This window comes from Henckelia pumila, chromosome 1 (genome assembly GCF_033568475.1).
Source record: "Henckelia pumila isolate YLH828 chromosome 1, ASM3356847v2, whole genome shotgun sequence".
Lineage (NCBI taxonomy): Eukaryota > Viridiplantae > Streptophyta > Magnoliopsida > Lamiales > Gesneriaceae > Henckelia > Henckelia pumila.
The window spans coordinates 128,341,161-128,413,249 of NC_133120.1; the positions used below are offsets into that span (position 1 = coordinate 128,341,161).

General features: G+C 36.3%; 3 protein-coding genes across 3 annotated transcripts; 1 reads left to right on the forward strand and 2 right to left on the reverse strand.

The window, feature by feature from the left end:
- Positions 1–19,427: 19,427 nt before the first annotated feature.
- Positions 19,428–22,275, forward strand: LOC140875175 (zinc finger protein WIP2-like). Its single transcript, XM_073278769.1, has 2 exons — positions 19,428–20,147; positions 21,653–22,275. The coding sequence occupies exons 1-2, from the start codon at positions 19,596–19,598 to the stop codon at positions 22,088–22,090; spliced, it is 990 nt and encodes a 329-aa protein (XP_073134870.1). The 5' UTR covers positions 19,428–19,595; the 3' UTR covers positions 22,091–22,275.
- A 5,744-nt stretch (positions 22,276–28,019) lies between these two features.
- Positions 28,020–37,822, reverse strand: LOC140892592 (zinc transporter ZTP29-like). The gene is made up of 12 exons (XM_073301537.1): positions 37,384–37,822; positions 36,930–36,988; positions 36,663–36,755; positions 36,477–36,566; positions 36,289–36,370; positions 35,890–35,945; positions 35,559–35,615; positions 35,377–35,417; positions 34,959–35,026; positions 34,817–34,873; positions 34,161–34,278; positions 28,020–28,399 (listed from the first exon to the last, which is right to left on the reverse strand). The coding sequence occupies exons 1-12, from the start codon at positions 37,454–37,456 to the stop codon at positions 28,354–28,356; spliced, it is 840 nt and encodes a 279-aa protein (XP_073157638.1). The 5' UTR covers positions 37,457–37,822; the 3' UTR covers positions 28,020–28,353.
- Positions 37,823–49,678: 11,856 nt separating this feature from the next.
- Positions 49,679–54,173, reverse strand: LOC140873977 (uncharacterized). Its single transcript, XM_073277257.1, has 10 exons — positions 53,945–54,173; positions 53,155–53,770; positions 52,770–53,028; positions 52,641–52,669; positions 52,113–52,164; positions 51,806–51,931; positions 51,585–51,686; positions 50,910–51,404; positions 50,337–50,410; positions 49,679–50,060 (listed from the first exon to the last, which is right to left on the reverse strand). The coding sequence occupies exons 1-10, from the start codon at positions 54,171–54,173 to the stop codon at positions 49,679–49,681; spliced, it is 2,364 nt and encodes a 787-aa protein (XP_073133358.1).
- Positions 54,174–72,089: the final 17,916 nt, after the last annotated feature.

Here is a 72,089-nt window from a genome sequence, read left to right on the forward strand (position 1 = left end):
CTATTGGCGCGGGCGCGCTGTTTCTTGCGAGGTCGCGGCCCGGGCGCTCTGATTTTTGGCGCGGGCGCGCTGTCTTTTGCGAGACTTCGGCGCGGGCGCGCTGTTGTTAAAAAAAAATTGATTCGTTTTTACGCGGTTCTTCGTTTTTGATTTTGTTTAATTATTCGAGAATAGGAGATTAGAAACGGGGTCTCACACACAGAATCCTCAGAATTGCGAGCATTCCCAACTTACATCACTCATAGAGAAGAACAACGCTGGTACAATTCTTGGTGGCTCTTCACGATTATTTTGAATGTTTGAGTGGGATAATTTTGCATCTTAGTTGTAGTAGCTCGGTTCCATTTTAAAAGATTAAATTGTCTAATCATGTTAGAGTTAATGAAACGTTATTAATAGATTTTTATATGATCAAACGAACCTAGAAATCGGACCCAGAACACCCAAAAGTGCTTAGTGGGCTTAATTTGACTCGGAGGATTCGGATGGTCCGAACTTAAGCCCTGATAAATTGGATGGTCTGATGGGTTCGGAAGATACAAAGCCAATCGGATGATCTGGTGGAGATCGGACACTCCGATCAGAAGATCGGACGGTCCGAACTCGATTGGACAGATGTCCAAATCCAGTCAGATGGATGACATCATGGCTGATGTCACTAGGCCCGATTGGGCGATCCAAGGGGGATTGGACCGTCCGTACTTGCATGCATGCAACGTGGATATCGCGCAGGATCGGACCGTCCAAACAAAGAATTGGACATCCAAACTTGGCTTATAAATAGAGGCCGAGATGGATCATTTTCAAGGCATTCCAAACCTCTCATCTCCCGTAATGGCTCTATTTTAAGGGCTTCGGGACTCTTTTATAAAGAGTTGGAGTAGGTAGTAGTATTTTTATAAATAACGGACAGTGTCCGTAGTAGTGTCCAAGCAGCGGAGCTTTGGCAAGGTGTCCAGAGGTCGTAGCGAGGCTGTTCCCAAGCTCTGGGACATTCGACATCAGCGGGATGACGGCGGGCGAAGGTATAGCTTTAGATCCTTATAGAAATAGAGAATATGTTATAGTTTAATTAAGGCTTTTAGAGCATGATAGATGATTTTTGGCATGTTAGATAATGCATGGTTATTATGAATTGTAGTGTTGCATGGTAGGCTTGGAATCTAGATGAGAGTCTCTAGAAACTGCTTTAGAAAGGTACGTAAGTACTGACTGAGATTGCCAGCGGGTATGCATGTTTATGTGCCATGATTATTATGGATGCATGATCCATGTTTTAATTCTTTGAGATATTATGTTGCATGTGTATTTCATATTGAGCTTGGATATCTTTCGAGATAAACCCATGTTATAGGGTGCTCAGCCCTTGTTAGGACGTTATGGGACACTGAGAGTCACTCGACCGACGGTTCGTTCCATCTCTAGTGTTTTCAGGGAACATTCTAGGTTCACGTCCGGTTAGGAATGAGTGGTTGGGTCCAGTGGTTTGATCCCCGAGGCTATAGCTCATGTACTAGGCGCTAGTCTAAGTGGATTTCTGATTTGTTACCCAGATATGATACCTTTTCATTACATTTCATGCATCATATACGTATGTTTACCCGTACTAGTGTACTAAGCGTTTTATGCTCACGTCCAGTTGTTTTCTGTTGTCTGAACACCTCATTCGATGGGGCAGTTGCAGGTAGTTCTCCTAGAGATCTGGAGATTGGGTGGTGACCAAGGCAGGATTGTGTGGTCAGCCACTAGGTTTTATCATACTGGTATTAGTTATTTGAGTTTCCGTGGTTTATCTCTGATTATGATTATTATTGTTTAATTTCATGTCTATGTTTCTGATAAGTAGGTGATTACGGTGTGGTTCACTACATTTATGGTATCAGAGCATACAATAAGGTTCTTTGGGACATAGTGTTGACATTTGGTTATCCATGTAGATTACAAGTTGGATTCAATGACAAAATTAGTATCAGGAATTGGAATAGCAGGATACCTAGGCTTTTCCAAGATCGTCATTGCCGAGATTGGCATCAGAGTTTCGCTTTATGAGGATTCCAGCAAGATGGAGCTGGAAGAGATGATGGAGTTTTGAAATCCAGGTACTTCTCGGGATCTATTTGAATGTGGGAAGACATGATCGTCTAGATTCCCTATAATCCATAGATACCCCTAAATATTTGTTGAAGAGCATGGTGTGTAACTACCCATCCGGCTTTAACCAAAGGAAGACTCTCCACGAGTAATTGGAGAGATTGACAGAAGATCCTGCCACGAGAATGCCTCATGAAGCTTTGGGCATCTCTAGTAGGATATAATATTTTAGATCTTGCGAGGAGGAAGTCTGTTGACATGCTTGTATCAAAGATTTTGTGTGTGGCAGACGGAAAACCTCATGTTCAAGATCAGAAGAAGGAATGAAATATTTCTGCATAAAGTCAGACTGTAATATTTCCGTTGTATTGGGTTTTAAATACTTTATTAAGATTTTGTTGTAAACAATATTTCAGTTGTAAGCATTTGAATCAGATGTATTAAAGATTTCAGATATTTGATGTACCAGTTATCGTTGTATTGTACATCTTTTAAGTGTAGTCTTTTGGATAAGTTGTTTATTATATGGGATTGTAATAAAGATTGTATAGAACCTGGGCTAGTATTTCAAGTATTGTAATTGTAATATTTGGGATTATCTTGATTATATTGAATAAAAGATCAGAAATTTGTTTTTAAAATGTGTATAATTAGGATTAAATTATGCATGTTTTCAGTTGAATAGTTCTAGATGTATTTCCAAGAATATTCTATCGAGACATAGTGTTTGCCAAGGATGATGTGTTTTCATCAGGGGCACAGGGATAAGGTATACCAAGTGATGTGTACTGTGTGGATATATGACTAGATGCAGAGAAAGTGTGACCTCATGCTTGTATTTCTTTGGGAGCCTTTCGTGCTTCATAGAGTGTTTGGGAGCTTTTCTTGCTTCAGATGGTTATTCAGGGGAAGGTGATCAAGCAAATACTACCACAGAAAATCAACTCAAATATATCTATCAATTAAGCTCGAATAAATCGCAAGTGCACGAGTCAAGTAATAATATAGTGTACATGAGTACGAGTATCGTCCCACAGAGATTGATTTATGACAAAATTACCTCAAGTATGATTCTTTAATTAATTATAACGAGAGGTGGAGAATAAATTCATAAAATAAAATAAAAGGATAAAATAAAAGCAAAACAATAAATTAAGTTAAGAAAATAAATAAATGATTGTTAGAATCTCGGTTCACCTACCTCTTTTCTTCTCTAATGATTGAATTTTAATTCTAAAGTCATGCTTTTGACGGAATTTCCTAATCGATCAATATACTCTCTCGAGCTATATTAATCTAATTAACGAATTGTAATAACCAAGTCTTCTTGTGTTATTTAACAACTGCAATTACATTAACGGTTTATGAAATCTTCTAGCTTTCGACCTGGTGGACTATGACTATTAACATGTATCCAACCCCATATCTCTATGCAAGTTGTAGATCCATAGATTATAATACCATATCATGTTATAAAATCTCCTCTCGGTATCAATTATAACACATAAAATCAATAAGAAGTTGATCAAACTCCAAAATTACAATAAACACAATAATATAATCAAGAATGCTTAAAAACCAAATTCAATCTTCAAGAATAAATCAAAACATAGTTTTGGGGGTAGGATCCCCTAAATCTTAACAAATAAAATAAATGAAAAAGAGAAAACTAGTGTTTGCGGTTCTTGAGTTCTTCAAGTTTTCTCCCTCTTTTCGTTCTTCTTCTTGGATGGTCGCCTCCTCTCTTGCGTTTCTGATGTGTGTAACCCTTAAAACATCATATTTTTATCTATTTATAGTGCCCAAGATTCATTTCCATGTCAAACAGCCGAAAAAAAAATAAAAATTTCCAAATCGCGAGAGCGCCCGAGCGGTAGAAAATAGTAGTTCGGGCGTTGGAGTGCACTGCCTCGAGGTGAATTTTTAATAAAGGTGCGCCCGAGCTGCAAAATTTGGCGGCTCGGGCGCGGCTCTGTTTTGTCCTGCGGGCAACATTTTTGCAAAATTCAAAACTTGAATTCTAACCGTTGGATCGAGCCGAAATTTGTACAGCAGTTTCAAAACATCTTGAACTTTAATTTGAAAGGTGGAGATCAGGTTTGTTTTCCTCTAAAATTAAAAATTAATTTTTGACCAAGGCTGCTCCGTAATTCATTCTTCAAAAATCCATTTTCCTACAAAATTAATCCGGAGAGTGAAATGCACATGCATGAAATTAATTACAAATAAAACATATAAAAACACACATGAAACCATATGAATGCATGTCAAATAGACATAAAATAATGCACACAAAATGCATTTATCTACACCCCCATACTTAAATATTGCTCGCCCTCGAGAAAGACATATGATAAACAAACACAAAACAAAAGTAGAAACGATTCATGGCAGATGAAATCCTCCGAGAAGTTCTATGCTAACTTAAAAACCTGAATGCTCTGAACCTTTCATAATACTCCTTTGATTTAGCGTGAACATGTGTGTGTGCGATGTCATTCCATTTACATGCAATTTAGACAGACTCAGTTTCAAGACTGCTTAGCGACCTATGACATATCACTGCAATTTTCACTCTCAAGTGTTCATTTCTTCCAATGATCTCTTAACAAAATACACATTCCTTGAGATTATTTTTACGCACCGTCGGATTTTGCACCCGACTTTCTTAAGCCCCAATAATTAGCCGCATACTTAGCTATAACTTTGATAGGATTAGAATTTTAATCCTCTCGTCTATAGACCGGATGGAGTTTCAACCCCATCGAATCCGCATACTTAGCCTTGGACGTGGTAATTAGGATTTCAATTCCTCGTCCATGACCCATTTGGAGTTGAGTTTTTCAAAGAAATGTTTTTTCAATTTTTTTTTTTAAAAAGTTTTGGTGCGCCCAAGATCATAAGTGAAAATTTAGAGACTCATCAAAATTCACAGAACACAGGTAAGCTCCACAAAACACCTATTGTCATGCAATTATCAAAAAGACAGAAACTTCATCAAATATTTTGCTACAATTCACTGGTCTAACATGAGTGCTTAAAAATATTCACGGTTCAACCTACAGTTTTTCATGCAAAATCAAGAGCAAAAACAAAAAACTTTTCCACAAAAATCATAACTTCATATCATCATTGGCTCATTCATCATCCTACTCAACACACATGCAAACAAGAACAAAACTGACACGAACTATACACCAAAAACTAAATGATTGCGAATGCAACACAAACATACATAACAAAACACCAAAATAAACTAGTCTACCCCCCCCCCCCCAATACTTATCTAAAGCATTGCCCTCAATGCTCTAGTACAATGAACAGAATGAAAAACGAACAAATACAAAACAAAAATAAACACAATGAAAACAAAAATAACACTCCCCTGGTCTATCATCATGTTATATATCCATCTACCGCTGCTGCACCACATCTCTTAGGCCATCAATATTCTCATATATTCACCTTGCAAATCAAAAATTTTAAGGGATTAAATATGATCAACTCAATATAAAGCAACAACTAGATAAAAAATAACACTAAATAAGAAAAATAAAATGAAGTAAAAATCTTGGGTTGCCTTCTAAGTAGCGCCTGATTTTTAGTCTTCAGCTCGACCCTTAGAATCACTCATCAAAGAGCGGTTGACGCCCAAAGTAAGTATCATATGAGACCACCAATGTGTCTTTGTTTTATGTGCCCTCAAGCTTGGCCAGATGTATGTAGTTTAAGCTCGTCACCTTAACAACACTCCATAGCAGCTGATATACATGGGAGGAGAACATCTCTATAGGTTCTCGGAGAACAAATTCTTGTGCATGTGGTGTTGGAAGTGTATCTGCATATATTTTATCCCTCAAAACTCCTTTTGGTTGAGGTTCAATGGGAAGAAAAGACTCAAACACCTCAAGTTCTTTAGCATAAATTGATTCACACTCCAAGTCATGGTTCTCTGAGTCATCATCATCGAACCAAATTTGGGGGATCACTGTTTGAGTATCTTTCTTCACTTCATGTTCTTGGTGTTCATGGAGAATTGATATTTTGAGATTCTCTATGTTCTCCTCAAGGTGACATCTTGAATTGATTAGATCTTCTATTGCTCGCTTGTTCATGGCCACGTACTTGATCACCATATCCTCTAATGAATGTATGATCAATTGAGAACATATTATCTCCTCCTCTTGAAGTTCGAATGATTGGTCTCAAAAATCTGGGTAATGAGTATCTCGTGGTTATTGGTGGCTCCAAATCTGTGGTGTAAGATTCCAATATCGGTGGTAGTCAACTTCTGCCATATCCTCTAGTATGTGTATCGCATTGTCATCATCTTGGCAAAATAATGGACAACCAGTTTGCAAAGCTCCATTAATTACCCATCTCCTTGTCACTGCATCCAAACCATTAAGGAAAAATTTAAGAAGAGAATAATTTGAAAAATCATGATACCGGAAGGTGTTTGCTAATTTATTAAATCTCTCCCATGCTGCGTAGAATGGCTCTCTATGTTGCTGGGTAAAACTCGTGAATACTTGTACATGGAACATCTCAAAGTATTACACCAGATGAATTCCTGCAAAAATAAAATAGAAAACGGTAGATCACGCAGGAATAAAATAAAATAAATAAATTTAAAAAAATAACTAAAGATAACAAGAAGTAAAAATTGTTTATTCAATCCCCGACAACGGCACCAAAACCTTGATCGAACAAATACTACCACAGAAAATCAACTCAAATATATCTATCAATTAAGCTAGAATAAATCGCAATTGCACGAGTCCAGTAATAATATAGTGTACATGAATACGAGTATCGTCCCACAGAGATTGATTTATGACAAAATTACATCAAGTATGATTCTTTAATTAATTATAACGAGAGGTGGAGAATAAATTCATAAACTAAAATAGAAGGATGAAATAAAAGCAAAACAATAAATTAAGTTAAGAAAATAAATAAATGATTGTTAGGATCTCGGTTCACCTACCCCTTTTTTCTCTAATTATTGAATTAATTCTAAAGTCATGATTTTGGCGGAATTTCCTAATCTATCAATATACTCTCTCGAGCTATATTAATCTAATTAACGAATTGTAATAACCAAACTTCTTGTGTTATTTAACAACTGCAATTGCATTAACGAGTTGTGGAATCTTCTAGCTTTCGACCTGGTGGACTATGACTATCGACATGTATCCAACCCCATATCTCTATGCAAGTTGTAGATCCATGGATTATAATACCATATCATGTCATAAAATCTCATCTCGTTATCAATTATAACTCATAAAATCAATAAGAAGTTGATCAAACTCCAAAATTGCAATAAACACAATAATATAATCAAGAATGCTTAAAAACCAAATCCCATCTTCAAGAATAAATCAAAACATAGTTTTAGGGGTAGGATCCCCTAAATTCCAACAAATAAAATAACAGAAAAAGAGAAAACTAGTGTTTGCGGTTCTTGAGTTCTTCACGTTTTCTCCCTCTTTTTGTTCTTCTCCTTGGATGGTCGCTTCCTCTCTTGCGTTTCTGACGTGTGTAACCCTTAAAACGTCAAATTTTTATCTTATAGTGCCCAAGAGTCCTTTCCACGTCAAACACCTGGAAAAAATAAAAATTTCCAAATCGTGAGAGCGCCCGAGCGGTAGAAAAGAGCAGTTCGAGCGTTGGAGTGTACTGCCTCGAGGTGAATTTTTAATAAAGATGCGCCCGAGCTGCAAAATTTGGCGGCTCAGGCGCGGCTCTGTTTTGTCCTGCGCTCAACATTTTTGCAAAATTCATAACTTGAGTTATACCCATTGGATTGAGTCAAAATTTGGACAAAAGCTTCAAAAATCATGAAATTTAATTTGAACGGTGGAGATTAGGTTTGAGTCCTTCTAAAATTAAAAATTAATTTTTGACCAAGGCTGCTCCGTAATTCATTCTTCAAAAATCCATTTTCCTACAAAATTAACCCGGAGAGTGAAATGCACATGCATGAGTTTAATTACAAATAAAACATATAAAAACACACATGAAACCAAATGAATGCATGCCAAATAGACATAAAATAATGCACACAAAATGCACTTATCAGGAGGCTATCTCAGTCTGGTGTTTTGCAACAGTTACAGTAGGGGTATAGATATTCGATATTTGAATTCTCTGGTAAAGATTTAATTGATACTGAGATTTTATATCCAAGAAAATTGGATTATCATCTGACACTGTCAGAGATAAGAATTGCGAAACTCATGGAAATTTTGTTATTTCAAGTAATTTGGGTTCAGATAATTCTCGTTGTACAGAATCACAGAGATCATGGTTGTTGATCAACAGTATGAGATTCTGATAAATTGAGAATTTGTGAATAATAGACTTAAGTGATTGATTATTTTGGGCTAAGCATGAGCTACAGTGAATCAATAATGATTGATGCGGTCGTTTAGACTAAATTAGTGTTGAATTGAGTTGTTGTTGACTAGAAAATATTTGGGACATTTCTATAAGCTTGTATGCTTAAAAACATGGTCTGTGAGATACATTCATAATTTCTCAGTGCTTGGGGAATTTCCAGAAATGTGCTAGTTCAGCTTTTGGGTTTCCTTCTGCTTAAGAAGAATTGATGAGAAGTTTTACTCCTAATTTATCTATGATAGATACAGATGTTGTAACCCAGTAATAGGGGAGGAGATTGTTCTTTTGTAAGTGCCATGATTATTATGGATGCATGATCTATGTTTTACTGATTTGAGATATTATGTTGCATGTGCATTTCATATTGAGCTTGGATATCTTTCGAGATAAGCCTATGTTATAGGGTGCTCAGCCCTTGTTAGGACATTATGGGACACTGAGAGTCACTCGACCGACGGATCGTTTCGTCTCTAGTGTTTTCATGGAACATTCTAGGTTCATGTTCGGTTAGGAATGAGTGGTTGGGTCCAGTGGTTTGATTCCCCGAGGCTACAGCTCATGTCCTAGGCGCTAGTCTGAGTGGATTTCTGATTTGTAACCCAGATATGATATATGTTCATTACATTGCATGCATCATATATGCATGTTTACCCGTACTAGCGTAATGGGCATTTTCTGTTGTTTTCTGTTGTCTGGACACCCAATTTGACGGGGCAGTTGCAGGTAGTTCTCCTAGAGATCTGGAGATTGGGTGGTGACCAAGGCAGGATTTCGGGGTCAGCCACTAAGTTTTAATGCTGGTATTAGTTATTTGAGTATTCATGGTTTATCTCTGATTATGATTATTTATTGTTTAATTGCATGTCTAAGTTTCTGATTAGTAGGTGATCACGGTGTGGTTCACTACAGTAGTTCTCTCAATTCAGTTGATTCAGTGGTACATTAATTGCTAGCTGAGAAGATTCGCCTTAAGTCTGAGGCTGATAAGGGTACTATTGCCCCGTTTTCTCCATCTACTTTTGCAACACCACAGCGGCCTCCACCTCATAACCAAAATAGGTCGAATTTGTTTTCTAGTGAAGAGTGTGCTTATTTGAAAGAAAATGGACACTAAAGTCTCGGTTTCCATTATTTTCGAACACACAAAAACCAAAACTACAGCAAAAATGACCACCGCAACAACATCATCAACAACAAAGACCTCAGCAGCCATCGTTGTTATCTCAGAATGATTCAAGGAAACCTAGTAATCAACCACAACAGTTGTCATATTGACGAATTCGGTCTAATAATGCAATGGATGACCCTTATTTAGATCTATATATGTTTGAGTAGTTTCAGCAGTTTCTTGCTTCACAACCCTCTACAATGTGAGCTTCCTCTCATAGGTTTGTCATCGTCTGGTACTTCAGGTATATCTTCATCCATGTGGGTCTTGGATTCTGGTGACTCCAATCATATGTCACCTAATTTGTTATATTTTGTTTAATTTTCTCCCAATTCATATATATCTATTGTGATTGTTGATAGTAGTCATACGCTATTAGTAGATGTTGGTTCAATTGTTACAGCTGGTTTATCTCTTACTGATGTTTATTATATTGTTATTCTTAATTTAAATCTTGTTTCTGTTATTCAATTGTGTGAGTCTAAATACTTTGTAGTGACCCTGCATGGTATCACCTACTAACTGGCAACTAATAGCATGCATTAAACTTAATACGGCAAAATAACTTAACAGAGTAAAACGTGCGGAAACTTAAATTTACATATCAGCTTAGTAACATAATCCAGGCTTAAATCTGTAGTGATACAACCAAATCGAAATACTTAAAAATAAACATTATAAAACAAATTCTGCTGTATAAATTCCCCTGAAAAGATCCGGCTCCCTAGTCCTGCCTCGAACTACCGGCTCCGTCCATCCTGCGACCTGTCCCATAGAATAGGGTGTCCAAGATAACAACTAGGACGTGAGCGCTAACGCCCAGTACATAGACATGAGTAAACATATGTATATAATGCATGCAACATGATGACTGGTAAAGGGTCATCTGAAAAGTCATGCTCAGTACCGGCGCCACATGAGTGCTGCCACCGCACGGATCAATCTCTGGGTGCAACCACGCTCGTCTAGTACACCAGAGTAGACAGACATAAATGCCCCCGCCGTTGCGGTACTCTCAGTGACAGACTATCGAGTATAGAGCTGAGCGGCTCTATAGTCAGGTATAACAAGGTATAGGCTCAACGTGTATATGCACATGACATATGAATATAGAAAGCGGTAAATCATATATCATGCCATATAATAATGCCAAATAAATGCAACATATAAACATGTATAATCGCTGGCAATCTCAGTCAATGTGTACGTACCTCTAGGCTAGTTCAAGTATAGTAGGATCCTAGGTTCCAAGCCTATATTCAAAAGTTCACCGTATCACTACATAAATTCTATAAGCCTTAACTAAGCTAATAAGTACTCCCAAAACTTAAATAGATTCCCGAACCATACCTTCGTCCGTAGATAGCCCTTTGGAGTCGCTAGTCCCGGATGACTATAACCACACCTTGGTTATTCCAGAACCTCTATTAAAATCGATAGGGCCCTCAAGTGTATAACTCACACTATATAACCGAAGAAAAAACCTCAGGAATTCGTAATTCAAATGAAATCAGACAAGCCCTATTTATAGGCAAAATTCCCGACCAGGATCGGAACCACCGATCTCGGGATCGGAGCTTCCGATCTAGCTCACGCCTTGCATGCATGACACGCCGGGATCAGAACGTCCGATCCGACGATCGGAGCTTCCGATCTCACCTCCGATCAACACTTGTCAAAACTCGTGGCTGAGTCATCGGGCAAAGCTGACAACCGGAGATCGGAACGTCCGTTCCAGGATCGGAGCTTCCGATCTCGGTGCTTCCGCTGAGCTTCCGAAGTGGCTGGGATCGGAGCTTCCGATCTGGGTTCGGAGCTTCCGATCCGGCCCAAAGTCAAAAGCCCAAATTCTCTTCCGAAGTCCAATAACACTCCGAAATTGATTAATTACCAACCCTTAATCATGTTTATCATATTATTATCTTAAAATAAAATCTGGGTTACTACATACTTAGACTCCTTTTCTCCATCCAATTGTTATGTTCATGACCTGCAAACACTGAGGCTGATTGAGACAGACCGTAGGCAAGGAAGACTCTATGTTTTGTACCAACTAAAAGTACCAGTTGTTGCAGCTTCGAGTGTGGATTTATCATATTTTTGTTTGAGTCGTTCATCTTCTTATTTTTATTTGTGTCATTCTCATTTAGGTCATGTTTCAACGTCTCGTTTGCAGTTTTTAGCTTCTACATGAGTATTAGGAAATTTAAAAATTTTATTATATTTTTTATTGTAGTGGTTGTAAACCGCCCAAATTTTCCAGCCTTACGGTTTTATAAAACTCTTTTTTTTCTTCTTCTCCATTTGATCTTATTCATTCTGATGTGTGGGACCCTCTTCTATCCTACAAAAAGGGGGTCCAGGTGTTATGTTTCATTATTGATAATTGCACTTGTTACTCTTAGGTTTATCTTATGAAATGCATGTCTAATTATCTTACCATTTTCAATAAATTAAGAGCTCTTGTGAAAACTCAACATTCTGGTATCATAAAGGGATTTCGTTGTGATTTATGGGGTGACACTTCGAATGATTTTTCACGTTTACTTTCTTCTGATGGTATACTATTTTTCAAACCTTGTGTACATATAATCCTGAACAGAACGGTGTGGCTGAAAGGAAACATAGGAACCTTGTTGAAACATTTTGTTCGTTTTTATTGTCTTCCAATGTCACTAATGCCTTTTGGGGGGAATCAATCCTTACCGCTGCTCACTTCATTAATATAATTCCAATCTCACACAACTGAGGCTTGTCGCCTTTTTGAAAAATTTTATGGGATGCTCCTATTTACGTGTTTTTGGTTGTACTTGCTTCTTCCTTTTTCCACATATCAAGCATAATAAATTAGACACCCTCGGTCTGCTTTGTGTTTTTTTGGATTATGGTTTTGGCCAAAAAGGATATCGTTGTTTTGATCCCGTTTGTCAAAAATTGTATGTCTCTCGTCATGTTGTGTTTCTTGAGCATATTTCATTCTACTCTATTCCTGTTGTTTCGCATAATATCATGAAAAAGTGAGATCTCTTTTGCATTGATCCCTTCAATAACGACACTGAGGAAGCTTCGCCCACATCCCCTAATGGTAGCTCAACCGAATCTAGTACTTTGTTTCCCGAGACACTTGCTACATATGCCCCTCCTTCTGCCAGTACGCAATCATCTTCTGAGATTACGGATGATCCTTCTCTCCACCTTCGTCAGTTCACTCGTATTCGTAAGTCTACTAAGCTACCATATTTTTCTTACTCTTGTTATTCTCGTTCTTTTGATGCATCTATTCGTTGTATTTCTGAGCCTGTATCTTATAGAGAAGCTGTTCATAACAACTTTGGCAGAATTCTATGGCCGAGGAACTAAATCCTCTACAAGAGACTCATACATAAGATTTGGTACCGTTTCCATCAGGAAAAAAATATTGGTTCTCGTTGGGTCTATAAAATCAAAATAAATATGATTGATCTATTCAACGATTCAAAGCTCTTCTTGTTGCTAAAGGTTATTCTCAGGAATATGGCATGGACTATGAGGAAACATTTTCCCATGTTTCAAAAATGACGATTTTTCCTACTCTAATTGTTGTTGCTTCTGTTTTTTGATGGATAATATATCATATGAATTTCAAGAATGATTTTCTAAATGGTGATCTTCATGAATAAGTTTATATGACACCTCATCCTAGTGTTCCACACCAACCCGGTGAAGTTTGTAGGCTTCGTAAAGCACTTTATGGTCTCAAACAAGAACCTCGTTCTGGGTTTGAGAAGTTCTCTACAATGATTTTACTTCTCTTGGTTTCATCCCAATAATCATGATTCAGTTTTTCAAATGTACAAGTGCAGATCATATTTTATTATTGTTATATGTTGATGACATGATAATTACTGGTGATGATTATGATGAAATTTTTTCCTTGAAGTCTTAATTGGCTCGTTGTTTTGCTATGAAATATTTGGGTATACTTCGCTAATTTCTGGGCATTGAGGTCGCTTATAATCTCCAAAAGGTTATCTTGATCTTATCCCAGTCAAATTATATATTTGGTCTATTTGAGTGTGCACGTCGCACTGATAATAGAGTCTTTTATACTCCTATTGAGACTAATGCTCGGTATTCACCATCTGATGGCCCACCTTTATCGGATCCTAGTTTGTTCCAAACTATTGTTGTGATCTTGGTTTATCTCACCGTAACTAGTCCAGATATTGCGTATGTGGTTCATGTCGTTAGTCAGTTTTTTATTGCACAAACTACAGTTCATTGGGATGTTGTTCTTCGTATTCACAGGTTTCTTCGAGGTACTTAATTACAAAGTCTTTTATTTCCTTCTTCTTATTCTTTGGAGTTGCGTGCATACTCTGATGGTGATTGGACTGGCGATCCTACGGATCTCAAATCTACCACTGGCTTCTGAGTTTTTATAATGATTCTCTCATTTCTCGAAAGAGTAAGAAACGAGATGTTATTTCTAGATCTTTCACAGAAGCCGAGTACCGTGTCATGGCCTCAACTACTTGTGAGATAGTTTGGTTGTGCTGGTTGCTTGCGGATATGGGTATCTCTCTTGATCAACCTACTCAGTTATATTATGATAATCAGAGTGCTATTCAAATTGCGCGCAATTCAGTTTTTCATGAACTGACGAAACACATTGAAATTGATTGTCACATTACTCGTCATCATTTTCATCTTGGCACCATCACGTTGTCGTTCATTCCTTATTCTCTACAAATTGCTAATATGTTTACCAAGGAACACTCCACTTCACGTTTTCGTTTCTACAAACTCTCAATGCTTCTATATGTAGCATCGTGAGTTTGAGTGGGGATGTTAGATTATATTTATTATTGTTATTATTAAGATTTTATATTTATGAGGTATATATTTAATGATAGATTATTCTTTTCTTTGTACTTGGTATTTAATCTAACTATATATATATATATATTTATAAAATATTTAACCTAACTATATAAACATCTTATTATGTAAATTTTATATATACATTTTAATAATAAAACAGACTTAGTTTTCTCTCTTTTAACTTTCGACACTGTTGTGTAAGACAAAGTTAAACATTTTGGAGTGTAAAATTTTACATATTGTTTAAGTTTGACAAATATCTTGTTAGAGGTTAGTTCTACGTGAAAAATGCCAAAACGAAGGGCCACAATTGTAAAAGAAATTAACTGACGATTAGAACTCGATTTTGACAACATAGTAATCCAAAATTGTAGTGATAAATAATAAATGAAAAAAGCCATTTTCTCAAAATTAATATATATATATCTCTTACTATTTAATAAAGCAAGAGGAGGTGTAGTAACCATATTTGGTATTTTTTATGTGATTTGCCAAATATAGTCTTCATATCAATCAACAATAAAAAAAAATTTCTATGGATTATTGTGTTTCCATTTATTGGGCATTAATGTTTTTAACTATGTCTTGCATTGGTGGTATCGAAATCTTGCATCTTCCTCTTGGATATCCCTTGTGCTGTCTTAATTTAGATGCTTCGATTACTTTTGCATAATATAGAACTTTTAAAGAGTACCCTTCCAACTATAATAAAAAAATTTCTCTTAAATTCTTCTCAACTGCTCCTGAATTTTTGTACATGCATTTCATTAGAACAACCAACATGCATAAACATGGAATGGATTAGTGGGAGCAACAGTTTTATTATACATTCATTTCATTTCAAATTTCACACATCGATTCTTCAACCCACTAACATCTATTATGTTACACACGCGTTGCATGTGTGTGGCCGCTAGTATATATTATATGAAAACCGACATATATTTTTCTTTCTCTTGTAATCAAACCCCAATGTCCCGAGCTCCCACCGCAAACAAGAATACATTGCCTAACTAATTATATGTAAATTATAAAATTAAAATTGGTCTCTTTCTTAAAAAGAAATTTAATTTTTTTGTATATATATTTCAAAAGGTTGTTAGTATTTAAAAATGAAAGGAAAAAAAAAAACGAAAGCAGGTGTCTAGATAATATTTTCATAAAACATTTTTTAAAAATATATTTTTTTAAAAGTTCTTTCCTAGTTTTTATATATAGAATGTGTTTTTTTTATGTTTTTAAGATAACCAAACATCTCATCAGCTCTAAAAATATTTTTATAGAACATTTTTCTAATAAGTATTTGTCCAAACTAAAATTTAATTATTTTTTTTATTACAAATGAGGAGGAGAGGACTGTCTCAACTGAACCTTAATTTTCATTAAGAATGAAATTATTTTTCCGAAATTTTATTTTCTATATAATATTCAAAATTGTCGGTCTCTCATAATAAATAGCTGTACGTGTCTGTTCATTCTATTTTTACTTGAATGATGACTGCATAAGCCCTACGTACATACGCATGCTCGTAGAATGTTGGTAAAATGAATGAATAAGAAAACGCCAGTGAATTTATATTTTCGACTCGTCGGGGATCGATATTAATTTGAGGGTCTCACTTGCTTTAATTTTTTTGACTCACTCCACGTATAATACGTACTTATATCATATCCGACGGTGGAAAAGCATTCAAAATGTAACAAGGGATCGAAATGATCCGCGTGCGGAAAGTTTTTAGTGATTCAATTTTGTGACACAAATTGAATTTTACATAGTATATATCTGTGATATCGGTCGGATGACATGCATCCACGTGGCAAAACTTGATAACTGGAGATAAGTTTTGTCTTTGCTACTCCATTCGGGCAGTACCCGAATGAAAATCTAATGGTTCCTTTTTTTTGTATTTGAGATGTTCACTTGTTAAATACAGTATATGGGCAATGCCCATGTACTAGCATAGTAAGACCCCTGGGGATGGTCATGGGCCTTATAAGGCCCCATCTAGACCTAGATGAATGGTAAGCGTAACGAGCTCGGTAGGCTAGGGATGCAACGATCGACCTCTCTCAGGGTCACGACCTTGGGAAAAAGGAGAAGCGTAAACGGCTTGTCATGTTTGTTGGCATGATCACGTACGTACCATGCACGACTTCGTAAGGTGTTGTCACAATATGGTTGACCTTCTGAGGTGTCCGATAGAACTAAATTTGAGGTGGAGTCGTCGAGCAATGAGTACAAATTAAACTCATGTGTGTGTATGTTTTTTGTTTTTTTGGTATTATTCAATTGTAGAGAAAAATTTAAAGAAGCTTTACATCCAAAATTTTTAATTTTAATTTTGGAAATAATCTTTATTATATTTTCAAATATATATAAATTTGTGGTAAAAAAAAATTGATATAAAATGTGACGTAGAACCAGTAAGTTTGATGTGCATGTAAAAGAAAGACACAGGACATGTGAAAGAGTGGAGGGGGGCCCCTTCACACTCCCTCTCGTACTGTGCACAACCCGACCACAGCTCGCCTATTAATGCACTTGCCGGCATCATTCATTTCTATATCCAATTCCTGTTTTTATTTAATGTTTTTTTTCTCACGATTTTTATTTATATTTGTTTCCCTATTTACAGAAATCTAATTCATTATAATTGCACACATTGTAAATTTATTATTTGTTTTTATTTGACGCTAAATTTATAGATTTCTCGAAATCATACTCATTGAAAGGACTTGTAACTTCCCGATCTCTCGTTCAATCCGAATGATGTTAATTAGTTACACTCGATTTCACATTCCACAAACTGCACTTCATGTATAAATTTTTATATGTTTTTGTAGATTTTGATTATAATTTAATTATCGTTTGATACTGATGGAAGATGTTTGTGATTAGGGGTTCTCATCGGCCGGTTCGGTTCGGTTCGATTCTCGGTTTTTAATTCAATTTTTTTCGGTTTTCGGTTTTAAAAATATATAATTCGATATCCAAATCGTTTTTCTTCGGTTCCATTTTCTACTAATTCTGTTCAGTTATTTAGGTCGGTTATTTCGGTTTTGATATATATATCAGTGTTCTAAAAATCCCCGTCTAGGCCCGCCTAGGCGGCGGTAGCAGGCGGTTTACCCATTAATAAAAAAAAACTTATTTTAAAATGTTTTTAAAGTATAAAGCAAACTTAAATTAAAAGAAGAGAAAGAGCCACAAACCCACAATTACGACCATCGACTACCTTTGTCACACCAGTCACATCTTGAAGATGTTTAAATATCATGTATGAAGACTTGATATTTATTAATATCTATGACTATTTACTATATTAGTATATTATTATATTATTAAAATTCTAAAATAATTTCATAAAAAAAATAAAAAAATATAAGACATAAAAATTATTTTTTATAGTAGAACTCATAAATATCTCAAGATATTAATTATTTAGATTTAAAAAAAAAACCACCTAGCTAGGCGGTAGGTCACCGTCAGCCTACCGTCTAGAGCTTTTTTAGAACATTGATATATAATTGTTTTAATTAATATTATAAATATATTTTAAAATATAATATGTTATCTTTTAAATATTTCTTTTGTAAACTTTTAAATTCAAATTATATATGAATTAAATAAACAACAATAAACTAAAAATTATTAAAAATAATTATTTATTTACTAAATATCATCTCATAAAATATATAATATAAATAAATATTTAAATAAAATTATTAATTTAATAAAATTTAGATTTTTACGGTCGATTCGGTTTTGATATATAATCCGAAATCGAACTAAATAAATTTTGTTTTTAACATTTATATCCGAATTTTAAATTTTGGTTTTGGTTCGATTCGGTGTTTGATTTTTTCAGTTTGGATTTACGATTTTTTCGATTTTATCCGAAGTTTGAACACCCTGATTAAAAACAAAAATAACTATTTTGTCAAATCAAATATAATTATTTTATGAATATGATATGTGGCTTAGATATGTGTGTGTATATATATATTATTTATAAATATTAAATATATACTAATTAATCACCTCGTTCAACTGTTACATGGATTATAAAACACTGTCCATATGAGACACAACAGCCAAACCCTAAATTCCTGGGCATGTCTTAATTGCAAGTCCTTTGCCACGTGGGGTGAATTAATAAGTTGTTGAATATTACTTTCTATTAATTAATTAGATTTTGTATCATTTGGAGAATTATTGTCCTTAATTTAATCAAACCATCTCCAACTCCATGTACCACTACCTTAATTATTATAATTTATAACCTAGCTACCCAACTCAAAATACTAATTATAATCTCATCATGAATCCCCCAGTGATCAATCACTTCAAGAAATCAAGCAGCCCATTCCTCATATGTCATATTTTAAATTTTTTTCCCTAAAATATTCTATTTTTTACTACTTTTTTCCGTCCCATATATATAAGATTAAAAAAATTATTTAAAAAATAAATTTTATTATGAAATTTTCCGTATTACCTTTATTTAGTTGATAAATAATATTTAATATAGACATTGAACTAGATATTTAATTGAAACGTTTGAAAAATGGATTGTTATATTTATGATTAATAATTTATATATATATATATATATATATATATATATTAAATTTTATAACCAATTAATATTAATTAAACAAAGTCAAACACTCGGTAAAGTGTGTACTGTAGTTTTTAGCACAATTGAATTGAATTACTTATAAAAAGAATATAATCCAACCACAGAATCCGTAATTCAATGTTTTGATAAGAGGTGATTTAATCAGTCCCAAATAGGCAAATAGGACATAATTTAATTTGCCCACTTTTTTTCCACCGTTGAAAAGGGGTTTCTTGTTCTTCAAAGTCCCAAGAAATCAATAGCATCTTTCTTTCTTCTCTCTCTCACACAAATCCCACCATTTTTATTTCCCCCACACCATACCGCTTGCAAAATTTCTCCAGTTTTCTAGGGTTCTTCACTTCTTCTCTAGCTTATATATATCCTCCAAGAAACCTCCAAAAAAAACAAATTAATCTTTTGTTGGAATCCTTTGTGCTGCCATGGCCGATCGTTACGCCTATTTCTTCAACAGCAATGGGTGGATCAACATAAACCCTATACAAGCATACTCTTACAACCTGGCCAACATCGGACAAAATCCCATGTACCATGAATCCTCGGTGGCGCCGTCCTCTCCGCCGCTGAAAGAAGCTCTCCCACTCCTCAGCTCCAGCCCCGTGAGGGATCATCAAGAAGCATGGGGGATGGAGGTGGACAAAGAAGAGGATGAAGAAGATCATGAAGGTTTGAAGATGAATGTGAGATTGGATTTAGGGCTGTCGATTCCTGACAGTAGTTTGTCTGATTATAATGAATTGATTTCGAAGGTGACAGCTTCTTCATCTTCCTCGGTGAATAATATTTATAATAGCAACAACGGTAGTAGTGGTTTGGATAAAGATCAAGAAGTTACTGTAGTTAACAGTACTGGGGTGAACCCACTCAACAAAGGTCAGTATTGGATTCCAACTCCTGCCCAGATTTTGATTGGCCCTACTCAGTTTTCTTGCCCTCTTTGCTTCAAGACTTTTAACAGATACAATAACATGCAGGTATGTATTTACGTACGTATATCATGTTCGTCTCATCATTATAGTTAAAGTTATAATCAACTTACTTTTCTTTATTTTTAATCAGCTGTAGATAGCTATAATCTGTGTTTTTGTCCTTTTTTTTTTTTTTTTTTAATTGAGACTCTGGGATATTCAATTAAATCCATTTGTGAGTGTATTCTAGTCATTAATTAAAAGCCAAATGTTTTTGCTTTTTTTTTTTTTTTCCTTTGTGGTTGGTTCTTTTGATTTTGTGTATTTTTTTTTTCTTTCTTTGCAGAAAAAGAGAAAAAAACCCACATCTCTCTTTGTCTGCACACATCTTTTCTGGTGTAATTTCAACCTTTCACTTTTGAATTTTGATTTCTTAGCTGGACCTGATAAGGTGAACGAATGTACTGATTCTATGGGGCCTTAGGGCTTTCAAATTTTCATCCTTTTTTTTTTTTTTTTTTTGCTTTATTGATTGATTTTTGGAATTAATATTTTTTTAAAAACAAAAATTTGATTTGATTTTTGTGTGGGTGTTGGGATGGAAATATTGTCATCCTTTAATTTGATATTTCTTGAGTTGAGAGGGTCGTTGGGATCTGTATAATCCCACCTGGTCCAGCTGAGAACAGGTCAGTCACCCTCTTTAATTGATTGAACAACACAAGCATAATGCTTTTTGTCCTAGAAGTTTGTATTTTGGTTCAGATATTATTTTTTTTTATTTTTTCCATTAAAATTCAGGGAAAAAGATAAAGTTGCACTGAACCTTAATGCAGCAAAAACTGTCTATTTCTTACACTAATTTTTCTTTCTGATCCATCGACATTCAAAAGGACTTTTCACTGATGCAAACATGATAAAAACCCAGACATAGTATTACCCTCTTTGTAAATCACAAGTTCACCACCAGAGAAAACTGCACCATTTCTTGAATGTTCTCTACCACTTTTTTTACATTTCCAATTTCTTCCTCGTTTAGAGCACAAATAACAAAACTTTGTGTAAATCTTTAAATCAAGAAATCGGGAAATGGGAGCCCCGGCCCTTTTAAAATTATATTATATATATCCCTCAAAATATATATGCATTCGGAAATATACATATATTTATATATACCCTAAAAGCAGCGTTTCATTACAGGCGATTTCTTGATTTGGAAACTTCCTTGCGTATATCACAAAAGCAAAAACAAAAGGGAATTAAGTCTCGAATCTTGAATCCCACCTTAGAAAAACTGAATGAATCATTAATTGATCAAAAGGTAATTAAAATACATACATTTGGTGATATATATTTTTTTAATTTCCGCTATTTATGATATATATATATATATTTTTCTTAATAATCCTCTATGCTTCCACCCCATAAAGAGAACAACGACTGGAGAATAAAATTACCATCAACTTGTATTTAATTTGTAGGCTATATATATATAAATTATTCCCTCGTGATTATATATATAATAAGTGTTTGTTACATGATATGAAAAATTGAGAATAATTTGGATACAGATGCATATGTGGGGGCATGGATCTCAATACAGAAAAGGGCCGGAATCATTAAGAGGGACGCAGCCAACAGCGATGCTGAAACTCCCATGCTACTGCTGCACGCCTGGTTGCAGAAACAACATAGACCACCCGAGATCGAAGCCACTCAAAGACTTCAGGACCCTTCAGACACACTACAAAAGAAAGCACGGAATCAAGCCATTCATGTGCAGAAAATGTGGGAAAGCTTTCGCGGTCAGAGGGGATTGGAGAACCCACGAAAAGAACTGTGGAAAACTCTGGTATTGCACTTGTGGATCCGATTTCAAGCACAAAAGATCCCTCAAAGATCACATTAAAGCCTTCGGAAATGGCCATGCAGCTTATGGCATCGATTGCTTTGAAGAAGACGACGAACCGGCTTCTGAGATCGAGCAAGATAACGAATCTTCTCAGTGATCGCCCGCTGCTGCGTTCGTGTTGGGTTCTTTTAGGTTTGAAATCTTACTCACCAGAAGAAAATTAGCGTAAATTAAGGAAAGATGTTTTCTTTCTCTGTTAGCTGTCTAGCTTTCTTGTTGCATGTGTTCTTGTATCGAATAACAGTGTTCATTTTGGAGGTTTATGAAATAGTACTACTACTACTCGAGAATATTTTCCCTTTTTCCTTCTTTTTTTTTTTTTTTTCATTTTACTTTAATGAAACCAATTAAGAAATCGAAATGAATAATACGAAGAGAAATTATAAGCTCCGTTTGGACGAGTAATTTTGCAATGTATTTATAAAATTGTTTTTTTTTTAAATATTTATAAATAAAAGTTGTTTGAAGATTAAATATGTATTTACACAATTATTCTATAAAAAAAATTATAATTAAAAAATATTATGTTTTGATTCACGTCATTGCATTCATTAAGTCTAAAAACATTTTAAAAAATCACATCTCACTTGTTTTCTAAAATTTATATTTTGAGAACACTTTTTAAAAAATATTTTTTAAGAACATTGCATAAAACTCTTGCTCAAACACATAAATATTTTAAGTTTTTTCAATTGTAAAAGGTTAAAAATATTTTTAAAATACTTGTCTAAACGAAACCTTGATATATTTTATAGAATAAAATTATTTTCATATTGATAAAATATCAAATTACTTTATTAAATATTGAAAATGATCTAATTAGTACGTTATCAAACTTAAAAGTCAATTTTGTTATTTAGTTAAATTGTTTTTCAAGTTCAATATTATTATTTAATTCAACTAAATACATATTTCATCTTTTAAATTATTTTATTTATTTCCGAAAAAGCATTCAATATGAAATTTGTATATCATAAATGAAAATATATATATATATATATATATATATATATATATATATATATATATCATTGGAAAAAAATCGGTAGCTTATGGAAGTATGAGCACCAACACAACATTACGTAGATTTTGCTTATTGTCGTGATTTTTTTCGATTATGATAGTAAAAAAATTGTACTTGGTTTTAGATATTTCTGATAAATTACTTGATTTTTATTGTATTTTTAATTAAATATTCAAATATAAACAAATTTATTTTATAATTATATTTTTATAAATTATATTTTAGCTTTGTAGAATCTTATTTTTTTGATGAATTGTAATTTTATTAATATAAATACTAATATTATGACATAGATAAAGAAAAAAACATAATTTTATTAAATATTTATAGCTATTATTTAATATATTCTCATGTTTAAATTAAAAAATTCACCCAAATATATTATTATTTTGCACTCATATAAAAATTATATTAATAATGTTAAAAGAGTACAAAGCAAGTAGCTTATTTGTAATTTATCTATAATTATCACATTTTATTTGGTTTAATTTTTTTAATTACTAAATATTCTTTTCTCTTAATTTAAACTTTTGACCAGTCAATTCATGGTATATTCTTGAGTTTAAATATAAAATTTCATATATATATTTATGTGTGTGTACACACACACACACACACATGTATATATATATATATATCATCATTTTTTGGGATATTTAGTTTTAAAATTGTGTCAAACTTGTAAAAAAAAAATATTAATGGAATTCCCAATGTATTTTTTTATACATCAGGGGTGCGGGAATTTTCTAACGACTACCTACACACGTGAGATTTGAACTAAAAGCCATTTGGGTCCCTCCCTAATGTATTAATTGGAATACATTATAAAAAATTATTTTTCGGATTGAAAAATTAGCCAAGATTAGATAACCAAATGTCGTGTATTTTACACACGTCATATATGTATAAAATATTTAATGTAATATAGACTTATATAATTTAATGTATATACGATCTAAACTAAATTTGGAAAAAACTATTAACACAAATATATTGAAAAATAAGTTAATATTATAAATTATGGATTCTTTTTAAATGCTTAAATAATTAGTACTAATTTCTTTTTTTACAAAAATATAATGGACATGTTTAAAAATAAGGGGTTACGTTTTACTATCCATATCAAAAGTATTATTCCAAGGTCTCTTTTTACTATATTAAAAAAAAGATAAAATTATAAATTACGGGTTTTTAAATACTTAAGAAAATTGTTATTAACTTCTATTCTTTTATAATAGAAAATGAGTTTAAAAATAGAGATATTTTTTTTAAAATAAATTATGTTTTATTATCTATATCAAGGATTTTTTATTTTTTTTTTTAGCTAGCTGGGAAGAGATTGTTGCAATTGAGTCTCGATTCCGAAACCTCATCTCGAACTTAAAATGTTAATGTCAAATGAACTATAAGTCATCGGATTTATATCCAGATTATATTAGTTATTCAAGATCTTTCCCTTAACGGAGAGTAATATATAAAATTATATGTATATATATATAATGAATATTAAATTTAAAGTTCCAAATTTAAATTTTGTAATGGTTAATTTAGAATTTGTATATTTTAGGGGCAATTGCATACATTACTAGCTTCATGTGTTTTTAATTCTTGACTACATACCTCCTCGTGTTTTCAAACTTTGAACACATAACCCCTTGTCCGTACATATTTTCAAGGGTATTTGTGCACAAAATTTGAAAACACAAGGGGTTTATAGTCATAGGTGTTTTTAACATTTTCATGATTTCACAGGAGTAGTATATACAATTATCCATATATTTTATGTTAGAAATTGACTTGAACCTAACTCACCTCAAAAGGTGGCTCCAGAGGGGAGGTTAACTATGGATCGTCCAACACATAACGGTGGATCCGAGCTCTGATACAATGTTAGAAATTAACTTGGACCTAACTCACCTCAAATCTATCCCAAGTGAGGAGGTTTGCATTTGTCTATATAAAAGTCTCCCAAGTTATTTAGCCAAACGATGTGGGAGACAAACTAAGATACCAACACTTTATTTTATTATAGGGATGCATGTCACTAATATTAATTTGGTAAGATTAAAGATTCCAAAAATACAATTTTAATTTAGAAAACCATGTGGCAGTAGTTTAATTAGAAGAACCGAACATTTTATAATTAGGGTTAAGAAATAAAATTCATTACCTTTTTGATGTGTTTAACACGATGATATTGTGTTATTAATGCCAAATCCCATATGGGTATCACATGTTTTGTATTTTGCATTTTTTTTTTTAAAATTCTCGATCATGCTGTTAGATAAATCACAAATTTAGTCTGCTAGTTTGTATGCAATAAATCATTACATGACACCATCGATGATATGAAGTCGAACATTAATTATTCATGTGTGCATGTGATTTTACGCCAACATTTAGGTTTAAAATACTATAATTAAAAATACAAATTAGTGGACTAAATTCGTATGTGATCCAACAATAAGACCAAAAGTAAAAAGCACTGCATGAATAAAAATATATTTCCTCCCATTATATATATGAGCAACAATGCATACGCCGTTATAAGAAAAAGTTCTTTGAGTACTTTCTTTGAGTAATTTATACTTATATGCTATATTATAAATCATTAGACTCTTGACACCGTTTGGTTTAAGGTATGATATAAGTAATATATAGATAAGTAATATAATGTAATAAAAAATAAATAAGAAATAATACTTAAAATAGTATTAAATTTTATTGATAGATTATAGTTTGTTTGATTTGATTGATTAAATTTTATATAAAAATGTTAAATAACTATTTTGTCCTTTTAAAAATTAAAAAAATAAAAATTATATTATTTATAAGGGGTAATATAGTAATTTGAATTTAATGATTTGATTGATTTGAAATAAATAATTAATGATTTGATTGATGTAAAATTAATAGTTAATATATGTATAAATAACATGATGAAAAAAACGTAAGATGTGATGTGATGAATTATACATATATTATTAATATGGTGAAAAAAACGGTGTCAAGAGTAACTACTTTTGGTATCTTGATGTAACATTATCTATTTTCAAAAAATTTTAAATTATTTAAGTATTTTTTAAATCCATATCTATAGTTCTAAATTTTTAAACAGTTATATCACTGTTAATAAAAAAAAATAGTATTAAAATTAATTAATTTAAAAATAGCGACAATTATTATGTTTAAATAATTATTCTGATAATTTTTTTCCCTAGCACGCATATTTTTTTATTAGTCTGATAATTTTTTTCCCTAGCACACATCTTTTCAACTCCCAAAAAATTTAACAATTATGAGAATTACGAGGTATAATATGAAATGTAGTCAATAGTCATCATTTTATTTTTTAAAAAAAATTTCGAAATGAAACATATACATACACACATGTATATATTTCTGTGTGAGTATGTATATGAAATTGGGGGTTATAAAATATATCTATACTATTATATAAAACTTGGGCACCCTTTAATAACTACTTTTGGTGTGTCTAGATGACACCAATTTTCTTTTTCATTTTACCCCCTATTCATTTAGAGTTCTCTGCACAGTTTTCCTTTTTTTTAAAGGCAAAGGGCAAAATAACATTTTGACAACTTTCATAATTCTAATTTCATCTCACGTCTCTCTCACATATTTTTCTCTCTCACATGTCTCCTAAATGAACGTTCTTTTCTCCCAAACCAAAAATAAAAAAATAAATTTTATTAAAAAAATATTATAAAAGCATGTCACGGTGCTTCGGATCACTGGTATAATATTAGAAAGGCGAGTGGGGGGCAAAAGAGATGGAAGTTTGAGAGGTAGTTGTGATTTGACAAGGGGACAGAGATGGCGAATGATGAGTCAAAGCGGACCTATGATATGTCTTGTCAATCGCATTATTCCTTGCACTTTGCTCCTCCTTTGTACTCCCTGCTATCGCCTAATTAATTGCGGACAAAATTGATTTTTTAGTCCCTTGTATTTGTTTATTTGCAATTTCGACTTTTTATGTTGCCACAATTTATTTTTGCTCATCCTTTGTACTCCCTGCTATCGCCTAATTAATTGCGGCCAAATTAACCATATATATTTACTTCCTGCTCATATTAACTTTATCTTAGTATGCCTGCGGTACATATGAACACTTTCAACCTAATAATTCCGTAAACCTTCAAGTATTAGCTTGACGCTTATTTTATATCAAATAAATTCGAAGTTTAACCACCTGGATTTGTCTTTTGATCTAATATAATTTGTAAAACATCAAAGATAATAAAAGTCTATTAACCCCTTTTCTAGACCATATTTTTGTAATTTCAATTTATACAAAATTTTATCTTTTGTATTTGTCAATTTATAGTTTTAGTAATCAGTATTATCGAATTTCAATTTTAGTTTATTATATATATATATATATATATATATATATATATATATATATATATATATATATATATATATTTCCTATTACGTATCCGAGCAATCGTCCACTCTGACTCTGCCCGATTGTCCTGGGACATCATCAAAAAGGATTCTTAGGTATTAAATACGAGCTTTTTATAGTGACTAATGTTTATTTATTTTATTATGTTTTTTATTTGATCTAAAATAGTAGTATAAATATACCCTTATTTTAGTTAATGTTGAATTCTGAAGAAAAAACTTTATCATCATATCATGCAACTATATCAATCTTATCCAAGTTTAAATACCACTTCAGCACTCCTCATCCAAAAGTATTTTATAAAACTCTAGATTTTTACAATAATAAAATCTTTAAATTTTTAACATAAAACTAAAGAACGTATAACATTCCAAATGCACTAAGATAAGAATTGAATCAACTTTAGAATGAAGTAAAATGACAATGGAATGATGATACTTGGTACAAGAACAAAAACGAAAATATTATTGTTTAAAACAATATTAAATAAATCATAACAATAATTATTAATGAAGAATAATAAAATAAATTTTATTATTTGATGTTGTGAAAATATAATAAGGGAAGTGGGAATGGTTCACGATAAAATGGGGGAAAACCAATTGTTTGTGAAATACCGAAATAGACCATCAAATGAAATGTAATTTCATAAATATCCAATTTCCACACAACGGGGCATTCATACTGCAGTTTAATTTACATCCCACATGACTACAAATACAGATCAATATAAATTTAAGGGAAAAGGGTCTAATTTAATTTATTCTTCGGTCCTCTTCCCTTGGGTTCGCAGTCCATTTCCCATTATTCTTTTCTTCTTCAAGAAAGGAACAACGGAGCACTGTCGTCGAATCCATGTAAATGTATGTCGTACCGTAAATGTATGTCATCCCCTCGATAATTACAAGCTCAAATCCGCTGGTAAACTTACTTCAAGAAAATATAGACTGCAAGAAAAGCATGGACTGAGAATGTAGTAAATATATAATCAGAGGATACCAATCATAATTCGATAATCTGTGCATTATACCACTCCAACGTAACTCAAATCTACGCTATGGATTTTCGAATGTAAGCAACAATGTTATGAACCCAAATACAATGATGGAAAATAGAGAGACAGCAGGCCCAGAGATTTCAGGCCCAGAAAGACCAAGTGGAAAGGACAATTGGAAGCCCAAGATTGTTAATGTATATGTTAGGAGATCCAAGGGAAATACACGTGAAGGGGGTGGGGTTATATAACAGAAATGAAGTGTATGGGGGGAAGTCAGTTAGAGATTTTACACGTGAAGAGTGACTAGCACTTAGCTAGGGAGAAAGTACTGTAACAGAGATTTTACTCTGGGTTTTATTCATTGTAATACACTTGTGTTCTTCGTGTTAATCTTTCATTTTCTGAAGAACACAACATTGGTCCGACCTGCCGGATAAAAGATGACGAGTACTCGCGCTGAAGCTAAATTCGAAGCTATGGAGAAGTCGGTGAGTGGGTTGCAGGAGAATATGTTGCAGGTACAGGGTAGATTGGAGAAGATTGATCGAACTCTCGAAGGTTTTGGGGACTTGAGAGTTTTGATAGAGCAGATGATTAAAGCGCAGGGTGGGGAGCGTATCAACACCATACGAGTTGAGGATATGCAGGAGAAAGGGGAGAGTGCCACAGGAGTTGGTGGTAATAGCAAGGATGATATGGTGGAAGAGATGAAGGCGGCGCTGAAGAAGATTGAATTACCGATGTTTGAGGGCGAAGATCCCATGGGCTGGTTGGGGAAGATGGAGCAATATTTTGAGGTTCATGATACGCCTCGGGAGTGTAAGCTCAAGTTGGCTTATATATGTATGCAAGGACCCACGGTGCACTGGTACCGCTGGATGAAAGCAAGGATTCCAACTATGACCTGGGATAGGCTGGCGGAAGAGCTCCTCAAACGATATGGAGGAATTGAGGCGAATCCATATGAGTTGATCGCTTCCTTGCAACAAGGGGAATTGCCGATCGGGACTTACATAGAGAAATTTGAAAGGCTGGTGGCTTGTTGGGAGATATCCACGAAGATCAGTGTCTTGGTTACTTCATGAGTGGATTGAGGGAGGAGATATGGCGGCGCATGATTGTCCATAATCCTCGGACGGTGGATCGCGCCATGATGTTAGCAAGAGGATTGGAGATGGAACTGTATGGGGCGGTGTTGGATCGGGGAAAACACGGAAGTGGGTTCGGAGTGGGCCCGGAGCGTAGGTCTTTTTCAGGATTGGGTTGGGCTTCTCAGGCCCAATCCCATGACAGAGAACGCAGTAAGCCCTATAGTTCATTTTCTGGGAGTGCTAAAGCCCCGAGTCCAGGAGAAGTAGCCACGCGTAAACCCTTCGTCCAAACACCGATGGGAGGAGGGTCGCGAGCTACATATGGCGGAAGTGGGGGCACTGATCGGAGCAGTAACGTGGCTAGGGGCCCGCCACTTAAAGCTCGTGATGGGAGGATCGTTTCTCATCAGGAGTTTCTTCACCGGCATGAAAAGGGCCTTTGTTTTAAATGTGGCGAGCCTTATCACCCGATGCATATCTGCGCCAACAAGAGTTTGAGAGTCACTATTCTGGCCGAGGAGGAAGAAGAAGGTACTGATGGTGAGTCGGGCGTTGGAACGGGAGAGGAGGAGTCACCGCCGTTGGGGGAAGATGGGCTGTGGGCTGGAACGCCGAAGGTGGAATATAACACGTTGGAATTGCCTTTGTATTCCGTCACTGGCATTGACCAACCTCAGACACTGAAGATGAGAGCGAGAATATCGGGGCGTGAAGTAGTCGCGATGGTGGATAGTGGAGCGAGCCATAATTTTGTCTCACGGGAGCTGATTGCGGAGTTGGGATTAGAGGTGGATACGGGGGTGCGTTTCGCTGTTTACCTAGGAGATGGGGGTCGCATCACTTGCCAGGGCGTGTGCAAGAAACTGTGTGTGGAGTTGGACCAGTGCAATGTAACGATTGAGGGTTATTTGTTTGATTTGGGTGGAATTGACTTGATTTTAGGGGTTGATTGGTTACACACTTTGGGAGATGTCATGTTGAATTGGCAAAAAATGCAGATGCAATTTAGTTGGGAAGGACGTACGGTGGTGCTACACAGCGACCCAACACTCAACCGATCAGTGGTATCTCTCAAATCTATTGTCAAGTCCGTCGCACTAGAATTTTGTGGGGCAGTAGTACTGAAATGGCAAGGGGATACGGATGGAACACACTCGAACATCACACCAACGGCTAACAAGGATTTTCAACGCATTCTTGCGGCACATTCAGGGGTCTTTCATGAACCCCAGGACTTACCTCCCAAGCGTAGCAAAGACCATGCAATTGTAATCAAGGAAGGTTGTGGACCGGTGTCGGTTCGATCTTATAGATATGCTCACCGGCAGAAAGATGAAATTGAGCGTATGGTAGGAGATATGCTGACGTCCGGGGTGATTCAGCCAAGTAATAGTCCGTATTCGAGCCCTATTATCCTAGTCAAGAAGAAGGATGGTAGCTGGCGTTTCTGTGTTGATTACAGAGCATTGAATGAAATTACTGTTGCCGATAAATACCCGATTCCTGTGATTGAAGAGCTGTTTGATGAGTTACATGGGGCGCGGCATTTTTCCAAGCTGGACCTTAAATCGGGCTATCAACAAATCAGGGTCCAAGCGAAAGATGTACCAAAAACAGCGTTTCGAACACATGAGGGCCACTACGAGTTTTTGGTCATGCCTTTTGGGCTAAAAAATGCCCCTGCCACATTCCAAGCGACGATGAATGAGGTATTCCGACCCTATTTGCGGAAGTTTGTTCTGGTATTTTTTGATAATATTTTAATATATAGTAGAGATTGGAATGAGCATTTGGTGCATGTGGAAGTGGTACTGGGAGTGTTGAAGGCACATGCACTGGTTTTGAATAAAAAAAAATGTCACTTCGGACTGGATCAGGTGGGATATTTAGGGCACATCATCTCGGGTCAGGGGGTTCAGGTGGATCCGGAGAAAATAGTGAGTGTACGTAACTGGCCAACGCCTCTGAATTTAAAGGCCTTGCGCGGGTTCCTTGGATTGACAGGGTATTACCGAAAATTTATTCGGGATTATGGGAAGATAGCACGACCACTCACTGATTTATTAAAGAAGAATAGTTTTGTTTGGAATACTCAAGCAGAGAGGGCGTTTGAGGAATTGAAGTTAGCCCTTAGCACAGCTCCAGTTTTACGCATGCCAAATTTTTGCCAAGAGTTTGTGGTGGAATGCGATGCGTCGGGTCGGGGAGTTGGGGCTGTTCTGATTCAGGAAGGCAAGCCTATTGCTTATTACAGCAAAGCGTTGGCAGATAAGGCTTTAACTAAATCTGCGTATGAGAGGGAACTCATGGCTTTGGTATTGGCGATTCAGCACTGGCGTCACTATCTGTTGGGCCGCAAATTTGTGGTGGTTACTGATCATAAGCCATTACGGAGCCTATTACAGCAGAGGATTACAACTCCGGATCAACAATATTGGTTGGCCAAACTACTTGGGTATGAGTTTGAGATTAAACACAAGGCTGGAACTGAGAATGGGGCAGCAGATGCGCTGTCTCGGCGAGACGAATTTGGCATACTTGCTGCACTCACAAAAGTGGAATGGGTGGAAATAAGAGCTTAAAAAAGCAGTCAGGATGGATCAAGAATTGAGGGACATTATCGACAAAGTACAGTTGGGCGACAATGGCAGCAGACATTATTCCATGATCAATGATTGTCTCCTGCATCGAGGCCGATTAGTGGTTCCTCGGAGCTCACTGTGGGTTCCCAAACTGTTGCAAGAATTCCATGCCACTCCAGTAGGTGGCCATTCGGGGGCTCTCCGAACTTACAAGCGTGTGGCAAACAATTTTTTCTGGAAGGGCATGAGGCATGATGTGAAAAAGTTCGTCGCAGCATGTGACGTTTGCCAGAAAAATAAATACGACGCTACCTCACCTGCTGGGTTGTTGCAACCTCTGGGTATCCCAGAAGTGATTTGGGAGGATTTGGCCATGGATTTTATTACGGGTCTTCCCAAGTCAAGAGGGTACGATGTCATTTTCGTAGTGGTCGACAGATTGTCTAAATACGGACATTTTTGTTGCTAAAACATCTCTACACAGCTAGTACGGTGGCTGACATCTTCACTAAAAATGTGGTGAAGCTCCACGGAGTGCCAAAAACGATTGTAAGTGACAGAGATCCAGTATTCATGAGTTTTTTTTGGTCAGAACTTTTTCGCTTACAAGGAACTCAACTGAAAATGAGTTCAGCATACCACCCTGAAACAGATGGTCAAAGTGAAGCGTTGAATAAGTGTGTTGAGACCTATCTGCGTTGTTTTTGTTCGGAGCAACCAAAGAACTGGGCACAGTGGCTGCATTGGGCAGAATTCTGGTATAATACATCCTACCAGACTTCTGCGGGGTTGAGTCCTTTCGAAGTGGTTTACGGGCGCAAACCACCTGCTGTAATTCGCTACCTCCCTGGGGAGACGCTGGTAGCTGCTGTATCACAGGCGTTATGGGACAGAGATGAACTCCTAAGGCAACTTCAATTTAATCTTGAGAGAGCTCAACAACAAATGTCAAAATATGCAAATCGGCATCGAAAGGAGGTTCATTTTCAGGTGGGTGATATGGTTTATTTGAAATTGCGGCCGCATCGTCAATCATCAGTTTGCACAAGAGTCTTTCAGAAGCTGGCTGCAAGGTTTTATGGTCCGTTTCGGATTCTCAAGAAGGTGGGCATGGTCGCATATCGCTTGCAGTTACCTGCAGGGTCTAAGGTTCACCCTGTCTTTCATGTTTCTAGCTTGAAGAAGGCAGTGGGAACAGACTTTCGGGAGGCCAGCTTGCCGCATGACTTAGACTCTGACTTGTCTATGACGTTTGAACCCGATTCTGTGGTAGCACGGAGAATTAAGCTGATCAAAGGCGAGCCCACCAAGCAATTACTGGTGAAGTGGAAAGGAAGATCGGAGGAGGGCGCTACATGGAAAAGCTTCAATGATTTTGCCATCCAATTTCCAGATTTTCACCTTGAGGACAAGGCGAATTTTGAGGAGGCCAGAGATGTTACAATGATGGAAAATAGAGAGACAGCAGGCCCAGAGATTTTAGGCCCAGAAAGACCAAGTGGAAAGGACAATTGGAAGCCCAAGATTGTTGATGTATATGTTAGGAGATCCAAGGGAAATACACGTGAAGGGGGTGGGGTTATATAACAGAAATGAAGTGTATGGGGGGAAGTCAGTTAGAGATTTTACACGTGAAGAGTGACTAGCACTTAGCTAGGGAGAAAGTATTGTAACAGAGATTTTACTCTGAGTTTTATTCATTGTAATACACTTGTGTTCTTCGTGTTAATCTTTCATTTTCTGAAGAACACAACAAACAATGTACCAAATGCAAAATTGTGATGACAGAAAACGTTATTGAAACAAAGAAAAAACAAAGACACCGTTGAGAAAGTTACTTTATTGGCTCATACTACTACCACAATCCCCCAAGAATTATCCCTCCACCATTGTGTCGTGTATGTGTGTCTACCCCTATCCCTACACAGATTTTTTCTTTTGTATTTTTCCTCCGAATACTTGAACCTCCTATTTAGGGGACTTTATTTTTCCATCGGCTTTTCCTTTTTCTTTCAGGTTTTCAGGTCAAGAAAAATACCTTGCAGACATGAAAGCCATGCCAACGAAGACAGCCTTAACAGCTTGTTTTTGTCCCGCATAATCGAACGCCAATGGCAGCATTTCATGCAATGTAAGAAAAGCCATCACCCCACCAACTGGAAAAAATAAAATAAATATAATTATTAAAAAAAATAGAAACTATTTTAATAAATGACCTTGGTCAAATATAGTTGTTTGAAAACTAACCTTCTCCAAGTGTATTTTAAGTGTTTCAAATTCACAAGAGAAGGTTAGTTTTTTTTTTAAAAAAAAAGTTTGACCAAGGTGATTTTGCAAACTATCCCTGCGTTCGTGAGACAAAATATGGTAGCAGCATCATTTGTGTATATAAATGTGTGATTGCAGGTACTGATATTTATGTATATAAATGTGTGATTGCCAAACAATGTAGAGATATATGTATGTATATGTGCATAAAAATGTCTGATTGCATGTACTGATATAAGGATGTGGCATGTATTATGTTTGCATGAAAGCAACAGAGTCAATGAAATCTAACAAAATGAAAAATTGTAAGGTGGGATTTCCACGTAAATCCGTGCATCTTCTTCATTGTTTTTTCGTTTAAATTTGTCGCATGTTGTCACTAACAGTATATATGTTCATAACAAATTAACAAGAGGAAACATATACCTGATCCCAGGAGGCCCTCCAGAATTTCCGGACTTAAGCTGCTCGGGAATAGATAAGCTGCAAATTTGTATACCAAAAAACGAGTAATCTGAAATTTGGCCTTATTTCACCAATTTGTGCAAGAAAGAATGCAGTGACGCACCTACTATAATAACACCAAGGGGCTCGGCCAAACCAGAAAGACTGGCCAACTTGAATGCCTTCCATTTACTGAGCCACGAATACACCAGATAAATGATAAATTCATGCATATTCCAACAGCATCCACACAATTGTTTGCTCGATTTTTTAGTGACAAGCTTGGATAAATTCCAATGCTAGGTTCTTCCACTCTACCCATTTTTCCTTTTTGTCAAATATATATTTCTTTGACTTGATATCATAAACATAAAATGAAGAGGGTATTTTGAAAAGTTTAACTAACCAACACATGAACCAACAGAAACGAATTTATTATATACATTCTCTCATGGCAAGTTTATCTCCACATCTTTTTCATCTACATACTTAAGGCCATTAAATTTTGCAGTAAATTAAGGGGTGGCATGGAGAATAAGTACCTTTGTGTGGCAAAATAAACAGGAAGTGCAACAGCAATTCCCTGCAAGGTCAGCAATTAGTTTTCATTTGAAACTTTGTTTCACCATATGACAATGTAAAAGAACCACTCCCTTATGAGGAAAGAACTAATAAGATATCAACTGATAACGAGGAAAGAACCAATAAGATATTAATGGTATACCTCTGGGATATTGTGCAAAGCAATGGCGAAAGCCAAGTTCATACCAACGCGAAGGCCCTGAAAGAGATGAACAAAACGGGGACATGAATACTTTCTGTGAAGTGTTGGATGCTATAACTCGTTGAGAAGTTTTTATTCCTCCATCTTGTTTTAAAGGAAAAACATAAAAGAAATGTGCATATAATATTCTTCAAGTATACTTACTAGAAATGCATTCATTCAATTTTTTTTCATTTTTTTAATACATCCAATAACATTTAAATATTTCCAACAATTGAAACACTTTGTTTTAAACATACAATTCCAAGAAAATCAATCTTCATTTGTTTACCTTCATTGATCCAAGGAACACCGCCATTCCCTCTGGGAAATTGTGCAAGCTAATGCCTGAAAAAGAAAAGGGTAGTATAGAAATGTTGAGAATTAGTATTAGAAACTTGAGGCGAGGGAATTTGATTTGTATTTATCAATATATATCAACTAAAAGTATTGAACAATGGCTCTCACAGATTAAAAACATGGTAGCAGCATATTTCCAATGAAATTGAAAATGCGATCATGATTTGAAGATTTCCATCCCATCAATAAATGTATCATTTTGGAAATTCTTTTTTGAGCAAACTAAGGTCATTTTTTTGAGAATTTGATATGGAAATTATTTTCAAACATATCGCTATCTGTTGAGATTATATAATCCAAGAAGTATGTTAAATCAACACAACAAGCTGACCTATTGCTGTTATAATTCCACTGAACAACACTTGGCGTCGATGCTTTTTTAAGATGTCTTTGCCTCCTTCATCCCCGTTGTTCTGTTTAGATGCACAAATGAAGTTCAAGAAACTTTGCGAAAAATAACCACAAATGGCAGCAAATTTATATCTCCACTCTACGAAATAAATACATTGCACGAGCGACCTTTTTGCTTTTCGCATCCGAAATGGGTGAAAGTTCTGGTTCTGGTATGAAATTAGCTACAATAGCAAAGAAAATTACACCGGCAAAGAACTGCAAGGCCAACAAATCGTGATTCAGCAATCAAGAAGAGTGCTCATATATAAATTGTAAGAAATAACTTGGCAAAAAACTATCAAAGAACCTCACCCATATATTCCCTTTTAAGAAGCCAATGGAGTTGATGGCATTATGAGCCAAATCAAAGAAAGATATACTCAACATCAGACCTGCAGCAAAACCCTGCATGGACGAGATGCTAAAATTTATGCCTGGAAAGCCGTCTAGATTGAGTTACAAACCTTATAACCAGCTCAAAATTCGACACAACTGTAGCTATAGAAAACATAAGCTATAAATTCACAAATTGCAAGGACTCTAGGCATTAACACCTTGACAACTGAAAGTTTTTATCACCTGTAAAAGCCCAAGCATCTTCAAGTTTGGTGCTTGATTCATGACAACAAAGAGTGCACCTATTCAGAAACAAAACAATAAATCATTAAGATTGCAATTGGATGCAAGGATTTGAGTGGAAATCCATTGTATCCATTTGGTTCATAATTATAATGAAGGATTTCTCGTGTTAGATAAGTAAATTTTATGCTTCAATTTCAAATTTACTCCTCGACCTAGTATATGTTTGAAAAAAAAAATCGGTGCAAAAAAAAAAAAAAGAAAAGAAAATAATAAATTCCAGTTAGCCAAAACACCAAATTCGCAAACTCCAATCCACAGCCCCCAACCCCAAAATCCAATTTTTTTATCAACACTTTGCATATTTCAAACAACTGAAAGCAAAACACGCAATCTTTGATTATTAGCTCAAATATCCAAAACCAAATGCAGAAAAACGTTAATCACCACTCACCAATAGAGGTACTCAAACCACCCAAAAGAGATAGAGAGAGGGCAACTAAAACTTGAGAGTCCATAAAACCCATCTTCTCCAAGAACCCGCGAGTCAAATCCAAAGACAAAATCCTGAATCCTTCTCCCTCCTTCCCCAATCTGTTGAGCTGCCCCGCAAGAACTTAGAAGGGTTCCTAGTATTCTAACAGATTAGTAAAATTCTTTGATCCTCTCCCCCAGTTATCAACTACAAATCAAAATGAAACATCAACTCAAAATTTACAGAGAGCGGCTTCCATTGCGGCATGAAAAGGGACTTTTATACCGTCAAATTCAATTCAAAACAGGGCAAGGGAATTTGTTGTTTTGATGTGTAGGAAAAGAAAGAGATGGTTTGACGGAGCAGCTCAAGAAATATTATAGAATGATTCGTCCTATCATTAGCAATTTCCTGTTACTTCATGCGTTAAACCTAAAATTTTGCTTAAATATCACACTACTCAGGTAATATTGAATTTTAAGCAGCACAGTTTCTCACTTTTTAAATGTGAAAATTTCTTCCTCAAGCTATTGGCTATTAGATTGTATAATTTTTTTTGTTATAAAAAAAATTAATTTTTACACATATTTACAATGAAAAATAATAATTTTATTATAAAAATAATAATTTTTCATGAATTAATTGAACATGATATTCAATTTATAGAATTGGCAAGTAAAACTATTTTACAAGAGTTTTTGTGTTATAAAAATAGTGTATGTGATGAGTTATTACTCAATTTGAATTTTTCTCGGGCTCAAGCCCAGTGACTTAATTTATTTGGGTCTCATATTATTTAGTTATTTATTTGGACACTTTATGCCCATAAATTTCTAAAAGCCCATAAGAGGCTCAAGCCCATAAAACTCTCCGAATATCTATAAATAGCTCAAGTTCTCTCATTATTAAGGTACGCACTCTATAGTCACATGCTCTAGTTCTCTAGAACTTTTATTGGGCAAATACTGACTTGAGCGTCGGAGTGTTTTCGCCTGGCAACCCCTGGCGCCACTCACTTTGCTTTGTGATGCAGGTGACAACCCATGAAGTTCGGTCTTTGGAACAGTTCGAGTATTAATCCGGCTATCCAGATCTCCACAAGTTACCCAGATTCTTTCCAATCGGGTAATATCAATTTTTTGCTACATTAGCTTGGCGTCGTCCGTGGGAACTTGTTCACTGCATTATTGAGAATGCATACTCCACCGCAAACATCTCAAGGAAATAATCGCAATGGAGACCCACCTACAATCTCCAAACCACCGCCAGGATTTAGTTTCACAAAGGAAATGTTGACAGCCTTAATGGAAGGAACAGCCGCATGCGCAGCGACTAAAGCAGTCTCTCAGTTCGTGGAATCCCGTCAACGCCGAACCACCGACAAGAGAGCTCATAGAAGAGGGATCTCATCTCATGACCCCGACAACAAAGACCCAAAGAAAGCTAAGTCTAAAGTAAATGGCAAAGATCCTGAGGGGAGTGAGAAAAATAGTACTCCTAAAGATGGGGAAGCAAGTATTCACACAGTTCACGGCGTCTCTGACGAAAACAAAACCACTAATCCAACCTGTGGAGATGGATCTCACACATATGTAACTGGAGAGAATTCGTCAGCAATCTTGCCTGCACGTCGGAGCCCGTTCACTAACGTCATTCTATCTGAAGCATTGCCTAAGGGAGTCAAAATCCTCAGCCTACCTGAATTCGATGGAACTAGTGATCGATCCTCAAGATCATATTAACAAATTCTACACAAAAGTATATTTGTATAACATCACAGATGCTGCTTACTGCAAGATATTCCGATCAACGTTATCAGGGCGAGCTCTCACATGGTTCAATAAGCTGTCGTCTGGATCTATCGCCAACTTGGACCAACTCACCGAGTGTTTTATGCAACAATTCTCAATTAACAAGAAATACATTAAAACAGCAGCATACTTGTTCACAGTTGTTCAGAATGAAGGGGAAAGTTTGAGAGACTATGTTAGGAGATTTACTCACGCGGTTCATGAAGTCCCACACGTGAACCACGATATGTTATCTGGAACAATGCAGCAGAACTTGCGTCCTGGAAGGTTCAAGGAATCTATAGCAGGAAAATCCCCAAACACCTTGGAGGAGCTGTTGTCTAGAGCCGAAAAATACATCCGCATCGAGGAAACTGATGAGTTGCACTCCTCGGAAAAAAGAAAACGAGATGAAAAATACGATGAAATATAACGCAGGACAAAGAGTCATGTCAATCTAAAGAAACTCTATACTTATAGAGCAAACACCTGCGAGCTAAAATAAATGGCTTGTCGCTACTTTATTTGCTCTGCAGATCAAAACTTTTATTTACTTCTCTTTTATTTTAAGTTTAATAATAAACTTACGTTTATTTGTTTACTTTTATATTTAATTATATAGGAAGGAACTCAGCTCCGTCAATGAATGCTTAACTCATACGTCACAACTCATGCAATCATTTAGGCTACCCATCCATCAGAGGCTTGGCCAGCCCTGTAGGAGTACCTAAGCCACGATTCTATAAGAGGTCAAGACGACAAAAATAAAGTCTCGGGATACCTCACCACCTAATAGAGTGGGTTTAGGACTTCTCCATGAGACAAAATCTTAGGAACTTGATCCATTCCTAAGTACTCCATGTTAAGCACTACGTTATTTTTCCTAGAGCACAACAAAAAATCATAGCGACTACAAACAATTCAAAAAATTTATAGGGACTATAAACAATTCAAAAAATTTATAGCGACTATAAATAATTCAAAAAAGTCATAGCGACTATAAATAATTCAAAAAAGTCATAGTGACTATAAATAATTCATCAAGTCATAACGACTATAAATTTTTTTTTTCAGAAGAAGTCATAGTGATTATAAAAATTTTTTCAGAAAAAGTCATAGCGACTATAAAAACTTTTTCAGAAAAAGTCATAGAGACTATAAATATTTTTTCAAAAGAAGTCATATCGACTATAAAAAATTTATCAAGTCATAATGAATATAAAAAAATTCATCAAGTCATGATAACCATAAAAAATTCACCAAGTCCTAAAGATTACAAAATCATAGTCCTAAGGGGTTACATCCAATGCACCAACCTAAGAGGCTAAATGAAATACACTAACTCAAGGGTTTTCATCAAAGATACTACTCCAAAAAATTGCAGAAGATGCATTCCTTGAAGAGAACGTATGAAAACAAAAATCTCCAGGACATTAGAAAAACTCTCTATCGAAAATATTATAAGAGGAGGTCCTAACACATTTTCCCTCTTACACGTGTTAGTACAAATAATCGTTCGGAAGTATTGTCGTGGTCTAAACCGACAAGATGGGTTAGGATCCTCCGCCCCCTAAACAACCCATCGCGCGGTCAGTCCTATCACATGACCTCCAAATCAACACACACAATACTACAGGAACATCATCATGCTACACCTTCTTCGTTCGCAACTCCAGAGAGTACCATCAGGAACTCATCTTTGTCGTGGGCTTCAAACAAGTCATCACCGACTTTTGTCAGTGGCCGTGAAAAAGCCATCACTACAAGAAAAAAAACACCACCGGAATAGCAGTTAAGGTCCAACTCCCGTATGTGGGCAAAAACGATAACCGTCGTTATATCCCGCAGTCCAATTTTTGAAAATAGTGAAAATTCACTCATTACTTTCACTATCATCGCTAGGTTCCGCTAGAACAACAAACAGGTTGGACTTTCGGTTCACCCTCAACAAGAATAATATCTTATCCCGAAACGAACACCCCACCAAGTATATATATTTTAAAAATATATATCTAGTACACCCTTTTCACTACCACTCAATGCAACTATTCAAATTATAATATTTTTAAAATATTAGACAAAAATTGTAAGCACTGAGAAAATAAAAATTCTCACGATGTCATGATGAAGCATACCATGCTTATAAACACAAATTCAAATAATTATTTTTAACATATCACACACAAAAACAAACAATAATTATAAAGAGAGAACAATATATGCGTATATGCATATGCGTGTATGTACATATATCTATCATCTCTCTCAAGGCCCAAGAACTTCATCGCTGCCACCATCGCCGCCTCGTCGCTATCGGAAATCACCTCACGCCGCTGTTACTCTTTCTTCTTCACGCAGATCCGCTGCCAACTGCTACTCCTCGTTGCTGGAAAACACCCCTCGCCGCCGTTGTTCCTACCCTCATCAATCTGATTGCGTCGGTGTCTCTTCCTCCTTCACTTTGCTCGCGCCGCCGTTGCCTCCAACACCACGATGCTGCCTCGTTCTCCTCTCCCCAGCGCACGGAAAACTCCTCCCTCTTGCCCAGCTCTGCGTCCGTCTGGCCACTCGCACCCAGGACCAACACCGTTGCGCCTGCTTCTTCTTGAGATCCGCCGATGTCTCCTGCTTCTTCTCGAGATCTACCGTCGTCGCCGCCTTCTTCGTGAGATCTGCCACCGCCTGCCTCTTCTCTCAACCCTCACCAACAGTCGTGGACGCGCCGTCGTTGTTGTCAGTTGGTGATGAGATAAATGTCCATGGAGATGGTGTAGAGATAGATAGATAGATAGATTGGGATTTACAAGCATATACGTACACAACATATTTCATATTTCATATTTCACGTTGAAGATGAGGAAATAAGAAGAGAGAGGAAAGCAAAAAAGACACTTTGCATATTATATTACCGAAATTCAAAATTCGAAGCCACGTGAGGGAAAATAAATCAATACCTTTTATGTGCAAGTTGATTGTATCTCCTCTATTATTTTTGGAACGCGGTCACGTGAATGCTGCAATAAAAAATTCAAAAATAATTTTGAATTAGTAAGTTGTGATGAAAACACTACGGTGTTGAATTTATAATGGTAATCCAGTTAGAGTTCTACTGTGTTTCTACAATTATTATTATGGCAGGACTTTGGTTCCTATCATATTACACCATAATCCTATTACATTAATTTTACGATCATTATTCAAACAGGACTGTAAATCCAAAAAATTTTAATTCAACTAGGATTTTGCTTCCTACTATCTGCGATTCAATTTCAACATATTCCTACTACAATTATACTCCATAACGGTATCTCCAAATTTTCTACTCTCGGTCATCCCGAAGCATTCAACATTCCCGAGAGTGGGGGGCTTATGATGAGTTATTACCCAATTTGAATTTCTCCCGGGCTCAACCCCAGTGACTCAATCCATTTGGGTCTCATATTATTTAGTTATTTATTTGGACACTTTATCAAAGCCCCATAAATTCCTAAAAGCCCATAAGAGGCTCAAGCCCATAAAACTCTCCGACTATCTATAAATAGCTCAAGTTCTCTAATTATTAAGGTACACACTCTATAGTCACATGCTCTAGTTCTCTAGAACTTTTATTGGGCAAATACTGACTTGAGCGTCGGAGTGTTTTCGCCGGGCAACCCCCGGCGCCACTCACTTTACTTTGTGATGCAGGTGACAACCCATGAAGTTCGGTCTTTGGAACAGTTCGAGTATTAATTCGGCTATCCAGATCTCCACAAGTTACCCAGATTCTCTCCAATCGGATAATATCAATTTTTTGCTACATCAGTAAGTTATTTTTTTTAAATCCAAGATACGTTTATTAAGTTGAAGTGCACTCAGATTTAACTGAGACCGTATGAAGTTCATGGGTTTTGTTCTTGAGATTAAATATCTCTACGATTAGATTGAAAGATTTTATTTCAAATCCGCTATCTTAAATCCATGGTATCTATTTGGTAATTGAAATATCTTAGGTTAGCTAAGTACATTTTTTTTTGCTTTTACTTCAGTTCTTGTTCATTTCAAATCCATGCAGTTCAAATGTTTTGATTTGAAAATCCTCCGACAAATGCAAACACAATTTTAGGTTGTTGTTGGGAGGAGGGATTTGAGCTCATTTGGATTTGAATCCACAAGACAAACCTATTTCACAAGTTTGACTCTTAAAATTTTAAAGGGCAGATTCCAATTTGAAATCCAAACCAATGTATTTTTATTGGATTTGAAATCTACTCCTTTCACCGGTTATTTCAAATCTTCCTTTCACGTGAAAGCTTCTTTCCAAGTTTTTGGAATCAACACACATATCTGGACATGGTTATTTGATAAATTTAGTATTTTGTTAAATTTAAAGTTTATTTTTTGTAAAATATCCCTATTTTGTTCAAAGTTTATTTATGTAAATTTAGTATTTAATACAATTAAAATAAATAAAATGTAAATTTATTTTATTTTAAATTGGATATGGTTATTTTGTAATCATAATACTTATTTTTTAATTTCAAAATATATAAAATATATAGTAAAATTTTGTATGATTTGACATTCTTAAATTTTTTAGCCAAAAAATATATTTTTAATTAATGGATATTAACTCTGAAATTCTATATTCATCCAAATAAAAAATTTAATAAAAAGAGGATTCAGATCAATGGTTTTGAAAATCTATTGATTTGAAATCTTTTCTCAAATCCAAATACACATATCCAAGCACTAGTGTGTTTACAATCATGGAATTACACGGGATTTGGTGAGATTAGGAATTAAAAATACCGTTTTAGTGTTTGGCAAAACGAGATTGATATTTGATGGGATTTCATAAGATTTCATTTAACTAAGTGAAATCTCTTATAAAATTGGTCGGATTTCATGGGATTTGGATTTATAAAGATAATAAAATTATTTTTAATAATAAATTTATGTACGTTAGTTGAAAATTTTAAGTTTTCTTCAATTTTTTTTTTACAAAATATCATTTATCTAAAATTTATACTATCAAATTCTAAAATATATTTTAACTTTTTGCCAAGCACCAAAATTAAATTCCAATTCCATGTATTTAAAATCCAATTTCAATTTCAATTCAAAATTCTATTTTTCAGGAATCCAAACACCAAACACCAAACAAAAAGTTTTATTCAGTCCTTATGTCAGAAGTTTGTCCTTGCTCAGTCCCCATTTAATTTGTTTATGTGTTTGAACTCCCTATTGAACACCAAAATACCCAATTACCCTTGTATATAATTAAAAATATACTGCTACGTTGTTATTATATTGTTGTGAAAAATACTCGCAAGCGTACGAGTGTTATGTTTTAATATAGTGATAGAGAGAGTGTCGATCCCACAAGAAGTAATTTGAAAATATTCAATACTTGTAATTAAAATAGTCTTAATTTTATCTAGAAAATCAAACTTTAGAGATTTGCTGACAAATTAAATAAATAATGAAGTTTGTAAAGCGCACGCACACACAATCTTTAAGAGATTATCAATCAAAAAAAAATAGTCTAGAGGTTTTGATCTCACCTAGTCTCGACAATATTCATTCCTAATTAATCTATTTTCATGAGTTCATTTCAATTAATAACCAAGAATACATAGATTATAATATTTCCCTCTCCCGAGTATCAAATAGAGTGTATCAATTACAGATCAATTCCAATATCCCTATTAAGAATCTACTTGTAATGATATGTGTAAAACAATGTTCTTCCTAGGCTCTATTAAAGTTATAAACTCTCCCGAGACATATAAACAATTAATAGTGTGAATTCTATCGACCCTATTCTAAATCTCCTCTTTCGAGTTCCGGATTCTGAATAAATATGACAAATCAATTTATGGCCAGTAAATTGAAAAGACTATCAAAACTAGAATCACAATTAATTTAGAGGAACTCAATTCAATAAAATTAACAATTCATAAACATGTCTTGACCAGACTACATCAACTTCTAGACTTAAAAAGTTTAGTTCATATTCAAATTCATAACAAAACAAATCATGTTCAATATCTCAAACATAATTCAACAATCAAAAGAAAACAAATAAGAAGAAAAAACAAAGCCGTAGTCTTTCTTTCATGTCCGGTCGAAAAGTCTTCGTCTTCGTTCCAAGCAAGCTTCAAATCTCGATCCAAAATCTCCCGAATTTACTCTCAAGATTATTGTGTGTATTGGCGGCTAGATAGATCCCATTAGGTCTGAAAAACTCCCTTAAATACTTCCCAAGAATCGTCCAAAAATCAACCCAAAGATATCTCAAAGTTTCCAAAATTACAAAAACACTTCGTCAGAAAATCAGCGACGCGCGGGCGCGCCTCAAAAGTCACGTGGGCGTGCATAAAGCTCTGGATCACAACATCAAAATTCTCGAACACGCACGGGCACACGTAATTTCTGGCCCGGGCGCGCATAAATCTCTGCCTCAACACTCTAAAAACACTCCAGGAGGCGCCCGCGCGCATAAGGCTCGGGTCCTTCTTCATCTTTCCTTCAAAATCTTGGGCTATCTTCATTCGTTTTGCCTCTTTCTTGAATCCTTTGACTCCATCCATCATAAATTCTATATATGCTTTATTTCCTACATCCAACACAAAAAACAACAAATTCCACATAATTCCGCTCGAAACCAAACAATTATCCAATAATATCAATACAAATTAAGTGCACAAAATGCACTTATCAAATTCCCCCAAACTTAAATGTTTGCCAGTCCCGAGCAAAACTAATCAAGACTCAAAATCAAAGTACAAAATACTCACTCAAACAAATCAAGACCAACCAAGAAATACTATGAATCAATGGCCTTAGCAAAATATTCAGAAAAACATTTTTCATCCAATCATATCGAACTATCAATTTTTATCTTCAACAAACACATGCTAGTGAACCTCAAAAACTTACAAATCCCGCAACTCACGTTCAAAATACTTTTATCCAAATCAATTCACACATTCATAGATCATGAGGACGTTATAAGGTAAAAGGAGCAAACGATAGGATAAATTACAGGTGAAAACACGCAAAAATCAGGTTATTTCACAAAAGAAAAGTGTGTGCGTGTTTCGGCCAAAAATTCATATTCATTAAACGTGTCAATCAATTATCCATAGGCTAGATTCTCGCAACCCTTCTCCACTAGTATATTGGACAACTGTGACTCGGTCAATAGAACTAAATTGACTTGTATCGTAAGACCTGGCTCATGGCTACAACAAAAGGATAAGAATTCAAAAGAGGGAGTAATATATGCTCCATAACAAATTTCCACTCCTTTTTCATTCCCATGTTCACACTTTCTCTTCATCTCATTGATTTGTCATCTTCTTCTTTTTTCAACTTTTTCATTCACCAATTTTTTTTTCTTTTTTTTAAAACCTCTTTTCCACCACACCATTCCATATTCACAATTAAAAACTAGGATCATATAACATTTTAGCATTCAAATTACTCCCTTAAAGGTAGGAATTAGTGTTTAGGTTATTCATAGATAGTCAATGTAGGACCTTGAAATAATGACGAATGGGGGTTTTGTCACACGTTTACACGAATGTCATTCGATTTTAAATAAGGCTCAAACAAGGTACTAATGATGGTTGAATCAATAGGTCTCTTGAAAGGCTCAAACGATTTCAGAAAAATTGCCTATATCATTCCTAATCACAGTTATGCCCGTATTGCGCCTCAAAGGATGTCCGAACTAGTTCTAGACAATCTCAATTCACAAGTAAATCACATGAATTTGAACCAGTGCAGAAAAGAAGTAATCATCAGCAGTAAACGATGATCTTCAACAAAATTTAGAACATGTACCTAAAGTACTCATGTATATCTCGTGAAGGCTCAAAGGGCAACTACGGTAAGTTCCAACGAAAATTAAGCCCAAGGATCCCAAAAATGCCTCATTCATTTCTATGTTTGTATGTTTTAAGCCAGACTTAAGCAAAATCACAGAATATATAGGGATTCATTCATCTAATTAGTTCACCAACAAAAATTCTTTTAAGTACGATCATGGATGTGAAATAAAAAAAAAAATTTGCATCATTGGCCCATTATTTTTCATTTATTTCATGATTTATTGAACTTATCTCACATACACACAACAATTCTCAATTTACCAACCTCACACCCTATTCATCTTAAGAAATCCAAAGAGCCAAAAACACTAAAAGAAAACGCATAAAAACAAAAAAAAAAACTCAGCAACAAATTCCAACATAATTGAATCAAAATCCCCCCAAACTAGGTACAATCATTGTTCTCAATGAATTAAACAAGAAAGAGTAAGGACATGTACCTCAAACGACGATCGTCAGTGGTCCGCCCGCATCACCATCAACACCATGGTCAGGGTCCGAACCACCAAAAGTAGGTGGCCACTGAGGATAAGGAGGAAACAGATGATCCGAGCTCGCAGCGTGAGGAAACTGGTGGCTCAAAGCATCATTGAAACTCAGCGTATAGTCCATAAACATATCATTCCTGTGCCGAAATTGCTGGAATTCCTGTCGGTGCTGGCAAAGATCCACCTCAAGAGAGTAACACGTGCTTCCAAAGAGGGAGGTGGAACAGGTGGTGGTTCAGAAACTCGACTAGCTGCTGCTATAGCATTGTATGATCTTCTGGCCGCACGTTCTCTCAATTCACTTTCAGATGGGAGACGAGAAGACAACCCACAGGGTATGAGAGCCATGGGCTTCAAAAGTTCTTCGGTGGGGCTCCAATCAACTCCAACAGCTTCACACAAATTCGTAATAATAGAAGGCAATGCAAGGCCCCCCCTCGAACGACCAGTAAAAACATTCTGAATAGTGTCTTGGCATATTTGACCGACATCTACAGATTTTCCCTTAATAATGCAGTACACAAGAATCTCCCTCTCTCTGGTGACCTCATGATCGTGATCAGTGGGCTTAAGTCTAGCGCAAACAAGATTGAACCACCTCTTGGCATCACTAGTTAAGTCAATCTTCCGCAACTTCGATGGTTTGTGATCACCGCCCATCCTCCATTCGGCACCTGCAACATAGATTGTTTGAATAATGTCATTATAATCAATCTCCCCAGACCTATACGCAGCATATTAATCAAATTCCACTGGTGGAATTTGAAACAAGGTATTAATCGACGCGGAGTCAAAAGGCACCATTTTTCCCCTCACCAACACCTTGAACTCGACGTGTTTGACTTTCAAATTCGCATAAAATTCCCTGACCAAGGACACCACTGATTCTTGTGGCTGTTTAACAAATTGAAGCCACTGACGCTCTAGTACTTCATCACCGACATTGCTTGTAATAACCCCATTCGGCTCAAATCCAATTGACGTATCAAACCCCCGCTCAGGTAGAATATTCTTAGATAAAAGTGTGTGATAATTCTCTGCAGCCTTCTCATCCCAGAAACAATGAGTATCAAAAGTAGGGGCCAAAGAAGAGGATTCACCCAACTTCGTTTTCTTCTTTGGAGCCATATGACAAACACTTAGAGGGCAAAATAACTAACCAAACTTCAATAGGAAGAAACCCCAGTCGTGACTCCCCCAAACTTAGAAACTCAAGCCACAAACACACTTGTCACGCAAAACAACAAACGAATACCAACAATAGAACCCAACACAGACGTCAACAAGGCAAACACAATTTCGCACCACCATCGTACGATCTCAGTCAACCAAGAAGATAAGAATTGGCAACCCCGAAATCAGAGAAACTTACCAAAAAAACTTGAGAATATCACAGCAATATCTCCCCACTCGAACTTCCTGACCTGGAGATCGATGGGCGCCCGCGGTGTAGAAGAACAGTAGACGATGTGTAGAGAAAAGGAAAAACAAAACGAGATGGAAGAAAGATGAGAATTTGAAAAGAAATTAGAGATTAATCGGCGATTGAGGAAAGAAATTAAGAAGGGTTTGGAAATATATAGAAAATCGGGATGAAGAATGGGAGAGAACGGAAAGAAATCAGGGTATAAATTTAGATGAAGAGGGCACGCAAGTAAGAGAGGCGGGCGCGCATAAACCTCTGGCCCGATTTATTTTTTTGCACAAGGGATGCGCGGGCGCGCATAAGTTTCTGTGTTTCTCATGTTTTGCATAATTTTTCACGCGCGGGCGCGCCTGGGATACAAGCAGGCACGCATAAGGGTCCGCGTCATTCCTCTGATTTTAAATTTAATGAGGCGCGGGCATGCCAAAAGGGCAAGCGGGGGCGCATGGGCTTCTGGAATTTCGTTCCTGAGAAACAAAAATTAAGCAGTACGAATCAAAACACGAAAAAAAAGCTAAACGCAAAAACGAAATAAAATTAAGAAAAGAAAAAAAAAAGAAAATATGGGTTGCCTCCCAAATAGCGCTTGGTTTATAGTCCTCAGCCGGACTTGCACCAGATTTAGGTCGGGTCTGTGAGCAAAGTACTCTCAGTACTTCGTACTTCGGTATCAAAATAGTGTTTAACCATTTACCCGTTCACCTTGAATACACTTCCATCTGTACATCGAAGCTCGATCGCACAGTGCGGATACACCTTCTCCACTGTAAATGGTCCAGACCATCGGGACTTCAGTTTTCCTGGAAACAGTTTCAGACGAGAGTTAAACAACAATACTTTCTGACCTGGTTCGAATTCTCGAGGTACAATGTTTTTGTCATGCAACTTCTTGGTTTGCTCCTTGTAGATCTTGGCATTCTCATAGGATTCACTTCGAAACTCGTCCAGTTCATTCAACTGTAATTTACGCAACTCCCCGGATACTTTGAGATCCATGTTCAGCTTCTTGACGGCCCAAAACGCCTTGTGCTCCAATTCCAAAGGCAAATGGCACGCCTTACCAAAAACCAACCTATAGGGAGACATCCCAATAGGTGTTTTGAATGCAGTGCGGTAGGTCCAGATAGCGTCATCTAGTTTTACTGCCCAATCTTTACGATTCGTCTTAACCATTTTCTCTAATATTTGCTTTATTTCTCGGTTAGAGATTTCTGCCTAACCATTGGTTTGAGGATGGTATGCACATGCAACCTTATGCCTGACACCATACTTAGTAAGCAAGGTATTAAAAATTTTATTACAAAAATGCGTACCTTCGTCACTAATTATTGCTCGTGGTGTTCCAAACCTTGTAAAAATGTTCTTCTGTAGAAACTTTACTACTACACGAGCATCATTAATAGAAGTGGCAATGGCTTCCACCTATTTCGAAACATAATCAACTGCTAATAAAATATAAGTGTACCTAAGAGAAGGGAGAAAGGGACCCATAAAATCAATATCCCACACATCAAACAATTCTACTTCTAAAATATTTGTGAGGGGTAATTCATGTCTTCTAGATATATTTCCCATTCGTTGACACTTATCACATGATTTCACTAAGGTATAACTATCTCTAAACAACGTAGGCCAATAAAAACCAGATTGTAGTACCTTAGCAGCAGTCCGGGTTGCTCCAAAATGTCCTCCATATTGTGCTGAATGGCATTGTTCTAAAATTTCATTTGCATCTTGCCCCGCCACACATCTCCGAATCACTTGATCAGCACAACATTTGAAAACGTAGGGATCATCCCATAAGTATAACTTAACGTCATGGAAAAACTTCTTTTTATGATGTCGGTTCAACTCTGGAGGCATAGCACCACAAGACAAAAAAATTAGCAAAATCAGCAAACCATGGAATAGAGGAACTTACCTGAAAGATATGTTCATCTGGAAATAATTCTTTGATGCTTTCCTCCTCCTTAACATTTTCTAGCTCCAATCTCGACAAGTGATCAGCAACCTGATTTTCGCTACCTTTTTTATCTTTGATTTCAAAATCAAATTTTTGTAGAAGCAGAATCCACCTTATCAAGCATGGCTTGGCATCCTTCTTGGCAAATAAATAGCGAATCGCCGCATGGTCAGTGCAAACAACTACTTTAGTGCCAATTAAATACGGACGAAATTTATCAAAATCAAAAACTACTGCAAGCATCTCTTTTTCTGTAGTAGTGTAGTTTTGTTGTGCGGCATCCATGGTGCGACTGGCGTAATAGATGGATCGAAAAATTTTATCTCTCCTCTGGCCTAAGACAGCCCCCACTGCATAGTCACTGGCGTCGCACATCAGTTCAAAAGGTTCTTTCCAATCTGGCACAACCATGATGGGTGTTGTGATCAACGCCGTCTTGATCTTCTCAAAGGCCTGCAAACAATCATCATCAAATATGAATGTAGAGTCCTTTTCAAGAAAATTACATAGGGGTTTTGTGATTTTTGAAAAATCTTTGATGAAACGCCTATAGAACCCCGCATGGCCTAGGAAACTTCTGATGCCCTTGATATTCGGAAGCTTCTCAATTGCCACCACTTTGGCTCGATCCACCTCTAATCCATTTGACGACACTTTATGTCCCAGGACAATGCCCTCTTGAACCATAAAATGACATTTCTCCCAATTAAGGACTAAATTCTTTTCTTGGCACCTCTGCAAAACGAAAGACATATTATGCAAGTAGTGATCAAAAGAGGAACCAAATACTGAAAAATCATCCATAAAAATTTCCATCACTTCCTCCACCATATCTGCAAAAATCGCCATCATACACCTCTGAAAAGTTGCTGGTGCATTACACAGGCCAAACGGCATCCTCCTGAAAGTAAACGTGTCATAGGGACACGTAAAAGTAGTCTTCTCCTGATTCTCCGGTGTGATAGCAATTTGATTATAACCTGAATAACCATCTAAGAAACAGTAATAGCAATAACCAGCAAGTCTATCAAGCATTTGATCAATGAAAGGAAGTGGAAAATGATCCTTACGAGTAGCTTTGTTCAACTTCCTATAATATATACAGACTCGCCAGCCAGTTACTGTACATGTGGAGATTAACTCATTATTTTTGTTTTTAACCACAGTAATCCCACCTTTCTTAGGTACCACTTGAACAGGAGACACCCAAATACTGTCAGAAATAGCATAAATCACACCCGCATTCAACAACTTTAAAACTTCTTTCTTAACTACCTCTTTCATGGAGGGATTCAACTGCCTCTGATGATCAACATAAGGAGTATAAGACTCTTCAATCAAAATTTTATGCATGCAAATTGTTGGACTAATACCCTTAATGTCAGAAATTGACCATCCTAAGGAAGTTTTGAAATTTCTCAATACTCTCAACAACTTATCCTTTTCTACAGCAGACAGGTGAGCAGAAATAATAACATGACAAGTAGAATTTTCACCAAAGAATGCATAATATAGATGTGTAGGCAATTCTTTAAGATCATGAGTTTCAGCAGATACCTCTGGTGCACTATTTTCCAATGCTTTAGATTCCTTAGTACTCACCATTTTTTCCTTCGGAGCTCCCTCAAGGAATGCTTCTTGTTCATGTAGCTCTCAATCCTCTTCCTTATCAAATACCTCATCCGCTACCAAACATCTTTATAATGGATCAGTGATTCCTGCACATGAAAAATAATTATGAGAATCAATAATTTCAATGCTTTTACATGTACTTACCTCGTTTGGGCCCCTCATGGTGTGATAAATATTTAAAATCACAGCTTCACCACCAACTCGAAGTGTGAGCTCTCCCTTGTGGACGTCAATTAGCGCACGTGCAGTGGCTAAAAAGGGTTTCCCAAAAATCAAGTGAGTTTCTTCATCTTCATCCATGTCCAAAATCACGAAGTCTGCTGGGAATATAAACTTGTCGACCTTCACCAAAACATCCTCTACAATACCCTGTGGGTATGTGATACTTCGATCTGCCAGCTGTAACGTGATGGTGGTCGCTCTGACTTCTTCAAGCTCCAAAGTCCTGTAAACAAAAAACGACATCAAATTTATACTTGCTCGTAAATCACATAAAGCTCGATTTACTTTAGAACCACCAATAAAACAAGGGATAGTAAAACTCCCTGGATCCTTAAGCTTTTGTGGTAACTTTTTCTGCAGGATGGTGCTGCACTCTTCTGTCAGATTCACTACTTCATTGTCTTGCAGTCTCCTCTTTTTGGACATCACATCTTTGATGAACTTGTCGTAATTGGGCATTTGTTCCAAGGCATCTGTAAACGGAATATTTATGTGTATCTTCTTGAAAATGTCTAGGAACTTGGAAAATTGCTCATCAAGTGCTTTCTTCTTAAACCGCTGTGGGTATGGAAGCTGTGGCTTGTACATCGGTTTTGAAACTGCTTCTTGCTTGGGCTCTTCAGCAACGATTTCTTCGACCATTGATTCATCTACTTCTTTTGCTCTGCTCTGATCCTTAGCTTCTAATTTCTTACCACTTCTTAACTCCACTGCTTTGCACTGCACTTTTGGATTCACTTCTGTATTGCTGGGAAATTGTCCTCGGTTTTTATCCTTTAAAGCTTTTGCCAGCTTTCCAATCTGTGTTTCCATGGATTTCATCATAGCCCCCAAACTGCACATATGTGTCTCCATGCTGTCCATTCGAGTGTCTGTCCTTGACATCCTCTTGTTAGATTCAATGACAAATGTAGACACAACATCCTCCAAAGACGCCCTTCCTTCACCCTTGTTTGTATTGAATCCTGGAGGGGGATTCAACACATTTTTGTTGTTGGCATAGGAAAATTTTTCATGGTTACGTAAGACAGGATGATAAGTATTAGGTGGAGGGTTACCTCGATAATTTCCATAGCCTCTGGGATTGATATATTGAGCTTCCTCAGGTGGATGAGTTTCTTCTATGGCAACCGACACACCTGCAGGTTCTGCTATATTCACCTTGTTTAGAGCAGCAACTTGTGTACTCAACGCAGATAACTGTGCAGTGATGGAAGTAAGAGGATCAACACTATACACTCCCTTATTGACTCTCATGAATTCAGATGGCCATTGATAACTATTGATAGTCATTTGCTCCAGCATCTCATAGGCCTGAATGGGGTCATTGGAAAATATGGTACCCCCAGCAGCAGAGTCCACGGACATTCTTGTAGGCATATTCAACCCATTGTAGAAAAACTCTATTTCTTCCCAATCTGCAAAACAATGATTAGGACAACGCCTTAACAAATATTTGTACCTTTCCCATGCCTCATATAGCTGTTTTGAATCATGCTATTGAAAGGTACTGATCTCAATCTTCAGCTGGGTGGACTTGGCCGGTGGAAAATACTTTGCTAAAAATTTCACAGCCATGTCCTCCCAAGTTGTTATGCTTCCCAGCGGTAATGACTGTAAGCAGCTCCGTGCCTTGTCCCTGAGAGAAAAAGGAAACAAGCGTAAACGTATTATATACTCAGAAACACCATTCATTTTTACCGTATCAGTAATCTCTAGGAAGGTGCGCAAGTGTAGGTGAGGATCAGCTGTGGCGCTTCCATTGAATTGATTCTGCTAAACCATGTTGATTAATGCCGGCTTCAACTCGAAGTTGTTGGCATTTATTGTCCCTCGAGCGAGTCCAAAATAGTGATCCTGGATCGTTGGCCTGAAATGATCTCTAATTGGCACCAAGGGCAATTCATTGACATTTTCTTCAGCCATGTTCTGTTGTTCTTCTCTTCTTGCTCTTCTCAAAGCGCATGCGGTTCGTTCAATCTCTGGATCAAAGATTAAAGAATTCGCACTTTGAGATCTTCGCATAAACTGCAGTCAAGACAACAGAAGTCAATTAGTAACTTAAAATAAGATAAATAGCGTTCTAAATTAAACTTAGACTAATTGGTAACAAGACTAAACAAAATCAAAAATTACTCCCCGAAAACGACGCCAAAAACTTGTTGTGAAGAATACTCGCAAGTGCACGAGTGTCAAGTTTTAATATAGTGATAGAGAGAGTGTCGATCCCACAAAGAGTAATTTGAAAATATTCAATACTTGTAATTAAAATAGTCTTAATTTTATTTAGAAAATCAAACGTTAGAGATTTGCTGACAAATTAAATAAATAATGAAGTTTGTAAAGCGTGCGCACACACAATCCTTAAGAGATTATCAATCAAAGAGAAATAGTCTAGAGGTTTTGATCTCACCTGGTCTCGACAATATTCATTCCTAATTAATCTATTTTCATGAGTTCATTTTAATTAATAATCAAGAACACATAGATTATACTATTTACCTCTCCCGAGTATCAAATAGAGTGTATCAATTACAAATCAATTCCAATATCCCTATTAAGAATCTACTTGTAATGATATGTGTAAAACAATGTTCTTCCTAGGCTCTATTAAAGTTATAAACTCTCCCGAGACATATAAACAATTAATAGTTTGAATTCTATCGATCCTATTCTAAATCCCCTCTCCCGAGTGCTGGATTCTGAATAAATATGACAAATCAATTTATGGCCAGTAAATTGAAAAGACTATCAAAACTAGAATCACAATTAATTTAGAGGAACTCAATTCAATAAAATTAACAATTCATAAACATGTCTTGACCAGGCTACATCAACCTCTAGACTTAAAAAGTTTAGTTCATGCTCAAATTCATAACAAAACAAATCATGTTCAGTATCTCAAACATAATTCAACAATCAAAAGAAAACAAATAAGAAGAAATAACAAAGCCGTAGTCTTTCTTTCGTGTCCGGTCGAAAAATCTTTGTCTTCGTTCCAAGAAAGCTTCAAATCTCGATCCAAAATCTCCCGAATTTACTCTCAAGATTATTGTGTGTATTGGCGGCTAGATAGATCCCATTAGGTCTGAAAAACTCCCTTAAGTACTCCCCAAGAATCGTCCAAAAATCAACCCAAATATATCTCAAAGTTTCCAAAATTACAGAAACACTTCGTTAGAAAATCAGCGACGCGCGGGCGCGCCTCAAAAGTCGCACGGGCGCGCCTCAAAAGTCGCACGGGCGCGCATAAAGCTCTGGATCACAATTTCAAAATTCTTGAACACGCTTGGGCGCGCATAACTCTCTGCCTCAACACTCTAAAAACACTCCAGGAGGCGTGGGCGCGCGTGATGGCTAGCGCGGGCGCGCATAAGGCTCGGGTCCTTCTTCATCTTTTCTTCAAAATCTTGGGCTATCTTCACTCGTTTTGCCTATTTCTTGACTCCTTTGACTCCATCCATCATAAATTCTATATATGATTTATTTCCTACATCCAACACAAACAACAACCAATTCCACATAATTCCGCTCAAAACCAAACAATTATCCAATAATATCAATACAAATTAAGTGCACAAAATGCACTTATCATATATATATATATATATTAAAAAAACCTCCTGTTGTGGCCGGGGGGGGGGGGGGTGGTTAGGCGGACCTCTACCCGTTTATTCTAAGAAAAAGGAAAATACAAGAGAGGAGGACTAGATCAAAACCTCTCAAGAAATTAAATACATCAATAAAAGTTATTTAGTCTTAATCCTAACATAAGGAAATCATGCTCTATCCAGCCTGCAAATTCCCCGAAGCTTGCCTTGCAGCTAACCCAAAGTAATAATGTTCAGACCCTGATTAATGATCCTCAAGTTTGTCAGTTCATCTGCCGCAACATTAGCCTCCCTATAAATATGAGACTTGAAGACCGGGTGATTAAATAAGATACTCTTAATATTCATTAAAGTGGCACAAAGGTACCAACTAGTGTTGTTTGAGTCAATATTAGCGAAAACAACCTACGATTCTACTTTCAACCAAATTGGAAAATAGCCAAATTCCTGACAGAGAGATAACCCTTTCAAAATGGCTAACATCTTAGCCCGAGTATTAGTTCTCATGCCAATATTTTCATGGAACGCCAATATAGTGTTGCCCAAATGATTCCTCACAATACCACCAAATGCAGAGTTGCCACACCCTTTCGAACAACCATCTGTGTTAAGCTTAAAAATTCCCATAGGGGGAGGAGTCCATCGAACCAAAATAATGGAAGTGGTTTGAGTAAGCTGTAAAGTTAAACCAAATGTTCCAGCTCAATCTTCATAACCTGTCCAATGTTCTGCTCTAATCACTCCCGATCTAAACGCAGCAACATTGTACTCCATTAAATATTTTATGAATCTGGTCGCCGAAACCAAATACCTTTTATGTCGAAAACCATTTTTGGTTTTCCACAAAAACCACAAATCCAGAAACGGCATCATCTCCCTCACATGACCTCTTCTACGCCGTTTATCGCTAACCCGCCAGTTGAGAAAAACATGGGGCTGCTGAACTCTAAAGATATATGAATAGTACCTCCAAACAGCCGCAACCATATTTCTAGAGAAGAAAATATGATTGAAAGTCTCCTGGCTTCTACAACAATGACAAGACGATTCAAGAGCTACTCCTCTCGATTGAAGGATATCATCCACTGGAATCCTCCTAAAATACCAGCGCTAGCAAAAAATAGAAATAGACGGTTTCAAAAGTCTAGACCAACAACCACCCAACCACCCATTCTCTGGAACTTTACAACGAATCTCTTCCCATGCAGACTTGGTAGAGAAAGTGCCATGTTTCGAAAGCTTCCAAACAACCCGATCTACAGCAATGGGGTAAATAGGAATTTGCAAAATCCGAGCCAAGATCTCAGGTGACACCACAGTAATTAAACGATCCAAATTCCAGCTCCCATCCTCAAGAAAACAATTAACTTTCTATAGAGGCTGACCCTGGACCAGAGCAATAGCTTCAAGAGGCCCCTCAGGAAGCCAAGAATCAAACCAAAAACTCAAATTCCCACTTCCAATCTTCCACCCAATACAAATTTTAGTTTTATCTCTGACTTTAAGCATTCTTTGCCAGGTGGGAGAAACCACCTCTTTAAAATGCACCTGCGCAGGGGATTCAGAGTGACAATATCTCATGAGAAGGTATCTGCTCCAGATAGAATCCCAAGTACGAAACCGATACCAAAGCTTAAAATGCAAAAGTTGTCACCACATCTTTCAACCTTCTAATCCCTAAATGACCTTCAATAGTAGGCCGACACACTTTCTCCCAAGCAATCCAATGAATTTTAGTAGTTTCAGATTTTGACCCCCACAAGAATTTTGCACAGAGCATTTCAAACCAATGCAAAACTGTCCCTGGGGATGAAGTACATGAAACAGATATATTGGCAAAGAACATAATACACTCTTAATCAAAGTCAGTCTACTACCATACGAAAGAATAACATTATCCCATCCCTGCAGTTTCTTAATGACCTTAGTAATAATATTACTGAAATAAGTGCTCTTTCGAGGACTAAGAATAAAGGCGCTCCCAGATAATGAATAGGGAAAACCCCTTAAGTAAACCCGATAATAGAGTAATATTTACCTCTCACCACCGCTGAAGTAGAATTAGGTACAATGATCATACTCCTGGAATTACTGATCAGTTGTCCAGAACATTCCTCATAGTGATAAATGAACTTTCTCAGTCATCGAACACTTGTAATAGCACCATTCGAAAAAATCATAATATCATCCACATATGCCCGGTGAGATATCCCAAAACTACGCCCAGCGTGAAATTTCAGCCCCCTATATCGATCAAATAAAATGTCCAACCCCCTTGACAAATATTCAGTAGATAATACAAACAGTAGTGGGGATAAGGGATCTCCCTGTCGAAGACCTATATGAGATGGAAAAAAACAAGCCAACAAACCACTAATATTGACTGAAAACCAGCAGTTATTTACACATCTCAAAATCATATCACAAACCGCATCCAAGAATCCAAAAGCCCTAAGCACATTCAAGAGAAAATCCCACTGAATCCTGTCATATTCTTTGGCCATATCCAACTTCAGAATTATGTTACCTCCTCTGACCTGATAATTTAACTGATTTACCAATTCCTGGGCCATAAGGATATTATCAAAAATCTGCCGTCCAGAAACAAACCCAATCTGCGAAGGAGATATCAGGTTTGGCATCAAGAGCTTCAACCGCAAAGTTAAAATCTTAGTGAAGATTTCATTAATCACAATACACAAACTGATGGGCCGGAAAACTGACCATATCTATGCATCATCATTATTCTTGGAGATCAAAACAATAGTGGTAGTAGTGAAGGCTCTAGGCATCGGAGACCCCTCAAAAAATTCTCGAACAGCCTCCAACAAATCAGATTTAATAATATTCTATCACTTCCTGTAAAAACCAGCAGAATACCCATCTGGAGCAGCAGTACTGTCTTCATGAAATGATTTAATACAGTCAAATAATTCTTCTTCAGAAATGGCAGCCATCAGACAAACATTATCTCCTTCATGAATCAGATTAGGAATATGAGTAAAATCTGCCCGATTAAGAACAGTAGGATCACCAAAAAACAAAGATTCAAAGAACTTAGCCCCAAAATCACGAATTTTCATTGGATTATCCAAGGGTTCACCATCTTCCCAAATACGGTGATTTTATTAGCTGCTCTTCTCCTGTTTACCATATTATGGAAAAGTTTGGTATTACGTTCTCCTTCAGCAACCCATATAGCAGCAGCCTTTTGCTTCCAAAAAACCTCCTCCATTGCAAGCCTAAGAGCTAAATTAGATTTAGCAAGAGATAGGGCTGCCCTTCGAGTTTCAGACGGATCACCATCAAATTCCTCTTCTGCTTGGGCAACTAACTTGTCCAACCCTCTGACTTCATCCAATATATCACCAAAGACATCCATGTTCCACCACTTCAGATGATGCTTAAGGCATTTCAATTTAATAATCATCCTAGACATCCCCACCTCACAACAAGGTAAGTTCCAATTCAATCTGACGATCTATAAGAAATCTGGATGCATAGTCCACATATTCTGAAATCTGAAAGAGCTAATCTGTTTGGGCAAAAAAAGAGCTGAAATTTGGAGAGGGTTGTGATCCGAAGTACCCAGATGTAAATGTTCAACCTTAAAAAAGTTGAAGAAATTTTCCCAACCTGAATATATAAGAACTCGATCCAACCGTTTCCACACCCTATTATTAGTCCAAGTGAACCGAGATCCCACAAACCCTGCATCGGATAACCCAGTCGAAATAATAAACTCTGCAAATTCATGCATGGCAGTTGGACGTGAAACCACCCCCAAGGAGTGATCCAAAGGATCTGAAATTACATTAAACTCTCCACCAACCACCCACGGGCAGCCATCAATAGGTTGGCACCAAATCCCAAAGAGACAGCCGAGCATCCTGATAAGTACATTTTGTATGCATTAGTTCATGATTTTTTTATGTTTATTTTGTGTGAATTTATATTGTTTTATGTGCTTTTATGTGTTTTAGTATATGTGTGTGTATTTCACTCCTTGGGTGTTAATTTTGTAGGAAAATAGATTTGTGAAGCATTAATTACGGAGCAGCCTTGGTCAAAAATTCAAATTTAATTTTATAGAGCTCCAAATCCAATCTTTACCGTTCAAAATGAAGTTCCAGATGTTTTGAAGCTGCTGTCCAAATTTCAGCTCGATCCGATGGCTAGAACTGAAGTAATGAATTTTTCAAAAAAAACTACGCGCAGGCAAGGATGTATGCACGGACCCCGTGCATGGATCCGGATAGGGTCCGTGCATCTTCGTAAAAAAATCGGCTTTTTCAGTTTAATGCACGGACCTGGACACGGACCCTTATCCAGGGTCCGTGCATGTCGCAGAATCAAAAAAAATAGAATTTTCGCGAATTTAAAACTTTCAAGTTTCCGGGCTTTATTTCGTGGACTTTCAAAGACATATAAATAGGAGATTGTCATACGTGAAAGGGGGTTCGAATCGCATCAGATAGACGGCGGCTAGGAGGCTTGAAGATTGAAGAACGCTCAATTCGAGTTTTTCTTCCCTTGTTCTTTTGATTATTAAACTTTTGTCTGAACTATATTTTTCGTTTATTGATTAGTTTTTCTTCAACCAAGACGGCGAGATTAGGCCGAACAATTTTATGTTGAATATGTGGATTTTGATTTGAGATTTTTAGATCTTTCTTCAATTTATTGATTATTGGATTTAAATTCTGTCTTGTGAATAACCTGATCAATTATTTACTTGCTTGTTAATTAATTTCGAGTCGAAATGTTAGGAATTGATTTCGATCACTCCAATAATTGACATATGGTTAAACCGACTAGAAATAGTATTCGGTTTCAGTATGCGGCTTTAGGTAAAAACTGAATTATCACAAATATTGAATGCATTCATGTTTGATTAGAATTATGAAAATTAATCCGTCATAACTTGAATAGGTTTAACATGTTCTAGAAATAGACTGTTAAACAAGATAGGATAATTCGTCGTGATTTAAGATTAAATCTGGATCCTGGATTTGCCACTTGTTTGCATGATTTGTTTGGTACCTGCGTGTATCTTGGTTGTCTCTATTTAATTGAATTTATTCTTCTTCTAGTTTAATTCTTATTTTATTTTAGTAATTAAATTTTAGTTAATTCGTAGCACTTGTTTTATTTATTTGTCTAGATTAAGTAAAATAATTAATTCTTGAGAATTGACAACAGTCTCTGTGGGATCGATACTTGGACTCTCTGTCCACTTTACTATTACTTGACCTAGTGCACTTGCTAGTTGATACCGAATTAAGCGGTCAAGTTTTTGGCGCCGTTGCCGGGGACTGTTTAGTTAATATTAGGATAGATTATTTGCTTGAGACTAGACATTTTTTTTCTTGCATTTTTTTTATTTTTAATTATTAATTATTTTTTTTCTTACTTGTGAGGTACTTGGAGATGGATCATCGACAGGTGTTCACAAGGTTTGGCCAACAATACTCGGAGCCCTTCTATGCTGCTTGGGGGAGATTCAATGATTTGGCTAACAGGTTTAGATGTCATGATTTTTCGAACTACACTCTAGTTCAAATTTTTTATGGTGGTTTGGATGAGCTAACAAGACGTTGGATAGATTATGGAGCTTTAGCCACTGGCAATCACTTGTTCAGCAGAGATGAAAACAGTGCGATGCACTTGTTAAATGATATGGCAGATTTCGACTACCATTGGCATTATGATCCTTCACTGCAGGGTTGGAGTCACCAATATCCTCCAAATATCGATTCTAAAATTTTTTTGAACCAACCACCGGAGCGTCAAGAAGAGTGTGTAGGTTATTTTGAGAATCATGTGGCTCAATTGGAGAATCTTTTGCGGCAACAGACAGAGACAAATCAATTCTTAGAAAGCCGTATCAAGTCTTGGGGTCTTTTGGATGAACAGATTGCGCTTCTTAGAGAACCAAATTTGGAGATCTGCCAAGAGAGTGAAGTAACTGAGCCAGCGCATGAAGAAATAATTTTTGATGAATTTTCTTGTGAAGAAGAGCCAATAGTGGACTTGGAGGAGGAAGAAACATACAAGACTACATATTTTACCTCGTCAATGATCGTTCCATGTACACCGTTAGAAGATTCTTTCTTGCCATTGACGCCACCTCCAGCATATTCCATCCTCTATGAGCTTCAGCCTAGATTCGGAGTCTCCTTTCAAAAGAAAAATTTCAGACCAAGTGTTGTTGGACCGACGAGCTTACAAAGTATATATCACGCCAAGCTTGAGGGCGAAGGAAATCAAGACCCATACGTAGAGTCATATGATTCTTACTATGGGCGGCAGCCGCTCTTTGATGGTGGCTTCTACATAGTCGGGCTATAGACTATAAATTTAGCGCTGACTGGGAGGCAACCCAGTGTTTTTATTTTGCTTTTTATTTTGTTTTTGTTTTGTTTTTATTTGATTTTTGTTTCTTTCCCATGCCAGTTTGCCGTGCCCGCCGATAAATCTAGACTGTTGATACCATCCCAGCGGATACTGTCAAGAAGGAAGAGGATGAATCAAAAACCAGGGGAGTGTTATTTTTGTTTTCATTGTGTTTTTGTTTGTCTTGCATTCTGTTTATTGTTCTGGAGCATTGAGGGCAATGCTTTGGATAAGTATGAGGGGGGGGGGGGGGTTAGATTAGTTATTACATTATTATCTATGTTTTTGTGTTGCATCTGTCATGTTTCGTGTTTGTTTTCATATTGTTTGTTTTTGTTCGTTTGTGTTTTCTTGCATGAGTTGTATGAGTCATAATAGCCAATGATGATGAAGTTTATTTGAAAAAAAAGAATGGTTTTTTGAAAATTTTTGCTCTTGACTGAACATGAGAAACTGTAGGTTGAACCGTGAATATTTTTAAGTACTAATGTTAGACCAGTGAATTGTAGCGAAAGATTTGATGAAGTTTCTGTCTGTTTGACCATTGCACGGCAATAGGTGGTTTTTGGATCTTAATTGTGTTCTATGAATTTTGATGAGGCTCTAGTAAGATACTTATGATCTTGGGCGCACCTAGAAAAAAAAATTATTCAATTCCATCCGGGCCTTGAAAGGATTAAAATCCTATAAAAAAAAATAAATTTAAGGCTAAATATGCGGGTTAAATGGGATTGATGCTCCATCCGAGCTATAGACGAGGAGATTAGAAAGAAAAAATAGAATGATTTTTCGTATCCTAGCAAGTTATAGCTAAGTCAGCGGGTAATTATTGGGGATAAAGCAATACCGGGTGCAAAATCCGGAGGTATGTAATACATTATCTCAAGGGAGGTGGGTTTAGTCTAGAGGTCATTGGAAGGAATGGGCACTAGATTGTGATACTTGCACTGATTTGTCATAGGTCCCTAAACAGATTTGAGAAGAATTCGATCTAAGTTGCATGAAACCGGAATGACATTTCACACACACACGTTCATGTTAAACCGAAAGCGTATTATGAAAAGTTGAGATCATGTCTATGTGTTTGGTTTTGTGATTGAACTTCTCGGAGGCTGTGCACATTTATGAATCATCCTTACTTATGTTTTTGTTTGCATATTGTTTTTGCATGTCTTGCTCGAGGGCGAGCAAGAGTTAAGTATGAGGGTGTTGATAAGTACATTTTGTATGCATTAGTTCATGATTTTTTTATGTTTATTTTGTGTGCATTTATATTGTTTTATGTGCTTTTATGTGTTTTAGTATATGTGTGTATATTTCACTCCTCGGGTGTTAATTTTGTAGGAAAATAGATTTGTGAAGCATTAATTACGGAGCAGCCTTGGTCAAAAATTCAAAATTAATTTTATAGAGCTCCAAATCCAATCTTTACCGTTCAAAATGAATTTCCAGATGTTTTGAAGCTGCTGTCCAAATTTCAGCTCGATCCGATGGCTAGAACTGAAGTAATGAATTTTTCAAAAAAACTGTGCGCAGGCAAGGATGTATGCACGGACCCCGTGCATGGGTCCGGATAAGGGTCCGTGCATCTTCGTAAAAAAATCGGCGTTTTCAGTTTAATGCACGGACCTGAACACGGACCCTTATCCAGGGTCCGTGCATGTCGCAGAATAAAAAAAAATAGAATTTTCGGGAATTAAAACTTTCAAGTTTCCGGGTTTTATTTCGTGGGCTTTCAAAGACATATAAATAGAAGATTGTCATACGTGAAAGGGGTTTCGAATCGCATCAGATAGACGGCGGCTAGGAGGCTTGAAGATTGAAGAACGCTCAATTCGAGTTTTTCTTCCCTTGTTCTTTTGATTATTAAACTTTTGTCTGAACTATATTTTTCGTTTATTGATTAGTTTTTCTTCAACCAAGACGGCGAGATTGGGCCGAACAATTTTATGTTGAATATGTGGATTTTGATTTGAGATTTTTAGATCTTTCTTCAATTTATTGATTATTGGAATTAAATTCTGTCTTGTGAATAACCTGATCAATTATTTACTTGCTTGTTAATTAATTTCGAGTCGAAAGGTTAGGAATTGATTTCGATCACTCCAATAATTGACATATGGTTAAACCGATTAGAAATAGTATTCGGTTTCAGTATGCGGCTTTAGGTAAAAACTGAATTATCACAAATATTGAATGCATTCATGTTTGATTAGAATTATGAAAATTAATCCGTTATAACTTGAATAGGTTTAACATGTTCTAGAAATAGGCTGTTAAACAAGATAGGATAATTCGTCGTGATTTAAGATTAAATCTAGATCCTGGATTTGCCACTTGTTTGCATGATTTGTTTGGTACCTGCGTGTGTCTTGGTTGTCTCTATTTAATTGAATTTTTCTTCTTCTAGTTTAATTCTTATTTTATTTTAGTAATTAAATTTTAGTTAATTCGTAGCACTTGTTTTATTTATTTGTCTAGATTAAGTAAAATAATTAATTCTTGAGAATTGACAACAGTCTCTATGGGATCGATGCTTGGACTCTCTGTCCACTTTACTATTACTTGACCTAGTGCACTTGCTAGTTGATACCGAATTAAGCGGTCACATCCCTACTACATTTAGCATAGACTATTGACATGTAAATATCCACCGGGAACAACTTAAAAGACAATTTAACATGCATGATTGTTCATGATCATGAAGGACCACAACCGACACCTCCAAATTATAGAATAACCGAATTTTATTAATTGTATTAGCAAGAACCTTTGAAAAACCAAACATCCTAGTTATCATCAAATCATCAAGATGTGTCATCGGTTCCAAAATGGCCATGAAAAGAAATTTATTAATTTTCTTAAGAAGTTTAATCCTTCTCTGAGCAGCTTTATTCCCAATACCTCTGATATTCCAAATAAAACAATTCATTGAGAAATATAAGAATCCCAAGTCCAACTTCTTAGAATTACCTCGCGTTGGCAAGGATAGCACCGATTTTTGGTCGTTTGGGTGGTCTTCCACATCACCTTTTGTGGGATGATTCCACATGATCAGATTTATCATCAAGCCTTGAATCTTCAGTAATTTATAAAGTTTGAATCACTGCAGCATTATGATTAATATACTCCAAAGATTTTTCCAAGTCACTCGACTCCATAATATTAAGATCTCTGTCCTCCTTACCCTCCAAGCCATCCAAATCTCCCGTATCTTCCTCCAAATTACAATTTACTTTATAAAATTTTTCCTGATGAATAAAATTGGCCATAATGATATCTGCACCACCATCACTATTAGCCCCTCGAGAAGCAGGAATATATTCTTCCAGTACCCAACCGTGATCTCCTTAGACTGAAAGGCATCCTCAAACACAGAACTTGAGCTACCCTCATGTTGAACAATTCAACCAGGATCCAGTATTGGTTCTTTAAGTTTTTCAAAAACCACTCCACCCATCTTGAACTTATATTGTACATTCGCATCTAACTCTTCCTCCAAAGACACTTTTTCTTTCCCTGTAGTGTTCCGCAAATTTGGTACACTACCTTCATTCATTTCCACTATAGTCACCTCATCATCCTCCAAGTCAAGAAGCAAAGGGTCAAACCTATTTGCACCAGGAGAGACCTCTTTCAAGATTCCTCCTAAGTCACGATTATGTCCACATCGAGTATCACTACCTCCACCTTTCTTTGGCTCTACTATTTTTCATTCTAACTTCTGACCTCCAAGAAAACTTGAATCATTATTAAAATTTGTATTTTGCTGCTCCAACCCCTTTGAACCCTGACCCCTTTTTTCATTGATCACATCACGTAAATCCTTAACTGGCTTCCTGGATTTCGGAGGTGGACGAGGAACTCAACCATTGACAAAACATTCTTCTACACCATGTCCCACATGAAAGAAATCTACACAATATTTAGGAAGATTTTCATAAATAACACGTTACTCAACAATTTTCTCGCCAAGCCCAATGAAAATATTTTCATGCAAATTCTTTAAAAGATCAAGTTCAACACACACCCTATCCATCGTCAGCCGCTCTGATTTTGACGTTGATTCATCCATCTTAAGAGGCTTTCCAATCAAGTTTGCCACAGAAAATAAATGTTTCTTATCAAAGAGTGGTATTGGGAGATCAGGGAAACGCACCCAAACCGGAGCAATCGAACATTCCTTTTGATAATCGAACGTTGGCGTCCACTTAAACACCCGAAGCAGGTGTCCTTGCAAAAACCAACGCCCTTTCCCCCAGAACCTGGCCATATCTTCCTCAAGCTTAAAATCAATGAAAAGATAACCTGGACGTAGAAACCTAACATCATAAGGTCCAAAAAACCATACTGATGCAAAGACTTGTAACTTCTAATCCCTTGTAGGACATCCCCCTGAAAATTTTCCAATCAATGCATAAGGATGTGCCTTCCCCATCGCTAGAGTCTCCTTCTCCGAGAAAAAAATACTAGGTGTATTTTTAAACATTATCATCGTATTCCCTTCTAGATTACTCTATCCTCCTTCCAAAAAACTTTTACGTAGAGTGCGAGGAGACGAAGCCATAAACGCTATTGCGTAAGATTTCTTTCCCCTGTTCGGTGGTTCTGGCCCTGCCAATGATCCACCGATAAGAAGAGGGTGATCGCTATAGGCGGCTCTCTCGTTCATCTTTTTTTTAATCTTGAACGGGTATCGTTCGGTTATTGTCCTTGTTATTATATTAAAACAAGGACAAATTATATAATAATATATAATATTTCTTCCTCCTCTCCATTTCTAACGTTCTCCCTCCCCCTACTTCAACTTCGAATTCTATCTCTGTGTGCATCCACGTCTTTGACAAAATTTTTGTCGAGTTTGAAGGCAATAATCAAAGAGGTTAAAAGAGTTTCGAGTGAAGACAGTGCAGAAAAACGAAGGGAAACCCTTTGAAGATGAGTAGAGAAATTGCACCAGCAAGAGTGATTTTGTGTTTTATCCTTTTGAATTGAATGATTTCATGAAATATATGTGTGTTGTGATACTTAATCTATGACCTTATGCCCAAAATCTAGGGTTTAAGTTTATGAGATGATTTGTGTTTTCTCTTTTTAGATTCTAGATTGATACGTGTTTATTCTTTATAATACTCAATTATTACAAATTCATGCCCAATTTTGAAAATTTAGTTCATTTTTGAAATTTTGTTCAATTTTTAGGGATTTTTGGAAATTCTTTAAAGTATTGAAAGTTTCAGAAAATATTCTTTATCGAACCACGAAAGAATACAACTAGGAATAGGAAGAATCTAGCAAAGCCATGAATGGGAAGAATTTGGGCTTAGGTTTTTATATAATGTTGTTTATTGGAATATATATTTTTATGATGCATTGAATGTTCTTATTTGAAATTTTGTTTGGATTTGAGAGTGTTAGTGTAACTTGGTCATATTGTATTTCAAAAACTTTTAAGATTGTCCATATTATATTTCAATATCTTTTGTTGAAGTATGTAAATCATTATGTTATTTGCAGACGTATTTTTTTAAGCATATGAAATAAAGAAGTTTGTTTGAAGAATACGAGGGGAGGAGGAAGTTGACGTAATCTTGGAGAAAGAAGGGCAAAACAGTAAAAATGTTGATTTAGAAAGTTGAAACAAATAAATATGTTGAGTTAGGAAGTATGGAAATAGTTTCACTGACACAGGGACTGAGAGAACAATTATCTTTGTTATTGGGGATTTTACAACAATTTTCCATTTTTTTTTATCTCAATTTCTCAATTGAGTTTGGAGTTTTCGTGGAACATGATTTTGGGTTTTGCTGGTATAATATATGGTTATTAGCTATTGTTTGTTCTAGTTTTGCCGTATACTGAATTTGTTCAATATCTTAGATAGTTTTTATCTAGTTGGAGATAGTTTACATTAGCATAATTGAAGTCATGAATTCATTATTGCACATAACAGGTTTGAACAAATGACCAAAAAAAATTGTGGGAAAAAGAAATTATTTAGATATACAATATTTTTTCAAAAAACAATTGCCTGGTAGATTAACTTGAGAAGTACATGAATAATAAAAATTAGAATGACAAATGAGGCATTATATTGATATTTTAAAAAAATGTCGCTAATGAAACGTGAGAGATATAGAAAAATATTTCAGATGCATTTAGATTGAAAATTCTCGATACAAACTTGAAAGCATCAATTTTTTTAAAGAACCTGTTTTAAATAAAAGATTTCGAAACATGCAAAATACTAATTTTTGAAACAATATTCAATTCCTAGAAAATGCATACATTAAACATTGTTATCGTTGAAATCGTTTGATTATTTTACAATTTACACTGTGTTATACAACTTCATTTTTTTTTACTAATTTTTCCCTATATTTGGTCGGATAAGGATCCAAAAATTAGTGTTTGAGTGGGCTTGAACTTAATATATTAAATTGAATCTAGCATATTATCATGGAGATAATTTGCAAAACGATCTTCGTCAATATAATTTTTTTTAAAAAAAATTAACCATCTCAATTGTATTTGAATCACTTGATCAAATGCACTTGGGAGGATTAATTTTTTTAAAACAAATTAATCAATATCAATGTTCAAAATATTCCTACATATGATGCGGGTGATAAATCGACGACCTAAATTAGCGGCATTCTGGAGATTCACCAAATCAGGAGATCCGAGATCAAATGATCTCCTGCTTCAACGGGTCACCTGAAAAAGTTGAAATCCAATGTTTGATCTCCTCTTGGGCTATCATCTGCTTCACGAATAAACGTTAGAGACGTCGGATGAACACCCGACAGAAACCCTCCGAAGCTCAAGTTAGCGATCACCTCCACAAATAGCACAAAAGTAGGGAACTTTTTGATATTGAAAAGTCACTTACCTGCAATTAGAAATGTTTTTGGTATTTATATACAAAGTGACGTAGGTCTACACTGCAAACAAACCCTTTTAGGGTTTAAAAATTAGCAACTGGCCCTCTCCAAGGGACAAGTTTTACAAATTGAGCTACTTAATTTATTTATATATTTACTTTTATATTACACTTTAAAATTACTAAAATATGCTTATACCCATCATAGGCCCCCTTCTCTCGAGTAAGTGAAATTTTTTTGAAGATGATCGAGAGTATCGTACTTTACCCAAGAATTATATTTCTTATTAATATATATCATTCGTATTATTTATTTTTAGTTTTGATGGGTCGAAAATTTGGTAATTTACTGGACAAGATCTTACCATTAAGATTTTATTACTATAAATAGGTCTCTTCAGTCCTTTTTTCTTGTGTAGGCTCCCTTAATCACAGCACAAGACCCAAGGAATGGCAGGTACAGCTGTCCCACTCCTCTCTCTTTCTTTATCGCCTTTTGTTTTATGTCGGAATTTTCTCTTGTTTCTCCTTATTACTTTTATTTTGTACCTTTTTTGTTTAATGTTCTAATAAGGTAAACCATTACCTCACCATCGGAAAAAATTGTACACCAATTTCCCTCGCGGCTCCAATGGTGGCTCAACGCTGGGCGCCGTAGGAGTGGCGAGGAATACCAATGTAGGCTGGTGACAAGTTCCAAAGATTCTGGAGGGGAAAATTGCGATGTTCGAGAGGGTGTTGTTCCGGGGAGGTGATGGAAAGGATGGTAGCTAGGGTGGTGCTCTGTCTCTTTCTTTTCTTCTGTGGTGGTTTTGGTTGGAGATTGGAGATGGTGAGGGTTTCGATGGTGGATTCTGTGGGCGGGGTTCCATGGCTGGGCTCACGATGAAGCTGGCCTGGCTCTACGATGGGGGTATGCTTCGTGTCGATGGTTTGCTGTTTTGATGGTGCAGGGAAAAGCGAGCAGAACACCTTTGTGGTGGGATGGCATGGTGAGCCTGCGATGGCCGAGCCCAAGGAAGGGCTGTCCTTTTGTGGCTGGGCGGCGATGAGTGAGGCATAGAACGGGCGATGCTCGTGGTGCTGTAGAAGGGAGGTGATGGCCTTGGGGAGGTTGATCCGATGTTGGGACGTAACGCTGTTGGCGGAGATGAGTGGGGTGGGGCGTTACTGGCGGAGATGGTTGGGGTGGCGTGCTGCTGGGGATGGGGGGCGGCGTGCTGCTGGTGGAGATGGGTGGGGCAGCGGTGCGGGGGGCGGTGTGCTGCTTGCGGAGATGGGTGGGGAGGCATCTGCCAGCAGCGTTCCGCCCCACCATCCGACCAACCTCCGCAAACCCATCACCTCCCTCCTACAGCACCACGGGCGTCACCCGCTCTATGGCTCACTCATCGCCACGCTACCACGCAAGGCCATCCCCACCTTGGGCTCGGCCGTCGCAGGCTCACCATGCCATCCCGCCGCCATGATGTTCTTATCGCTTCACCCCACACCATCAAAACAGCAAACCACCGACAAGAAGCATAGCCCCATCGTAGTGCCAGGCCACTCCGCCGTGAGCCCAGTCATGGCAGCCCGCCCTCACCATCTCCAACCAAAACCACCACAGAAGAAAAGGAAGAGACAGAGCACCACCTGAGCTATCATCCTTGCCATCACCTCCCCAGCCCAACACCCTCTCAACCATCATGATTTTCCCCTCCAAAATCTTTGGAACTTGTCACCAGCCTACTTTGGTATTCCACGTCACTGCTACGGCACCCAGCCTTGAGCCACCACCGGAGCCGCGAGGGAAATTAGTGTACAATTTTTTTTTCCGATGGTGAGGTAATAGTTTACCTTATTAGAACATTAAACAAAAAAAGTGCAGAAGAAAAGTATAAAAAGAAACAAGAGAAAAATCTCACATAAAACAAAAGGCGATAAAGAAAGAAAGAGGAGTGGGACAGCTGTACCTGCCATTCCTTAGGTCTTGTGCTGTGATTAAGAGAGCCAACGCATGAAAAAAGGACTACAGAGACCAATTTATAGTAATAAAACCCTAATGGTAAGATCTTGTCCAATAAGTTACCAAATGTTCGACCCATCAAAACTAAAAATAAATAATACTAATGATATATATTAATAAGAAATATAATTCTTGGGTAAAGTATGTGCGTATTAAATATGCCACTTGTTTTCGGAGGGGAAAATGCATCCCTCAAGTGCAAAACGTAATGCCTTAATCAAAACTTTTATTAATACTGAAACCTATTACAACTACGGATTTATAATCCTGTTAAAGAAAAACATACGCCACATAAAAACATAAAAACCGGCTACGGTCTACTGAAAATATTTCCTCAAGTTTGCGACGTTCCACGTCCTGGGTAACACTTTCTCACTTGAATGTTG

Excerpts from the sequence above, each read along its gene's own strand:
- LOC140875175 (XM_073278769.1), top strand. The coding sequence starts at position 19,596 with ATGGCCGATCGTTACGCCTATTTCTTCAACAGCAATGGGTGGATCAAC. Across the intron at positions 20,148-21,652 it reads ACAGATACAATAACATGCAG|ATGCATATGTGGGGGCATGG; the intron begins GTATGTATTTAC and ends ATTTGGATACAG.
- LOC140892592 (XM_073301537.1), bottom strand. The coding sequence starts at position 37,456 with ATGGGTTTTATGGACTCTCAAGTTTTAGTTGCCCTCTCTCTATCTCTT. Across the intron at positions 34,874-34,958 it reads CCTTGGTGTTATTATAGTAG|CTTATCTATTCCCGAGCAGC; the intron begins GTGCGTCACTGC and ends ACAAATTTGCAG. Across the intron at positions 28,400-34,160 it reads ATGGCTTTCATGTCTGCAAG|TCTATATTTTCTTGAAGTAA; the intron begins GTATTTTTCTTG and ends CTTTTCTTGCAG.
- LOC140873977 (XM_073277257.1), bottom strand. The coding sequence starts at position 54,173 with ATGTCCGTGGACTCTGCTGCTGGGGGTACCATATTTTCCAATGACCCC. Across the intron at positions 52,670-52,769 it reads TTCGAGTTGGTGGTGAAGCT|GAATCACTGATCCATTATAA; the intron begins GTGATTTTAAAT and ends TTTCATGTGCAG. Across the intron at positions 50,061-50,336 it reads CAGAAGAACATTTTTACAAG|GTTGGTTTTTGGTAAGGCGT; the intron begins GTTTGGAACACC and ends GTCTCCCTATAG.